General features: G+C 40.0%; 1 protein-coding gene across 2 annotated transcripts; it reads right to left on the reverse strand.

Moving 5' to 3' along the window:
* Positions 1–30,018: 30,018 nt before the first annotated feature.
* LOC133798695 (uncharacterized protein At5g08430-like) lies at positions 30,019–38,830 on the reverse strand. 2 transcript variants are annotated; one of them, XM_062237134.1, is made up of 9 exons: positions 38,589–38,830; positions 37,984–38,029; positions 37,018–37,808; positions 36,801–36,913; positions 36,251–36,310; positions 35,566–35,616; positions 31,657–31,727; positions 30,909–31,189; positions 30,019–30,564 (listed from the first exon to the last, which is right to left on the reverse strand). In XM_062237134.1, the coding sequence occupies exons 3-9, from the start codon at positions 37,742–37,744 to the stop codon at positions 30,137–30,139; spliced, it is 1,731 nt and encodes a 576-aa protein (XP_062093118.1). In that variant the 5' UTR covers positions 37,745–37,808; positions 37,984–38,029; positions 38,589–38,830; the 3' UTR covers positions 30,019–30,136. The 2 variants fall into 2 exon arrangements, with proteins under 2 accessions (XP_062093118.1, XP_062093117.1); XM_062237133.1 differs by having other exon boundaries at positions 37,018–37,820.
* Positions 38,831–72,089: the final 33,259 nt, after the last annotated feature.

Genomic DNA, 72,089 nt, shown 5'->3' on the forward strand with positions numbered 1-72,089 from the left:
GTGCATAATATGGGAATAAGGGAAATGCCTCACTTGCTTTGAGGGCAAGTGGGAGATTGTTAGGATTAATGCCCTAAAGCATGTAAAGACATTTTATTGGTTATAAATAAAAGTACAATTTTATTATATTTGAATGTTATAATTATTGTTTGAATTAATTATATAATAATATCAAGAAAATTTCCTATTCATTCATGAGAATATGATCTTGTATTAGTACGAGAAAATTAAGATCATATATATTGAATAAAATAGTCAATAACATATTAAAGTAAGGAATCTTTAATGAATGGTTACTAGTACGATTTGCTAAGCATACGAGATGCAAGTAATCTAGATTCAGATTACTGATGTGGATAGACATCTTGGTAAATGTGTTTTATATAATAGAGATTATATATGATAGGACCGATGAGAATTAATTATCTTTATAAACTTGTCGTTTGACGTAAATATTTACTTCTTGTCATAATAAATGATCATTTGTAGATCAGTCTAAATCCTGAGTATTCATGAACTCGTGTTTATGTTTATTAGATCTTTTGATTCACTCGTTAAGGTCACTTAGAGTAATGAGGCGAATGACTTTTTTTTTTTGGAGATTCAATATCACGGATGGCTGGGAACATGAATTACAATATTGGAATCTATGCTTTCCTAACATAACGAATATTGGTTCCCTTAAGGGTTGATTCTGGAACTGAATAGTTATTGAGCTAAAATCTATAATTAGATTATATATTAAGTATTCGCTAGTGAGTTAATGGTACTTAAGGACCAAGAGGTGATTACAAGGGTAAAACAGTAATTTTGACCAACTCTAATTAATGAACCAGTAATGGAGGACAGAACTACATATATTGATTATATCAATGGACTACTAGAGAAAACTCTGTAAATATAATTCTATAAATGCTTAGAGTGAAATTTCATATTAATAACGGAGTAATCATGGAATTAATAAATAAGATTATTAGATTAAAGAGTTTAATTAATAATCTGGTTTATTGGAGCTTCGTATTATAGGTTTATGGTCCCCAAATCATCTCTGTCCTACACTGTCAAGGGTAAGGATGTCAAAAGAAAGATTTGTTAAGAGAATTGACTAAATTGAAAAATAATTAATTTTCCAGGGCAAGGAAATAATTATGAGTGATTGATTAATTGTGAATTAATTAATTATTTAACTATATAGTTTTTATTTTAAAAAACTATAGGTTAAAATTAATATTAATGTTGTTTGGATTAATATAAAGAGAGAAATAATAAATATCTTGTTTATAATGTGATTTTTATTTATTTAATTTAAAACTGATATTTTGAGATAAAGTTAATTTTGAAATAACTGATATTTATGTTGGAATAAATATCTTGTCTTAAAAGTTGACTAAATAAATAAATGAGAAAATTAGGGCAACCCTAATAGGGCTGGGCGACACACACTATACAATACAGTGTGTGGCACCTAACATCAGAGATTTTATCCCTGGGATTTTAATTTTGACTTTCAAATAAATTTGTTTAATCATTTATTTAATTATTCTTTTTAAATATGATTTAAATAGATAATTAAATGAAAATATCTAATCAGTTTTAATTTGAATTATATTTTAATTAAATAAATATTATTTAATTAGATTAAATATCTTTATAAATCTGGTGTACGTGATATTCAGAGAAGGATGGATAATCAGACTCTCTCTAAAAAGTGATAGTTTTCTCTAAACTTGAAAACTATTCTAAACCTTCTCTCTGTCAAAACTCTCTAGATCTCATGTGTTGAGTACATCTAGGGAGTCACATAAATCAACCTTTTGAATCCTACGTGCCCACACACGTCCTTGTGTGTTTGAGGATTGGTTTGGAAGATCAGAGTGTGAGATCTCAGAACACTGGATAGGAAGATCGTTGATTTATACAAAAAGACTCAAGGACACTTGATAGGCTACAAGAGGTAATCCCTAATCTATTTGTATGTGATTTAATATTTATATATGTATATGATCCTGACTGGTATTAATATTTATTAAAATGGATCCATAGATTCTGCTACGTACCTTTGATTTGATCATTTAATACCAACTCTAGCAAACGTTGTTGATGCTTCTAGAGTTGTTGCGGTTGGACTATATGAGACCAGACTGGTATGTGAATTTCCTAATTTGTTCCCCACAGATTTGCTAGGGTTATCGCCACACTGAGAGATCGAGTTCATCATAGAGTTGGCGCCAGGGGCGGAGCCAGTATCTAGAACACCTTATAGAGTGGCTCCAATAGAGTTGAAGGAACTGAAGATTCAGTTGCAAGGTTATTGGATTTGGGATTCATCACACCGAGTTTTTCACCGTGCGGTGCTCTAATGTTGTTCGTCAAGAAGAAGGATGGATCCTTAAGGATGAGTATTGACTATAGACAATTGAACAAGTTGACCATCAAGAATAAGTACCCACTACCTAAGATCGACGACTTGTTTGACCAACTACAAGGGAAGACAGTGCTCTCCAAGATCAATCTTCGACCAGGCTACCACCAATAAAGGATTAAAGAGGAGAACATACCAAAGACCGATTTCCGCATAAGGTATGGACACTGTGAATTACTAGTTATGTCCTTTGGATTAACCGACGCCCCAATAGCCTTTATGGATTTGATGAATAGGTTCTTCAAGGATTATCTGGACAAGTTTGTGATCGTATTCATTGATGACATACTGATGTACTCTCAGTCAGAGATAGAGCACAAGCAGCATCTACGCCTGGTATTACAACGATTGAGAGAGCATAGGTTATATGCTAAGTTCAGCAAGTGTGAGTTTTGGCTACCCCAAGCAACATTTCTAGGTCATATTGTCAGTAAGGAGGGAATTCTAGTGGACCCAAGTAAGATTAAGGTAGTGAGGGATTGGCCCAGGCCGAGCAGTGTACCAGAGGTTAGGATCCTTTTGGGATTGGCAGGGTACTATCGATGGTTCATCGAGGGGTTCTCCAGAATAGCCACACCATTGACCGAACTGACACGCAAGAAGACTAAGTATGTGTGGACAAATAGGTGTGAGAACAGTTTCAAGGAGTTGAAATGGCGACCAATCACCACTCCAATATTAAGTTCGCCGTTAGACAATGAAAAGTTTGTAGTCTATTGTGATGCTTCTAGACAGAGCTTGGGATGTGTATTGATGCAAGCTGGAAAGGTAATAGCCTACGCATCGAGACAGTTGAAGGAGTATGAGAAGAGGTATCCCACTCATGATCTGGAACTAACGGCGGTGGTATTCGCACTTAAGGTTTGGAGACATTATTTGTATGGTGAGTAGTGCGAAATATACACCGACCATAAGAGTTTGAAGTACTTCTTTACTCAGAAGGATCTGAATATGCGCTGGAGGCATTGGCTGGAATTGGTAAAGGATTATGATTGTGATATTTTATACTATCCTAGGAAGGCCGATGTGGTGGCCGACGCGTTGAGTCGGAAGGGCCCAGAACAACTATTCAGTTTGAGGCAGATATCTAATAAGTTAGCTGAAGAGATGACTAGAGTCGGTATAGAGTTGGTGGTTGGTCATCTAGCCAACATCACTCTTCAGTCTACGCTCCTTGAAAGGATCAAGGAGGCACAAGGGGAGGATATCCAGTTGAGAGAGCACAAAGAGGGCGTCTTAGCCAGAGCAGCTAAAGACTTTTCTATTTCAGAAATGGGATTACTGAGGTAAAAAGGTCGGATTTGCGTTCCGATGGATTCTAGTATCCGGCGAGAGATTTTGGATGAGTCTCATACCACTCCCTATTCTTTACATGTGAGTACGACGAAGATGTACCAAGATTTGAGAACCTTGTATTAGTGGCCGAGAATGAAGATGGATGTAATGGAATATGTGGCCAAGTGTTTGACTTGTCAACAAGTAAAGGCTGAACATTAGAGGCCAGCAAGGTTGCTGCAGCCCCTAGCGATTCCGGAGTGGAAATGGGAGGATATCACCATGGAATTCGTGGTTGGATTACCAAAGATTGTGGGACAGCATGATTCGGTGTAGGTGATTGTGGATAGGTACACCGAGTCGACCCACTTTTTGCCTGTTAGGACAACTTATACATTGGAGCAGTATGCTGAACTGTATGTGAAGGAAATTGTGCGACTACATGGGGCTCCAAGGTCGATAGTATCCGACAGGAACCCCCCTTCACCTCCAAGTTTTGGGAGAGCCTGCAGAATTCTATGGGGACATAGTTGTGGTTTAGTACCGCATATCATCCTTAGATGGATGGACAGTCTAAGAGGACGATTCAGATACTGGAGGATATGTTGCGAGCCTACGTGCTGGATTTTGGGGGATCTTGGAGTTAGTATCTCCCTTTGATTGAGTTCTCGTACAATAACAGTTATCAGGCGACTATTGGAGTGGCTCTGTATGAGATGTTATATGGAAGGAAGTGTAGATCAACCATCCATTGGGATGAGACGAGTGAGAGTAGGTATCTAGGTCCTGAGGTTGTTCAAAGGACCAATGAGGCGATTGAGAAGATTAGAGCGTGAATGCTCGCCTCCCAAAGTCGACAGAAGAGTTACTCAGACTTAAGACGCATGAGCGTAGAGTTTCAAGTCGGTGATCACGTGTTTCTCAGAGTTTCTCCCTTGAGAGGAGTGAAATGGATCGGAGTAAGGGGCAAGTTTAGCCCTAGGTTTGTTGGCCCCTTTGAGATTTTGGAACGGGTTGGAGAGGTAGCTTACAGATTGGAAATGCCACCAACTCTATCAGGGGTTCACAATGTGTTTCGTGTATCCATGCTCTGGAAATATGTATCAGATTCTACGCATGTGTTGAGTTATGAGAACTTGGAGCTGGACCAGGATTTATCCTATGAAGAGAAGCCGGTTCAGATTCTAAACCAAAAGGATAAAGTCTTGCGGAGCAAGACCATCGCCTTAGTGAAAGTTCTGTGGAGGAACAGTAAAGTGGAAGAGGCAACTTGGGAACTTGAGACAGATATGCAGGATCGGTATCCCAAGTTATTCAGGTAAATTTCGAGGATGAAATTTCTGTAAAAAGGGATAGTTGTAGCGTCCCAAATTTGCTAATAAGGTTTAGGGCCTTGATTAGCATGACGGGAGGGCAATAATTGATTTAATTATGCTAATATATGAATTTGATGATTATATGATTATAAATGCATGTTTAGGTGAATTAAATATGCATGTGGGCCCCATTTGGTTAGTAGGGGCATATTTGTAATTTTAGCCCATTGAGGGCATAAATGTAATATATGTGTATATTGTGATTGATACCACGAGTGAGTGGTGATATATTTGTGATGCACGATCCAAGACGGTCCTAGGGAGCAGTTTAGCTAAATAGTCACAAGGGAGTCGAATACCCGGCTCGGGAAGAGCCTAGGGGTTTTTTGGGAATGTAATATGTGTTCGGGAATTACTAGGTAGCGGGTAGTAATTTAGCAATTATTTAGGCATGTCGGGATTAAGTGAGGATTTATAGGAACACTTGAGGAATTAGCAGGATGTGGCAATTGATGGGATTGCCCTTGGTGGCACTTATGGATTAAGATAGGCTTAAGGGGTACTTTGGACTTTTGGCTAAGGGGATAGACTTAGACTCTTTAGGATGTTGAGACTCTAGAGGGACTTAGAAGGAAACACAAGGGAAGGAAACAAGAAAAACTCAGCTCACTTTCTTTGTCATATTCGGTTCTCTCTCCCTCTCTTACACACTTGGAAGCTGAGAATTTGTGGAGGATTCAAGCTTAGGAATTTGAGGCTAGAGGTTTGCTGAGCTTGGGGAGACTTAAAGTTTGTGGCAATTGAAGTTAGCTCAGGGTGAGATCAAAATAAAGGTAAGGATTAAATCAAGTCTTTGTATAACTTTTTCTGTTTTTTTTAGGGTTTTGAGAGTTGGAACTTGGGTGATTGAATTTAGGCTATGATGAGGCTTTCTATTGGATTTTTTTGATGTTAATACTAGTTTTTTTGTTTGGATATGAATCCTAGGCTAAATTCTATGATTAAGGCTCGAAAATGGTGAGTTTACAGGAGGTTGGTTCATGAAATGCATGGGGAATTCTGGGTTTAGAAGCACGAGTCCCAGCCCTATTCTTCAGGCGCCGCGGTCTGCTTGAACGAAGAGGCCTGGGGGCCTCAGAAATTTTCCTAGGTGCCGCGACGCAGGGTCTGGAGTGTCGTGGCTCGTGTCCTTAAGTAGAGAGGTGTTTTGCCTCTAACTTGAGCGCATCAAGGGCATGGGCTGTGGCTCAAATGCAAATAATGGCTGTTTGAGGGTTTTAAGCTCGGGAACCCAAATGTTAAGGCTCAGGAAGGTATCTACTACCCAGTTTAGTAGATTCCAAGGTCCCGGAGGATAGATTATCATTCCGTAGTTATTTATTGGTTTAAGGCTTGATGGATGGTTATTATGAATGTGTTGTGACTAGATTTTCAACTAGGCTCAGATTAAGGGACTGTGCTTGGGATCGCATTGGCTTATCAGCTCGGGACACAAGTTAGAAAATGGTTATACACGTAGAGTAGGGCATGGCCCTATTGGTTGTATTGTAGGGCACAACCCTAATGTTTATGTTTAATATGCATTTAAATATCTGTGAATATTAGGTATGTTTATGAATGAATGTCGAAGGCCGAGAACGGCAAGAAGCCAGGTACGACAAGGGGTCGGGATCCGCTTTGAGCACACTGAATGCAGGCTGCTAAGGCGAGTCCTTCTTAGGGTGTTGTATCCACCCGCTCGGTGAAGACCGCGAACCCAGGGCCTGGTAAAGCGCCTGGGACAACGTAGGTCGCTATGTGTTTAGCCCGTTGGCTGCTTTGCTATATACTGTTGAATGTTATGTTATATGTTATATGTTGAGTTTTCTTGTTAGGATTTGACTCACGAGTGCTCTATGGTGCAGGTAAGGGCAAAGGAAAGGTCAACCAACCATGAGTACAGAGAGCGTGGAGCGACAGGTACATGTTCAGCCTACCTGGCTGCCATGACCAAGGTTATTTTGGGAAAATGTACTGTAATGGTTGTTTTGTCACCTAGGTTGACCGTGTGTATATTTTGATTTGTAATGTATTTTATAAACAGTATTTTGGGAACCCAACTGTATAACTCTGTAAGATTTCAATGAACGACCCAATATTTATACTTAATGTCTTTAAACGAGTTCTAATTCAGTTTAGTCACACTTTTAACCTAAAACCTCGATTAGCGAGCTAATGGCACATTTTTAACTCACATAGTAATGGCTCTAAGGATGTAGGGTGTTACAGTCCCCATGGACAACGGGAGAAACTGACATTCCACTAGCAGCACTCCTCGGTCAAAGTGTCGCAAGGGCCCCACGCCGATGAGGCAACCCCAGGAGCAAAGGCAGAGGGAAGATGCTAGTTGGAGGAATGAATCTGAAGTCACATCAAAGGAAGCACCCATTACCTAAGAGACAAGCTCAATAGAAGATGGTCTAACATGAGGATGATACCCGATATGGCTCCTCCTAAGGACACAAGGAAAGGGAAAGTTGACCCTTCTAACCTAAGAGACTCCTTGAATAAAAGGAGACAAGAGATAGACATCGAAATGAGAAGCCTTCAGAGCAAGATAGTCACTGCATCTTGGGGACATGTGGTTGATGATGAGTTCGACTACGAGTCACCTTTCACAAGAGAAATTCAGGTTGAAAGACTCCCTGCTAACTTCAAAGAGCCTCACATGACCCCTTACGAGGGCACTATATACCCTAAGTACCATCTAGATGCCTTCAACGATTTAATGAAAATGAGAGGGGTCAATAGTAGAGCAAGATGTCCCTATTATGTCATAACTCTAAAAGAAGCTACATACAGATGGTTCAAGAAGCTAAGGCCAGGAACCATCAGGTCATGTCAACAATTTTCTGATGAATTTCTCAAGCAGCACCATGTAGTTCGTGACTATACCATGTCAGGTTCCAGCCTCGCTAACATAAAGCAAGGTGAATGTGAAAGCCTAAAATTATATATCCATAAATTCAATATGGAAGAAGCCAATGTAGGAAGCCTGACTCTAGGGGAACTCAAGAAGGATATCACGACCAGAGTGCGCCCAAAAAGTAAGCTATTGGATAATATGTTCAAAAGAGAGGTTGTAGACCTAGATGACTTCGATGAAAGAGCACAAAAGTACATCTGAGTCAAAGATGGTCATGAGAACCTCAAGGTAGGAATAAGTGAGCCCTTGTCCAAACCCTCTGCCCATAAAGGCTCGAACAGTGCGAAGAAGAAAAGAGCATACGAAGGACTAAGGGATGACCAGTAGAGAAAACACAAACGCGGAGGTGAACCTAGGAAATCGCCATATACCTTCTATACAGACCTGATAGACGTCAGGGAACACATCTTTCTTACGAATAAAAAGTCAGGTCCCATTCAATAGGCCTCTGCCGATGAAGAGAGACTAATCCAAAAGAGACCCCAAAAATATTTCCAATACCACAAGGATATAGGCCACACCACGGCAGAGTGTACCCATTTGAAAGTGGAAATTGAGGAGCTCATACGCAGAGGGCACCTGGGTAGGTATGTTAGAAGGGAGAACCTGAGACCAAAGGATAGGCCACCCTCACCACGAGGAGCCCCAGAGGTACAAGGGGAACTAAGAATGGTTTTCATGGGCCCTGGATTCGGAGGAGAGTCGAGAAAGGGAAGAGATAGGTATGTCAAAGAAGCTAGGTGAAGCCCACCCCCGTGCACCATGAGCTTGGAACAACAACCCCCAAAGAGTTTTAAAGGGGAAAACGATTCGATAATGTTCATAGAGGAAGATGCTCAAGGGGTGTAGTTCCCCCACAACGATCCCCTGGTGCTAACCGTCCAACTGGCCAATATGAGAGTGCACCAGGTCCTAGTGGACAATGGTAGTTCTGTAGATATCTTATATTGCCCCACCTTGGAGAAGATGGGCTTGGGCATCATGAAATTGAAACCATGTGTGTAACGTCCCAAGAAAATGCTAATAAGGTTTAGTGCTTTGATTAGCGTGTCGGGAGGGCATACTTGGATATATGTGTAATTAATTATATAAATGTGTGACTATGTGGCAGGTATGATTTATATGATAATATGATTATAAATGCATGTTTATGAGTATTAAATATGCATGTGGGCTCGTTCTTGTTTATAAGGGCATGTCTATAATTTTGGCAAGTTGAGTGCATAAATGTGATTATATGCGTTAAATGATTGAGACCATATTATTATGTGGGTATATTTGCAGTATTCAGCTCGAGGCGATCCTAGTGAGCAGATTAGCGGAATAGTCACAGTGGGGGTTTAATACACGGCTCAGGGTGAGCCTAGGGGTATTCGGGGAACTTAGTGAGTATTTGGTGATTAGTTGGGTATGTCAGGATTGATTGGGAATTTGTAGGATGACTCGAAGAATTAGCGAAAAACGGGGCAAATGACTGTTTTACCCTTAAGGGAAATTAGGGGGCTGAGTTAATACCAGGGGTACTTTTGTAACGCCCTGGATAGCCAAGACCGTTACACTGTGTATTTATAAATGTGTAAGACTTGCTAATCAAGTCATTATTTTAAGAACGTGTCGCTAAACATGTAAGAGCTAGGGTTAAAAAGGTTTTGGTCTCAAAATACTCATTTCATATATTTAAAGTATTATAAACACTGGATCCCATAAGAAAACAGAGTTAAAAAAAGTTTACAAACTCCCAAAAGTACATGAGTAATCACTAGCCATATTAAGGAAAAATAGACACTCTTCATGTCTCGCGTCCCTGCCTAAACCTCAACTGTGGCGGCCGGGCAACTGGCTATGTACATTCTGCTCGCTGAGCTCTCCAATCAAGGCTGATCTAACTTGCCCTTGCCTTTACCTGCACCACGTAGCACCCGTGAGCCAAGGCCCAGCAAGAAAACATCTTATACAACTCAGTCAATGATAACAGACAGTTAATTCATTAAGCATGTATTCCCAACAGATAATCCACAACAGATATTCAGCACGTACATTCAGATTCAAGATACAATCAATCATATATTACACTCATATCACATAATACTCAGGGCCGATGAGTTAGGCCGCACCCTCTGTTTAACCCACTGACTCCGGCCCGCTTAAACCGAGCTTAGTGCATAATAAGTTGTCCTCGGCTACCAATGGCCGAGCCGCACCCTGTGCGCTAGTGAAACCCTTGGCACCCTTAGGCTGTTGGTTCACTAAATGGCTTGCATGGCATAATACCATCTTTTCAAGCATTTACAATAGGGAGCCCTTAGTCTCGTCACATATATTCAACCAGGTGCAGTTTTCTTACCTTTAGTCTGTACGGTTATTGATTACGAGCCACACCCCTCAAGCACAATTCATTCCCGAGCCTAAGCCTTGATCACCTAGTCACAACCAAAGTATAGGGTTCCATTAATACTCGAATATAGGTTTCCGGTTACAAAACTAAATCCCGGGAATCCAAATTCCACTAAGCACGGTGGTGAAACCAATCCCGAGCACACTAGATCACTTTCCCGTGCCTAAAACCCTCAAAAGTTCATGTGCACACCCAAGGGCTGCGGCCCTTGAAGCTTAGCCGCGGCCCTAGCCTCAAAACAGAACCAAGCCCACACTGAACAAAACATGCGCCGCGGCCCTTGCTTTGGGCGCCGCGGCGCCCTTCGATGGCCGAGCCTCCTTGGCCCTTTTTCATCCTAGGGCCGCAGTGCTCTAGAACAGAGCCACGACCCTTCCCTTCGAACCCAGAAAATCCACCATTTCAAGGCTCAAAACCTCAGCCAAAACCACTCTTAAGCTCCTTACTTCAACACCCAACAATCCCAACACTTTAGCATGACTTAAACAACATAATTCCATAGAAAACACAGCCTAACATACACTAATCTTCTCTTTTCAATTTCTGAAACTCAAGAGCTATAACCACTCAAAGCAGCCATTCTGTTGACTGCGTTTTTAGCCAACGACGTGAGAACGTCAATAATGACAAGCCTTCAAGAGAAATAAAAATGACAACAGACGGTATAAACAAGAAAAGTAAATAACACAAAAGATTTTTATAGTAGTTCAGCCCCGATTGTCGGTAATAGCCTAATCCACTTAGAGTTGTGATTTATAAATCTATACTCAAGATCAGATGGATTGTGCCAACTGAGTTTTTTCATTACAGATTGGGAAAATACAAGAATTCTCTCTAATTTCAGCACTTTCTCTCTCTAGAATAGACAGTCCCAATTTTCTCTCTCTAGAAAGAAGAAGCAGAAGAAGCCCCTCTCTCATCCCATAAATTCTCTATTTATAGGCCTGGGATCCTCAACTGATATCTCCTTATAATAGGGATATTTTATTATATTTATTACATTTATATTACAAATAAACATTCAAAATTCGAAATGTAACAAACTCCCCATTTGTGGGAAGAATGAGAGATTCCCGCGTATGTTGTTGAAGTTGTGTCTGACTTAGTCTCCTCTAGCTAGTTGGTCCACCTCCTACTCACTACCCATGCAAGTGCTGGTTGAACATTGTAACGCCCTGGTTACCCCAGAACAGTTACGGTGAACGGTGGACCGGAAATTTGACTCATTGCCTGAGTCCTTTGGTCAAAAACGTGCTCTAAGTATGATTAACAGGCTAAGGTACAAAACCAATAAAAAAGGAAATGGAGATTTTATTACAAACTGCTCTGCAGAGCTAAACAAAACATTTACAAGAGGTTCTCAGTACAAAATGGTCACTAGTGTTTGAAATTTACAATCCCGCCGACCTAAGCGGCAAAAATAGGGTAAACCCCCTAGTTCCTCTGAGAACGCCTTGGCCGTGGTGGTCAAGCGGCCGCATATGTACACAACACCACATCAGCTCTCCACTCAAGGCTAGGTGAGCTTTTCTTTCCCTTTACCTGCACCACATAGCACCCATGAGCCAAAGCCCAGCAAGAAAACATAACATTCCTCATAAACATTATCAAATGATTATCATTATAATCATACTGAACATAAAGCTTTCAAACAAGCAAATGAACATCACATGATTTTAGCGGGAGAGTGGCTGTTAGGTAAGCCTCTAGCCTCCAAGCTCTCTTTTCCAGCGGGAGAGTGGCTGTTAAGTAAGCCACTAGCCTCCAGGCTCTGTTTGTTCATCGACCCTCAGGGTCGGACAGGCATTAATGCTCCTTGAGTCATTCAATGCTAATAATCGATTAGATCTAATCTCCGTTGGCTTGCGTGAACCACGCTAAGTCCATCTTTGACTAATAAGTCAGCGCCAAGTGACCAGTGTCCAGTATCACCGCCGAACTTGACTAATAAGTCACAGCTTCTCAGCTGACACTAACACCTTTGCCAATTCTGACTAACAAGTCAGTGCAACGTGACCAGTGCCCAGTATCACTGCCGAACCTGACTAATCAGTCACAGCTTCACAGCTGATACTAGTACCTTTGCCAAACCTGACTAATTAGTCAGTGCTATGCTTAAGTGAACAACATATGCTAAGCATTCCATGTTCAATCCATGTCCATATTACACAATCAACATGCCTCACAAATATCCATGCATGTCTCACTCGGGGTGCAGTTTTCTTACCTTTGATTCGAGCTAGAATGAGCAAAAGAACAACCTCTGAGAACAGTTTAGCTTTTAGTCCTTTAACGGTTACCTAATCACAACACATTTAGGATACCATTAATAATCAAGATAATCAAGGGTCTCAAACCATTATCTAACCTCCAAGAGATCAATCCAAGCTAATCCAAGTAGCAAGGACACTCCCGAGGCCTAAAACTAGGTTTCCGGGGTCAAAACGAGCAAACGGGGCGAAAACAGGGCAAGGGCTGCGGCCCTAGCACCTTGGGCCGCGGCCCCCAGGGTTCCCAGAGGCTAGGGCCGCGGCGCCCTTCATCAAGGGCCGCGGCACCCTTCATCAAGGGCCGCGGCGCCCAGCAGGCACAAGGCCTCCACCTGCTTCTTCAAAGAAGGGTCGCGGCGCCTCAAGAACAGGGCCGCGGCACTCCACCCTGGGCCATTCCCAACCGCGTTTCTAACACTCCAAGGCCTCCAAAATCATCCCTAAACATTCCCCAATCTTCAAGACAAAGTTCCCAAGCTTCCCCATGCATCAAAACCCTCAAAACCCAAGGCTCGAACGAACCGAAAACTCAACAATTCACAAAATCAATTCAAAGCTTAGAAACTCGGAAAAACTCAAAACTTAAACCTCGATTACCTTCAATTGGGTTGTTTTCCGTCGAATCCTTCGGTTAAGAAGCTTCTAATCTTCCCTAGGATCACTATGCCTCGATCCTCGCTCGATTCCGACTCCTAGAACTCAAGATTTCGTCAAAAAGGCTCAAACGGTAAAACGAACTTTGAAAAGGGAGAACGGAAGGTTTTCTATCGTATGTTCTATCTGATAAGCTACTTCAACCTTAAGTAACCTCAAATAAAACCTAATGCTCGGGGACCCGAAAACACCCCCGGGGACATTATAGTCAAAACCTCCAAAATTTCACCCTGATCTCAAATATTCCCAATTTATCATCAAATGACCATTTCTATTACCCCAAAATTGACCCCATTATGGTAAAACCGCTAATCCACTAAAAATAACCGTCTCATGTTGCTTAGCTCGAATATATCTCCATAATAATAGAGTCTCATTCACAAACCAAGTTATGCACCCAAATACACAAATTACCCTCAACGGGCCAAATTACCATCATACCCCTGTAATTGTAAATATGGACTCATATGCATGCATTCCACATCATATCATAATATAATCAACATATACATGCATTTAATCGATTAATAACATAATTAAACAAGTATGGCCCTCCCGGCCTACTATTCATGCCGCTAAACTCATCGGAGAATTCGGGGCATTACAAACATGCATGGTGGTAGGATATGCATGGTGGTAGGACATGTTTTTGGTGGGTTGAACGTGCATGGTGGTAGGAGATGCACTTCTCTCCTCTAACATGCACTCTCCTCTAGCATGCCATGTTCCTCCTTGAACCAATCTCCTTGGCTTCTCCTCGGACCAAGGTGGTCCGAGGCAACCTCCTTGGCACCTCACCTTGAACAACATTGAGGCAACCTCACCTTGAACAACATTGAGGCAACCTCACCTTGGACAACATTGAGGGAACCTCACCTTGGACAACATTGAGGCAACCTCACCTTGGACAACATTGAGGCAACCTTCTTTAGCATCTCCCAAACATGTCCGATCGAACATTGTATAGACTTTCCTTATGAAAGTCTAAGTCTCCATTCTCTTGCATGAGACTCCTCCTCCTTTGCTATTTACCTTGGACACGTTCGAGCCAACACTTAGATAACCTTGGGAGGCTTACCTCCTACACACCCTTGGGGTCTCCTAGGACCACACCCTCCTTGGGGTCTCCTAGGACCATTCCCCTTAACTCTCCTAGAATGCACCTTCCTATTTTTTGGGTATAACACATTCAAATCCAATTTAAAAATTATAAACCATGAGTTGAAACTTACCTCTTCTGCTGAACCACTTCACCAAGCCAAAGCCAAGCTAAGTCCCCAAAGTTTCCTCATTAATTCTGCCTTAAAACATCAAAACCATGTTTGCCTCAAAACTTAACCAAAACTGAGAATTTCCAACCACAGAAGAGAAGATTAAATTGCCTACCTTAACCCTGACTCAATTCTTGATTAATCCCTGAGCTAAGCCTCCAAATCCCCACCTCAATCCTCAGAAATTCCAGCTGATTTCCCCTTAGAATTTCAGTGTTTTTTCTTCCCTTTGTTTTCCTTGAGAGTGAGAGAGAACTGAGGTAAAGAGTTTTAGTCGGCTTATCTTTCTTCCAAAAGTTTCCTTAAGTCTATCTTATTGCTAAGTCAATCCCAAGGCTCGGGGTGCCGGAACCGTCCCCGAGGCCAAAATGGTAAAATCCCCCAATATTCTCGCCTAGACATCCTAACCTCAAATATATCTCCATATATTTATTTTCATAACCCGATAGTCCAAATCACTACCCGATACCAAAAATACCCCTGACTTATCCAAAGTCATATCTTAAGTCCCGTTGTGACTTTTCCCGCTATCTGACCCTAGGATCGTCTCGAGTCATGCTTTGCGAACCTGTCCACATAATAATGTGGTTCTCACATATATCACATATTTATTTCATATTATCACATAATATCATCAACTATCATATAATTAACATTAATCACACATTCACACATTTAAGTCAACAATATCCACTCTAATCCCATTTATGCCCTCCCGACATGATAATCAAGGCCCTTAAGCCTTATTAGCAAATTTGGGTCGTTACAACTTTGGTCTTTTGTAGGGGAATAAACTTGAAAGGACCTTAGGAAGTGATCAAAGCATAACGGAAATTTCTCAGATCTCTCTCTCACACTCACTCGCACGTTCTCCCTCTCTCTCTTTTTGGTTGTGTAGAACTTGTTGAGATTTGAAGACTTGAGGCTAAGAAACTAAGGGAGAAGGCTTGTTGTGTTTGGGAGTCAGCTCAGGGGGTGGAGATACTACTGAGGTAAGGATTTTAAGTTGATTAATCTGCTAAAATCCATTGGAACTTTAGGCTTACATGGAAGTAGATTTTAAGTCTAATTTTGAGTGTTGGGTGAGAGTATGTAATTGTTTCTGAATTTCTGTGATGTTTAGGCTGTATGAATTAGGATTTTAGGCTTACTTCTAAGTTTGGCTGATGTTTGCGGTGTAAATTATTGGTTTGGGCTTGGGGAAAATGCAGAAAAACCCTGGGATTTCTAGGATCACGGGGGCGCGTCGTGTCACGGGCCGGCTATTTGGGTACTCCAAGTAGACGAAACGTGCAACACTTGCAGACACTTCAAGCTAGCAAGTCAGCCTACAACACACACCTGCAGGCAAACAAACTCAGTGGTTCTGCGGACCAAGAGCATACCAGCTTCATGACTCCAACAAACGTTTATTGTTACAAAGTCATGCCCTTCGGGCTGAAGAATGCGGGAGCTACATATCAGAGATTGGTCAACAGAATGTTCGCTAATCAGATCGGGAAAAACATGGAAGTGTATGTTGACAACATGTTGGTCAAGTCAAAAACTATCGATGACCATGCTCCTGATATGAGGGAATGTTTTAAGTTCCTGAGGAAGTATGGTATGAGGTTGAATCCCCAAAAATGTACCTTTGGGGTGGCGTCAGGAAAATTTCTGGGTTTCATAGTCAACACTAGGGGGATCAAGGCGAACCCTGACAAAATCAGATCGCTACTCGAAATGCCATGGCCCCGGTCATGAAAAGACATCCAGAGTCTGACAGGAAGGGTGGCAGCCCTTAATCAATTCATTTCCAAGTCTACCGACAAGTGTTTGCCATTCTATATCCTGCTCCGGGGGAATAAAAAGTTTGAATGGACCGAAGAATGTGAGCGGGCCTTCCTCGACCTAAAAAAACATTTAGCCGAGCCACCAGTGTTGTCTAAGCCAACGGCAGGAGAGCCTCTTTTTCTTTACTTAGCTATTATGGAAGATGCGACTAGCGTCGTGCTAGTCCGGGAAGAGGACCAGGCTCAAAATCCAGTCTATTACATTAGCAAAAGGCTTCTCGAAGCTGAATTACGATATCCGTTAATGGAAAAATGGCATTCTGCCTTATCACGACCTCCAGAAAGCTTAGGTCGTGTTTCCAGTCTCATTCAATCCACGTCATGACCGATCAACCTTTAAGGCAGGTACTACAGAAACCTGAGGCATCGGGACGTCTTTTGAAATGGGCCATCGAGCTCAGCCAATTCAAAATACTGTACGTACCACGGACTGCAATCAAAAGCCAATCCCTGCCTGATTTCATGACTAAATGCATTGGATTCCAAGAGGAACCTGGGGAAGAACCACTGCAGGCTTTGTGGAGAGTCTTTGTGGATGGTTCCTCTAACGAGAACGGGTCCACAGCTGGAATTATTTTGATATCCCCGGAGGGACATCATTTCCACTCCGTGTTACGGTTTGGATTCAAGGCGTCCAACAACGAGGCCGAGTACGAAGCTCTATTAGTTGGGCTTAGAGTGGCCAAGGAGCTGAAGGCCAGGGCCATCTAGTGCTATAGCGATTCCCAGCTCGTGGTAAACCAAGTATTAGGGGAATACCAAGTGCGGGGAATCAAGATGGTGGCCTACCTGGCCAAGGTGAAGAAGGAGCTGTCCAAATTTGAATACAGCCTAATCGGGCAGATCCCACATGAGCAAATCCCACACCAATGCTGACGCTCTAGCAAAACTCGCCACCTCCAAGGAAGTCAAGACCTTGAGCCTGATACTGATGGAATTCTTGGAAAGACCAAGCGTGGTAGAGGATACAAGGGAGATCGAGATGATCGATGTCAGGCCAACCTGGATGACTCCCATAGTCGAGTACCTTACAACAGGGAAGTTACCCGACGAGCGAAATAACGCAAGGAAGATACTCTATCAAGCTCCGAGGTATACAGTCATAAACAGAACGTTGTACCGGCGTGGCCTCTCTCTGCCTCTTTTGCAATGTGTTCTGCCAGAGGAGGCTAAAACTATTTTGCAGGAGGTGCATGAAGGCTTTTGTGGAGATCACGCTGGGGAGCAAAACCTGGCCTTGAAGATATTGAGGCAAGGATATTATTGGCCCACTCTATCAAAGGACTCAATTTCCTACGTCCGAAAATGTGACAAGTGCTAACGGTTTGCCACGATCACCCGAGCTCTACGAGTCGAGTTGAAGATGATCTCGTCCCCTTGTCCATTCACGGTCTGGGGAATTGACTTAATTGGAGCCCTACCCACAGGAAAAGGAGGAGTTCGCTATGCAGTAGTGGCCATTGACTATTTCACGAAGTGGGCAGAAGCAGAGCCCCTGGCAACGATAAGTCAAAGAAAGTCCTCGATTTTGTGGTTAGGAATATCGCCTGTCGGTTCGGACTGCCAAGGAAGATCGTGTCAGACAATGGAACCTAGTTCGATAGCGACCTCTTCACCGAATCTTGTGGAAGACACAACATAATTAAGATTTTTTCCTCAGTGGCCTACCCCCAGGATAATGGGCAGGTCGAAGCTGTGAACAAGACGCTCAAGGCAAGCCTTAAGAAGAGGCTGGGCGAGGGCAAGGGAGTTTGGGCCGAGCAACTCCCGCAGGTGCTATGGGCATACCAGACCTCACACCGAACTTCGACGGGGCACACCCCTTTTTCCCTGACTTTCGGAAGTGAGGTTGTCCTTCCTATCGAAAGAAAGATAGCCACGCATAGGATCCAGACCTTCAGCCAGGAGCAGAATGACAAATAGCTCAGCGCGTCCCTCGACCTGATTGATGAAAAGCGAGAAGATTCACAGCTACGGCTCGCGCATTATCAACAGAAAATCACTCGTTACTTTAATTCAAAGGTTAAGAAACGTTTCTTTGGATTAGGAGACCTGGTACTCCGAAGGGTGTTTCTAGCGGCCAAGGACCCCAAAGATGGTTTCTTAGGCCCGAGCTGGGAAGGGCCCTATCAGATCATTGAAATCGTACAGGAAGGTACTTTCAAATTGGCCCGGCTTAATGGAGAAATGGTACCACGGACCTAGAATGCTATACATTTGAGAAAGTATTATCAGTAATCAAACCTCTTGTCTATGCAAGGCTTGCATTTAAAAGCCAATTAATTATAAAAAAAAAATGAGGATGTGTATGGTTTCATTTGAGTCTGTGTACAGTTTCGTTTGTATGTTAGTTCAAAGTAACCCAGCAAGTCCACTTCCTCATTACTTAGGGGCAGATCATCCGACGACCAGGTTCCAAAACTTAGAAGTTGGTTAAATTGATTATCCAGTGTTTTTTTTCTAAAAAAACACACGGTGTCGATAAAACTAATGCAAACTAAGTTTTTAAAATTAAATATCCTGGACATGACCAGGTTCCAAAACTTAGAAGTTGGTTAAATTGATTAACCAGTGTTGTTTCTAAAAAAAGACGATGTCAATAAAACTAACACGAACTAAGTTTTTAAAATTAAATATTCTGGACACGAACAGGTTCCAAAACTTAGAAGTTGGTTAAATTGATTAACCAGTGTTGTTTCTAAAAAACACACGGTGTCGATAAAACTAACGCGAACTAAGTTTTTTAAATTAAATATCCTGGACACGACTAGGTTCCAAAACTTAGAAGTTGGTTAAATTGATTATCCAATGTTTTTTCTAAAAAAACACACGGTGTTAATAAAACTAACGCGAACTAAGTTTTTAAAATTAAATATCCTGGATATGACCAGATTCCAAAACTTAGAAGTTGGTTAAATTGAGTATCTAGTGTTTTTTCTAAAAAAGCACACAATGTCGATAAAATTAACGCGAACTAAGTTTTTAAAATTAAATATCCTGGACACAACCAGGTTCCAAAACTTAGAAGTTGGTTAAATTGATTAACCAGGGTTTTTTCAAAAAAACACGGGGTGTCGATAAAGCTAACGCGAACTAAGTGTTTGCCTAGCACATCATGAAGGACGAGAGATTGGAAAACAAGTAAAACTTGGATGACTGAAGTTAATGTACAAATTTTCTCGAGGAGAATAACCTCGTGCTTAGCATTTACAAATAAAAGCAAATAAAAATAAAAGTACAAAAATTTTAAGCCCCCCCAGGCCGCTCTGAGGACGTCACCTCCTCAGTCTCCTGCTCGCCCGCAGCGGAGGTCTCCCCGGTCTCAGTCGGCGCCTGCAGCTCCTGTTGTAGCTGAACCTTAAACTTCTCAAGGTAGTGCCCCCATGCATCGGAGGCCATAAAGGAGAAATTTTCGTCCTGATTGAAGGCCCAGCAGTGGTAAAGCATGCTCTCCATGGAGGAGGTCGATGCCTTTTTCTCCTCCAGAAGGGCCGCCTTGACCTCCAGCTGTTTTGCCTTGGCCCCTTCGAGCTCGACCTGAAGGGCTACTGAGACTGCCTTCGTCGCCTGCTCGCCTTCCTGAACAGTGGTTAAGGCAGCCTTCGCCACCTGTTCACTCACCTGGGCCGCCACCAAGGCAGCTTTGGCATTCTGCTTGCTCTATTGAGAAGCGACGAGAGCAACTTAGGCCGCAGTCAAATCGGCCTAGAGTTTGTCATTCCTAGCCCATGCCCAAGATATGCTATGATGTTGAGCCAGGGCTGCCTACAAAGAAGCAAAGAAACAGTTAGGCGCATACCAAGGGGAATAATAAAAAAAAATCAGGTCAGGAAAAATGCTTACCGTGAGGTTCATTCCCAAGGCTGACTCCATGACGTTCTCTGAGCTCCTCTCCTCAATCGCCCTCAGGTCTTTGGATTTGGCCTTGTAAATATGCTCCACTACGTAGTTCGCCACCCCATAGACCGTCCCCGGAAAGTGTCTAGAATTTGCTCCAGGTCCTGGGGGTTGACAGGAATGCGGACGGAGGCAGAAGGGATCGTTGGAGCCGAGGGACCAGTTGGTGCTACTTGGTCCCAAGCAGGAGCTAGGGGAAGGCAAGGAGGGGGTGCGGCCGGACCCCTCTTCTCCGCAGGGGCTATAGGCGCAACTCCCGAGCTCGTGCCTGTCCCTTTGGCCGAGGATTTGGAAGCAGTCGCGGCCGGAGGATTTTTCTTCGACGTGGGTCGAAGTTTCTTAACCAGGGGGCCACCGCTGGATCTCCCCTCCTAGAACATCAACCGGATGTCGGGTTCCCCTCGTTGTGCCATCTCCTCAACTGAAAGAGAAAGGAAAAATTGTTATATATACGTGCATATTCATCAGTTTGCAAGGAAAGTACATACAAAGTATCAAAAAAATCCTACCCTCCGAGCTAGAGGAGGAGTCTATTTCCACGACCTCCAGCCTCGGAGCTGCTACAGGGGAAGGAGAGTCTAAGTCAAACACTTCTTGGATTAAGGGAGCTTCTGGGTCAGACTCTACCTCGGGGCTGAACTCCTCTATGTATTGCCTAATTCCTGGGGCTACAACACCTTGGAGAAGGGATGGCCACAACCTAAGGTTGGTTCCATACTCTTCAAATAAGGTCGACCTAAAGGAAAAGGTAGTGTACACCACTACGGTCCCCCTAGGATGGCCCATATCATACCGAAGAACCAAGTGGTCCACACACTGGAGCAAGGTGATATTGCGGTTTGGATCGCCAGGGTTACAGTGTACGAGCTGGTTGGGGTTGAACCTAACTAGCCTAAGGTCAGCCACAGCCCTATCTAAATCCATAAAAGGATATGGGTTACCTTGGCCAGAGGGGCCGACTGCTGCCCCCGCGCAGCTTGCTCAGCAATGGGATCCCTGGCGGCCTCAGGAGCTCGCCTCTTTCGCATGAGGGGTACCTCGTCCTCCTCCAACTCCTTGTCGTCGACCTCAGCATTCCTTTCAGGAATGGGAAGGAGCTTGCGGATTATGGGAGCAGCGGCCCGCGTCCTTCTCAAGGCCAAGGTCTGACCTTCGGCAATCAGCTTGCACGCCAGCATCGTGTCATCAGACACGAACTGGCAGTAGTCCTTCTCGTTGGGCGGAAGCCCCGCCAAAGTCTCGTACTGACCCCCAAGGGTCACTAATCTAGCCGTCCTCGCAAAAATGGCTGCGCGAACACATTCCAATCAATATACGCACAAGGAAGACTAAGTATGAAAGGAATTCTATGCGAACTAAGAAAAGAAAACTTACGGGGGCGGTTGAAGTATCGGTGTTCGCAGTTGCGGAACCCGTTCGACATGAAGAATCGATCTTTGAAGTCGTTGGGGTGGTTGGGCAGCTCGATGACTGCAGGCGAGTTCAGAAATCAAGTCAAATATATAGAACCCGTCCCCTCTGGTCTGGGCTGGCTTTGAGGCAGAAGAAATAGAGGATGTTTGCCGGAGTGGGGACCTCCCACTCATGCTTCAGGAACAGGTATTTCAACCCCGCCAGCAGCCGGTACGAGTTGGGGGGGAGCTAGAATGGCACCAACCTCACATAATTGAGGAAGTCCACAAAATATTGGTCGAGGAGGAGAAAGGCCCTGGCCTTCAAATGTTTGTCACTCTAGGCTGCAAAGTCGTCCTGGAGTGGTGAATAGCTCCGCTCCCCCTCATAGGGAGGTCGAGCGATTAAGGTCCTTTTCCCAGCCTCAATGTTGTGGGACAGGAGGATTTTGTTGACCCTTCCTTGGGTCGTTATCTTGGAAATGATCCTCGAAGAAGGCGTCAGGAGCAACTGTGACCTCCGCCTCCACCACGGTACCAAACTTAGGAAGGGGGGAGTCGGGGACGACCTCCTTCCCCTTGCGAAGCTGTTGGGACGACGAGCCAACCGCAGTCTTCTTAGAAGCTCCTTTCTTTGGTTCCTTCAGATCGCCTATCGAATAAAAATGACGAAGTTTTTAGTGGGTGACGTAGAACTTTTAAACAGGAGAAAAAACAAAGGCGAGGTGCCCTAACACACGAGCTGACGCAATATCAGCCCGCGTGATGCCACGCGTTGCCTGTCCCACGGGCCTAAGTTTTCCAACAGACCCCTAATATTCAGGGATCCGCGTGTCAGGCGAGTCAGGCCACTACTTGCCTTGGGAAGAGGGTTTTAAAGAAAAACCGCCCAAGAAACGCGACCCTTAAGCTACCCAGTTTTCTACCCTAAAAACCTCTTGCCTTCCATACCCCGAGTGGGTATTTCCTAAGTTTACCCAGAGATTTACCCAGAATTTTACCCAGAAATCTCTCAATCCTAGACATGTTTTAGGATCTACTCAATACACCTAAAATCAAAACCTATGCACCAAAGTTATTCAGGAACAGCCTACTGTTTATGACTATGAAGTGTAAATTGCATGGCAAAGAAAAAGGAAATTGAAACACACGAAAAACAGGAAACTTACAATATATTTTCCAAACGAAGGTTGCAAGAAGCGTAGAGGTAGAAGTCCTGGAGAAATCCTCAAGACTGGGCTTCCGAAGGGTTTTTGTGACAAGAATATAGGGATTTCTGGGATTTTAAGCAGAAGAAGAAAAAGAGTTTTTGAGACTCTGAAGAGAGGAAATGAAGAAAAGTTTCAAATAAAAGGTGGTGAGTACTGAAAATGGCCAGCCCTATTTATACGTAAAAGACATTAGGAAACGAGGACCGTCCGATCAAACAAATACGAGATACGAGGGTCATGATTTGGAAGATGAGACGGTGCCAAAAAGGTGGCCAGGCCATTTAATGCAATCCTTGAAGCCCGAGCAGGCGCCAATCACGACATTCCACGTGTCCAGTACTCAAATGGTGGGCAGGGGATGGATAATTGAAAAGGGAGTTTAAAAGCCCCCACTGTGAAAGTTAAAAGTCACGTCATAGATCACAATCACAAGCAGAGGCTTGGGGGACAAATGTACACCCTGAATATCAACACGTACTTTGTTGAGGCAGCTTGGGCAAAGCGAACTAACAAAAATCCATAACCAATGCGCCACGTGTTCACCATTCATCCGAGGAAAGTTGGTACGATCCCCTAAACAAATAGCTCGAGCTGATGAATGATTTAGCAGCTTATCACCTGGAACCATTGTATAAACATGGCACCAAAAGACACGAGCTAGCTTTAAATTAAGCTCATGGTACATTAGAGGCCTGACATACCCCAGGATATTTGTAAAGTTGACCACGCAATATAAACGTGCCTATAACAGACATCACGTATCTGTTTAATTCCTGAATTCCCAGATACGCAATTTAAACACGCGTGATCAGACATCACACGCCTGATTAAGGCCATGTGGCCCATTACCTTTTTTATCTGATTGATTAGACCACACCTCAGTGTAAAATTTAGATGTTAATCATCAATGTCGCATAAATGATGTGAAGGATCAAGAGATCACGGGATGACCCCAATACCTACCCAGAGATCATTATCCTATAAATACTAGGATCCTGGGTAGTGCAAGGGGTTGGATTCTTTCTATAATGCAAATACTCTGTAAAAATAGCAAGAGAGAGAAACAGTAACAATATTGACTCGTGGACTAGGGGGATTTTAACCTCCGAACCACGTAAAAATGAGTGATCATTTTTCTCTTCGTAGTTGGCTTCCAACATCCTTGAGTATTATCATTTTCTTATTACGGTTTATCATTAAGCACTAATCCATCCTAGTTATTCATATAATTCACTGTTGGCAAAAAACTGCGTCAACACCTTCATTGTATTTTATCCTTAAGGGATATTTGAGTAAACTAATTTAATTACTGAAATTAGATCTCTATCATTTAGCACCTTGAACCAAACTAAAAGGAAACCATTGTTTCACTACTTCATCAGAAGCTATAGATGTTCATATCTATGATTAACACTCCCACTCAATTATACTACAGAGTTCCCAAGATGTAAGTATGGGCTAGTCCGTAGGGTAAGCTGGTAATGAACAAGTCAAAGAACTCAAATAATACAATCGGTTAGAATACTAACCACTTAGAATTGAGATTGAATTTACCTATGGTCAACTATATGATATGACTAAAATAGATAATAACGGTATGTTTGCTTATCCTATCCACTGTTAATATCGGTCATGTCCTATGTAACAAAATTACTCATGAACTATAGCAACCATTGCAAACACACCCTTTCTTTTACATTTCATTCATTTTTTAGACAGTTTGCTAATGTGGCCACAGGCTACAGGTGTAGTTACAGTACGAGGGTTTATTTAACTAACTAAAGTTAGCCGAAATCGAGTTTATTGATGCTAAACATACGAATGTTAGCTCTAAGAATGCAAATACATATTGTCGAATTTGTCATTAGACCATAATCTATGCATGTATTTTATGCCTAGGCTCTCAAATCTCATTATATTAGTATCATATCAGTGCTACATTCGTAAACTATTTAAAAATGAATAAAATGCAACCAAAGGGGTACGTTTGCAATGATTTTTATAGTTCGAGGGAAATTTTGGCTAGACAAAAAAAATTCGGAGGAAATTTTGGCGAAGTAAAAAAAATTGGGAGACAAAATTTGGGGGAATTTTGTCCATTTAAATATCTTTTAATAATAAAAAATATTGATTTTTTTAATAAACTAATTTATAAAAGTAGGGGTATTATGGTCATATAATTTTTTTTATTAAAGGGAAATTTGAGATTTTATGCTTAATGAGGTGTCCTAAATAAAAAAAAATGATAGACCTTCTAATCATTTCAAAAAAATGCCAAATCTTTTGACAATACCCAAAATACCCCTCCCATAATTTTTCTCATCCACTTCCTCTTCTCTCTTCCCTCTTTCTCCTTCAACTCATTCTTCTCAACTCTCTCTCTAGAAAAAAAAATCAATGGGTAAGGTAAAATATAAGAGAACGCAATGTAATGACAAGTACTCCTCACTTAGGACACTAAAATACTGCATTTCAAACAGATCTGGGCATGATTTTTGGGTTTTTTTTGTGATTTTTTTTTAGATTTGAAACTTTGAAATCTGCAGAAAATTGACGTGGTTCGATGGTGCTCGATGCCAGCTCAATGGGGCCTTCAAAATCAAGATTTTCATGAAAAAATCGATGTTGCTCGATGGTGGTTCAATGGTGTTCGATGCGATTCTTGCAAGATACGTAATTTTTCACTCGGGTATCCGTTTGGGGTGATATTTTTTTATTTTGGGTATTTTTTCAAGATCTACACATTCAAGATGTATATATACACATTTGGGAAATGTAAATATTGAAAGAAAAAAAATACAAAATGCAAAACATACCTCATGTTTAAGATATGTTTTGGTATGTTTTCAAGTTCTAAACTTTGAAAATGTGTGTGTTAACATCTAAAACGTGTAGATCTAAAAAAAATACCCAAAATCAAAAAAAAAAAAATCACCCCAAATAGACACCCGAGTGAAAAATTATGTCTCTTACAAGAATTGCATCGAACCATCATCAAGTAACCATCGAACTGTCATCGAGCAACAATCGAACCACCATCAAGCAACGACGATTTTTTCATGAAAATCTTGATTTTGAAGGCCCCATCGAGCTAGTATCGAGCACCATCAAGCAACAATCGAACAAAGTAAATTTTCTACAAATTTCTGAGTTTCAGATTTGAAAAATAACTCAAAAATCATGCCCAACTCGATGGTTGCTCGATGGTGTTCTATGCCAACTTGATGGGGCCTTCAAAATCAAGATTTTCATGAAAAAATTGACGTTGCTCGATAGTGGTTCAATGGCGGTTCGATGGTTGCTCGATGGTGGTTCGATGCAATTCTTGTAAGAGACGTAATTTTTTACTCAGGTGTCCGTTTAGGGTGATTTTTTATTTATTTTTGGTATTTTTTTGAGATCTACATGTGTTTAGATGTTCACATACACATTTTCAAAGTATAGAACTTGAAAACATACCAAAACATATCTTGAACATGAGGCGTGTTTTGCATTTTGTATTTTTTTCAATATTTACATTTCCCAAATGTGTATATACACATCTGGAACGTGTAGATCTTGAAAATATACCCAAAATAAAAAAAAATCACCCCAAACGGACACCCGAGTGAAAAATTACATTTCTTGCAAGAATCGCATCGAACACCATCGAACCACCATCAAGCAACATCGATTTTTTTCATGAAAATCTTGATTTTGAAGGCCCCAACGAGCTGGCATCGAACACCATCAAACCACGTCGATTTTCTGCAGATTTAAAATTTTTAGATCTGAAAAAAAAATCGCAAAAAAAAACTCAAAAATCATGCTCAGATCTGTTCGAAATGCAATATTTTAGTGTTCCAAGTGAAAAATATTTATCATTACATTGAGTTCTCTTATAGTTTACCTTACCCATTGATTTTTTTTTTCTAGAGAGAGAATGTAACACCCTAGATAACCAAGGCCGCTACAGTGTGTGTTTGAAATAGTGTGAGACTTGCTCATTTAAATAAAAACGTGAATCTAAAGACATAAACAGGTTAGGTTTGAAAGATTTTGGTTATAAACGAATAATTTTAATTAAAATAAATGTTTGGTACATGGGATCCCAAATTAGGGTTTAAATGACATAATTACAAAATTTCCAAATGTTATAAACAATCAAAGCCACTCTAATGGCAAAATACACACTTTAGGTCCTCATCCCTGCACAAACCTTCGACCATGGCGGCCGAGCAGCTGACAATGTACACCTCGTCCCCAGAGCTCTCCAACCCATGGTCGAACCATCTTACCCTTGCCTTTACCTGCACCACGTAGCACCCGTGAGCCGAGGCCCAGCAAGAAAACATAATATCATAGAACAATCAATATCAATAACCAAGTAGTTCACAAAGCATAACCAAATGATTTACAAGACATTAACCAGTTACCCAGCAAGCCATAGCATTCAAACCAGGTCATCAGTCAATAACCAATGATCCAGTTTCCAGATATTCAGCATATCATATACATCAATTTAACAATAGTATACATGTCAAGCAACAACTAGGGTTGGTGCCCGTAGGCCGCACCCTCCATTTAATCCACTGTCTTTGGCTCGCTTAGGCCAAGCCCAGTGTTCACCCCACTGACTCCGGCCCGCTTAAACCGAGCTCAGTGATTATTAAGCTGTCCTCAGCTACTAGTGGTTGGTTTGCGCCCTGTGCGCAAGTGTTGATTCCGGCACTCTTAGGTCGTTTATCACATGTCACCATGGCATAATACCACCAGTGACATTCATACAGTTATAGGGAGCTCTTAGTCCCAACATATTCACATGGTTTATCACAATCATATAACAGTGCATACAAATATAGGGAACACTTAGTCCCATCCTATCCACATAAATGGGTGTCGTTTTCTTACCTTTAATTCCAAGTGCTTTGATTAAGAAAGACGACCCCCGAGCACGATCTTGTCCCAAGCCCAAGCGTACACCTAGTCACAACCATTATAAAGGATTCAATCAATAATTGTAAAAAGGTTTCCGATTAAAGTTCTGGCTTCTGGGACATCAAATTCCACCAAACATGGTAGTAGAATCGATCTCGAGCATCCTAGACTAGGTTCCCGCACTTAAAACTTTCAAAAGGCCAAAAGTGCTCTTAAGGGTCGCGGCCCTTAAGACCCATGCCGCGGCCCGGTCCCTGAAACAGAGGCTAGGCCTCCCTGAACATAGACACGCGTCGTGGCCTTGCCCTTGTGGCGTCGCGGCGCTCCCTCACCTCAGAGCCTTCTTGGCTCTTCCTTGCTCCGTAGGGCCGTGACTCTCTAGAATAGAGTCACGGCCCAGCCCCTCGAACCCAAAAAAACCACCATATTTAACATTCAAACCTCACTCAAAACCACCCAAAACCATCCCAGTTTCACAACTCAATTATCACAAAACTTCTAACACGTTTCCAGCATCCAACAAAAACTTAGCCTAAAAATTCATCAAAATCCCACTTCAATCTCTGAAACCCAAAAGCTTAAAAACATCAAAATCAGTCAAGAAAACACCAAGATTCAGACATTAGATCGTAAATTCGAGCTTACCTTCACTGAATAACCAATTCTCTAAGAAATTTCTAAGCTAACTCCCAAGTTCCTAGCTTCAATTCACTCTTCAATTTCAAAACCCAAAAACCTCTTCGAATTCAATCAAAAACATAGAATTTAAATAACCAAGAGTGTGATTCAAGTCTTACCTCAATCCTGGTTGAACTCCTTAGCTAAATACTAAGTTAATCTTCCAAAACTTCGGCTCAATTCACTGAATTTCCAGTTGAATTTCCTTAAGTTCCAATGGTTCCTTGAGAGAGAACTGAATGAGCTGAGAGGAGAGGAAAAAGAGTCGGTTTAGGTGTTTCTGGCTATTTCCTTCTTTATGTTTGTCTTACTTAGGTTACTTAAGTTAATCCCAAAGCTCGGGGTACCAAAAATATCCCCGAGGGCAAAATGGTAAAATTCCCCGGTATTCCCACCTAGGCTTCCTAACCTCAAATATATCTCCAATTATTTATTTTCATAACTCAATAACCCAAATAAATGTCCATTACCCAAAATACCCCTTGACTCGCCCCGAGTCGGGTACTGGGTCCCGTTGTGACTTTCCCGCAACTTGCTCCCTAGGATCGCCTCGTGTCGAATGTTGCAAACACAAATGTATCCACATAATAATGTGGTCTCAACAGTTTATCACATTTATGCCCTAACGGGCCAAAATTACCATTATGCCCTTACAGACTAAACAGGGCCCGCATGCTTATCTAATACTCCTAAACATGTACTCCACATATCCATATAATCATAGGATCATGCATATCACATTATCATGCATTTTCACCATTAATTCACATATCTTCCAATTATGCCCTCCCGGCACACTAATCAAGGCCCTTAAGCCTTATTAGTAATTTTGGATCGTTACAGAGGGAGTTGAGAAGAATGGGTTGAGGGGGAGAAAAGAGAAAGTGGATGAGAAAAATTATAAGAAGAGTATTTTGGGTATCGTCAAAAGATATAGTATTTTTTTGAAATGATTAAAAGGCCTAGCAATGATTAAAATGACATCATTAAGCATAAAGACTCAAATTTCACTTATTAAACTAGATTTAGAGGGCCTATCTTAACTTTTTCACAAAACACGAGATACAAAAATCAATTTCTTAGAATACGAGATCCAAAAATAGTATAAACTCTATTATTATATTAATTTTATTACACAATTAACACACTCCACAATCAAACACAAAAAGTATAAAGTAATATCTCAAGAATAATAATAAAATTTACGAAATTTCTAAACTATCAAATTAACCAAATCAACTTATCCAATAATATAAAATCCTTTGAATTACTCATACCAACCAACCTTGTGGCTTTTAAATCTGACAAATCATTTTATAATTTGTTTTATTAGCTAGAGACATGAGTTTTGTATTTTCCTCCTCTTGGAAGTGCAGCTAAAATTGCAATTCTTATAATAATTGTGATCATTATATATTAATGCCTATGAATTTTGTTGCTAAAGAAAGTGCATGTTTATTTGTCTCTAAAACTACAATTTACAACATATGGTAATTAGCTCATCTTTACAAGAATTCTCTGCAGTTTAATTCAGATACAACTATTTATTATTTTATTTTTATTTTTGTTTGGTGAATGACAAAACTCAGAAGGTACAGATTAAGCACTTAACCATTCAAAAAGCAAAGCTGGTTCGCTACAATTAATTTGGAAAAGCCTGTTTAAGAACCAACTTCAATTGTACAGCTTCCTTTGGGCTCTCACCTTCTTTCCAAATCTTAAAATCTGGAGGAAAGAAGTCAGCATCACTCCAGTTTTTTAATAATGAAATTGTGAAAGGGCCTTGTATCTCTCCCTGGGGATCTAAGTAATGCCACATCGAACTTTCATCAACGGAAAGCTTCTTTGGAGCCGGAGCCGGTACTTCATCTTCATCGCTCAAATCAATCACCACTTTCTCTTTTACTCCATGAGAAAGCTTCTTTTCTGGCAGTGGTACACACTCAATTTGTGCTTCAATTTCACCACGGCTTTCTATGCTCGATTTTGTTGGCTCCTGCAATTTTTGCTCCTCCTTTTGTGACTCTTGCAAGGAATTGCCATGCTCCTTTTTTGCAGGCTTACCAGACCCTACAAAAACGCATGATAAGCCAAACAAGAAATCTGGTAATTAAATATATTTTTCATTGTACATCTACAACAAATAAGTCCCCAATTAAAAAAAATGGAATCAAGAAAATCAATCAGATGCCTTAAAAGGAAAGGTAATGGTTGTAGAAATGGTGCATAGTGGAAATTAGAGGTTGTTAGTCCTGCCATTTCCATGTTACTTTTTTCCATCGGCACCAGCAAAACTCAAGAGTATACATCCTCCGACAACATTCATATGTAAACATGTGAAGAAACATGAGTGAACAAAGACTTTTAGAAACATGATGAAGATAAATAAGCAATAATGTAAAATTGATATGTACCTTCAGAAATTATGTCATCTATGGCCCAAGTTAATTCAAATTCATCTTCGCATTCGTCTTCTATTTCATCTTCTCGAGAATCAAAAATATGAGCTTCCTTAGGTCCTGGGAGGATTGATCCAGGTGAACTATCATTTGCTTGTTTTACTTCTTCTGGACTATGCTGTGGATCAATTTCAGGTTCTATATCTTCTGCAATTACTTTGGGAAGTTCCTGAAATAGTTTTGACTGTTCATCTGGTGTCTGCAGTAGTTCCCTTCTTTCTAGGTACTCAGACAGCGTGAAAGAGAAAAGTTAAGGGTCAAAGATTCTAGTCTCATAGCAGCATGTTTCGACATCATTGGGAGTGGGAATAAGATGCATTCATTAACAAATGCAAAAGAAACATCATAGCAGATCGCTAAGAGCACAAAAAGCATCAAAGGAAAAGCTTAAGTAAGATTTTTTTGCCTCCCACGAATTAAAAAATTGCTCACAAAACTCCTAGAAAGATAAACAGATGATATGGACCCATCCAAAACAGATGTCACGGACAATATTTTAGGGAAACATACACATTTACAAGATTAAACATCAAAAACCAAATGTGTTTCTATTTCACATTATTTTAATAAAAAACATTTGTATCGAAATTTGGAAACACACATCAGCTCTGTTATTGCAGTACTAAAATTAAAGATAGCCCGAAGAGACACTATGTAACCTATATTGTAAGGAAACACACAATGGCAATTATTGTGAGGATATTCTCTGCGCCGTCCTTTTTCATTAGCTCGATCAATTAGATTTCTTAGCAAAGCAAGTTCTCTGGCAAGCCACTGCAAGTCACAATTAACATTCAAAGACCAGTATCCCAAACAGAGATACATAAGTTATAATGCTTTAAGCAAATATGCAGCTTAATATAAATTGAGTAATATGTGCACCCAAACATTACACACTGACGTGGCACTGTTTTTTAAACACTGGGTCCTAGGTATATATTTTGAGTGCACATATCATTACTCATATAAAAGCTTATTTGCAGTATAAAACCCCGACCTCTTCTACCTTTGGCACTTGAGTCCCTAACCCCTCTATATTTGCAATTAAATCCCCAACCTCAATAAATCTTAGCAACCGTACGTTAGTTTTTTATTTCTTCTGTTTGTTTGTTCCGTTAACACACATGTGCGTGAATGATTTTATTATCAAAATGATTTAGATGTGTTCTATGCTCACTAATGTGCAGTTTGGCTCTTTAAAAATAGGTAATGGCTCTTTAGAAATAGGTAAATATACTTGGCTCTCATGGGAATATCTCTTCTATATAATAAGTGTGTCGATAATAAAAATTCTTAGTTTTAACAGTTTTTTATTTTTTCGTTAACTTTAATGGAATATTCTTATATAATAGAATATTCTTATATTCAACAGTAAATTAGACATGATTTAAACATAAATCAAATTTAATAATAATAAATAATTAAACAAATTAAAATAAGATATTTTTAAGATATTTTACAATGGCAATTATTTAAAATTAATAAAGTCATCTATTTTATAACTTAAATAAAATTTAATTAAATTTAATCTCAAACTTCACGTATTAGAATAATATAATATTAGACATAAAACATAATATAATCTACTATCAACTAGAAATAAACTTCTTCTAAAAAAAATAGCAACAAATTTAAATTTAAAATCCATGTATAATATTAATATTATATTAAACATATAATATATAATCTTGTTGTCACTGTCAAATAATAAAATCAAAATCATATTTATATATATATGAAATAAGTTTTTTTTTTCTTTTATATATGTTTCTATACATGTAAATTGGAGTATTCACAGGTGGTTCAAATTTCAAATAATCACAGCTTCATCACTACGTTAGACGGAAAGTACACAGCAATAATATGAATATGATTTGTGCATATACTAAGATAATGTTTGAAATTTTAAGAGTGGTAATGAATTTCCTTGCTCTATTTGGGTGTTTAGATTATGAGAAAAAACATAGCAAGGTAACTCACAAATATTTAGATAATTGTATACGTATAGATAGATATGGAAGACTTCTCAATAGTTACTACTCATAGATGGGTACTAATAATTAAGATAATGTGACAACATAGTGACTTAGTATAGTAAGTCACCAACATGTAAATGTTTTTTTCTACATTAGTTTATTTTTTACCATAATTAATGTTGTTTTCAACTCGTAAGAGACACTAGCTATATTTAGAAATTGGCATGTATTTGAAAAATGAAAAATTTACAATATTATATCTTCATAATAAAAACATGTTTTTCATTAGGTAACATTTCAAAAAATTTGGAAAATTCAAAATTTATTTTTAATAATATTAATTAACTATAAATATAGATCATTGATCTTAATTTAATAATTAATATTAAAACAACTATCCATAGGTAGTAACTATTAAGAGTGCACTATTTTATTTATTTATTTATTTATATATATATATATATATATTCCCATGAGATGGTGAGCATAGAACACACTCATTTACCACCATTGACTTATGTAGGAAGGGTAGGAAAGGTATTGGTAAGTCTGCTGTAGGGAATAACAAGTTGGGGAGGTTAATGAGGTTGTTATGTTGGTTTGTATAGTCTGTGGGTGAGGTACACGGTAGTAGCATGATTATTAGAATATAACCAAGGCAGTGCGCCTTTTGGGGAGTTTGTCGAGTAATTGGTGGGTGTAACCCTTTGGGGAGACAACTAGGCTCTCGAAATCCTAGATATCAATACAGAAGCAACCATTTTCTTTCTAATTTTCTGGCTATTCTCACTAATTCCACAGGGTTAACCTATCAAAGTGGTATCAGAGTTTTCGGTCTACATGAGGCCAATGAAGATGGATACTCAAGTCGAGCTTTGGGATGAGAAGTTTGAAGCAGTCCAAGCTAAGTTTCAGAAGGGACTCACGGAAGTTCACTCTGATTTTCAACAGTTGCCAAAGGAGATTTAAATGCTAAAATCAGAGGTCCAACGCTTGCCAGCCATGGAGAAGAAGATGGATTACTTGGTCTCACACCTCGCTTACTTGCAGCAGGGAAGACCACGACAGAGGCAACAATGATCAGCGCCGATTGCCAAAGACGAGCTGTTGATGGAGAGTTATCACCTACGCCAGCCACTAGCTCCCCAACGATTCATTCGATGCCATCACCCACAACCTTACGATCAGATGCCACCACCAGCGTCTAGCCAGCCGAACTCACACTACACAGCTCATTGGTATGGTCACGATTATCGTCCTCCGAGAATGGAGCTACCACTATTTTCAGGCGAGAATCTCGACGGCTGGATATATCAGGCAGAGAGGTATTTTTTGTTGACCCGAATGTCGGAGCTGATGATGCTTGAAGCAGCCGTCGTGGGGTTGGATGGGGACGCCCTTACCTGGTTGCAGTGGGAAAATCAGCGAAGGTCGATCACTTCTTGGGCGACACTGAAGAGTTTGTTGATCTTACGGTTCCGAGCAGCTCCGGTGGGATCTATTGCCGAAGAGTTTATGTCTGTGGTTCAGACCACCACCGTGAAGGACTATCGCCTGCGATGGGAAGCTTTGGCATCTCGGGTCCCCGATGTACCTGAACATATATTAGAGGGGAGTTTTGTGAAGGGACTTAAGGAAGAGAATAGGGGGGCACTTCACATCATGCAGCCCATGGATTTGGCAAATGAGAAGCTGGCACCTTGTTTATTTGGGCCTTTTCCTATCACAGCTTGAGTAGGCATGGTTGCGTATAGACTTCAGCTACCTCCGGATGCGTCCGTACACCCTGTTTTTCATGTCTCGATGCTTAGTGCTGCACTTGGTCCTCAGCAGCAAGCTACTAAGTTACCACCAGGATTGACAGCCGACTTGGAATGGATGTTAGAGCCAGAGGAGGTGCTGGTGGTGAGGCCTGGTACGCATAAGACTACCCCGCAAGCGCTGATTAAGTGGGCAAATCTACCTGAGTTTGAGGCTACTTGGGAAGATTTTCGGGTAATACAAGATCAATTTCCACATTTTCACCTTAAGGACAAGGTGAGACTTCGGGCGGGCGGTATTAATAGACCACCATTGACTTATGTATACACTAGGCTGGGTAGGAAAGGTATTGGTAAGTGCGGTAGGGGATAATTAGTTGGGGAGGTTAATGAGGTTGTTATGTGGGTTTGTATGGTCTGTGGGTGAGGTACACGATAGTAGCATGGTTATTAGAATATAACCAAGGCAGTGAGCCTTTTGGGGAGTCTGTCGAGTAATTGGTGGGGAGACAACTAGGCTCTCGAAATCCTAGATATCAATACAGAAGCAACCATTTTCTTTCTAATTTTCTGGCTATTCTCACTAATTCTGATGGGTTAAGCTATCACACACCTAAATCATTTTGATAATAAAAGCATTCATTCACATGTTTAACGGAACAAACAAACAGAAGAAATAAAAAACTAACGTACGGTTGCTAAGATTTATTGAGGTTGGGGATTTAATTGCAAAAATAAAGGGGTTAGGGACTCAAGTGCCAAAGGTAGAAGAGGTTGGGGTTTTCTACTACAAATGAGCCTCATATAAATTATACATGTAATTGGTAAAGCAGATTTCTTTTCTAATATAATTATATTCAGTAACAAAATACATACATGCTTTGTCATGTCCTCGTGCAATATCTGGGCCTTCTGTTGTAGTTCCTCCTATAAAATTTAAGAACATTTACAATATGAAGGCATGAATATCAGGCCAAACTCTTTCCCCTTACAAATTTGTTTTGGTTAGATGATTAAAGCTTTTTAGGATTTCACTTTCGCTACTAATGTTTTAAGGCATCATTTTTAATACATCAAGTTCATGTTTGGAAAGTAGGAGATGATTGGATAGTTTTTATAATGTGAATTTGTTACAGAATTGAAGAGTATATTGAAAAAGTTAATCCAACAACCTAAATTATCTAAGGGATAACTTAATCTCATTGAAAAATTTGAGATACGTTTATCCTATCCAATGCATCTTCATGTATTTCAATAGTAATAATCTAAGGGATAACTTAATCTCATTGAAAATTTGGGATAATTTTATCCCATCTAGTGCATCTTCATCTATTTCAATAGTCAGAAAAAAAAATTAGAACTACCGAATCGTACTTTCCAAACATGACCCAAGAGGGCTTAAACACCCCCACAACCACTTGAGCTAGCCTTAAGTGGCTAAATGCACTTCATGTGTACATGCTTCTATTAGAGGAAGTGGCAGCCAATGTGAGTTCAAAAATAATCTAAAGAAAACCAAAGTAAAATAAAATTTGGTACATATATGAAATAGGAAAAATACCACTGTAGGCCTCTTGAGCATTCCATCTTTTATTCTTTGATGCAAATCCTCACATTCTTCCTAAAAGCCATTGCAACAAAGTTAGCATGCAAAAGAAATTTAAAAATGTGAAACTCAGGACTAGAAAACATTTTATTATATGCAATTCCTAATATATCATAAACCGACATTGTTTCCAAAGTTCCAAAGCCTACTAGTCAATACTTATCAGCACTTCCACACAGCAGAAAATCCCAAAGATGTCTCGACTTAAAACAGGAATGTCAAAGAGTGAGCAAATTTAAAGACTTAGCACCATGGAAACATCGATTAAAAATATAGTAAAAAAAGGCCAATTCAACAGCCAGAAACTCCAGCAAAACATACAATAGTGACAATTTTTTTTGAAGACTGAATCTAATGGTAACACATTTTGTTGACAAGATGAACCACAAATCATATCAAGTGTAAGTGTCAACATTCTTTTTTTTTAAAAAAAAAGGAAGAAGAAAAATGCATAACTCAAATCACCCCAATTCAAAGTGTTATCCAAATAACTATATTAAATTACCTTGGAGAAATCATCATCAGAAAGCAGAGATAGAGGGACATCTTTTATAAAACCAGAAACTTGAAAAAAAGTTTTACTGGTATTGTTGTCATCGGTTTCAGAGAACCTCACACCTAGTCAAGATACCAAATCAAAATATTCAATTCATAACATAAAAATACAGATGTAAAATTTAGAACGAAAATAACTAAGCATATGAGGAAGAGAGCGGGAGAACCTAAAACTTGGAGTAGACAGTGAGAATGTTTCTGAAGGTAGTCATTAGGGTCAGATTTGGTCCTTACAAAGCTTCCCACAACTTTTGTTTTGAAAGTTGAAGGCTCACCCTTCTTCTCCTTCTCCTTCTCCTCCAGAATATCCTCAATCAAACTTCTTTTCAAATAAACAAGCTTTATATTTTCAGGAATGACAGCGGCAAAGAAACTTTTAAGGTTAGACTTAGGAGCAGACATTTCCACAATCAATCTCTTGGGGCGATAAGATCTTTCTCGTTTTTCATCTCTAACTCCCTCTTCTCCATTGGCATAAGAAAGGTAATCAATTGCATCGTCGTCATCAGAATCAAGTTGATCTGCAGCCAAATGGGGTTCTAACAACTTATGAATCATAATTCTGCTAATGGATTTTTTACCAAAAAGTGATCGAAGCTTGTCATCACAAACAACCTTTTTCTTATTCTTCTTCTTCTTTTTCTTCCCGTTATCAAGCATGATACTTGTGGTTGAGGAGGGTAGATTCTTCTCCACATAATCATTGACAATGTTAGTAACATCGGACTGAGAGATTGGATGAGTAGTGTCTCTTCCAATGGATTGCAAGAATGCAATTAAGGCTGTTGAACCCCACCCTGAAAACTCTATTCTCTTTCTTTTTCTTAATGCTGGACTCGGTTGTCCAAACCCAACACCTGTATATTCCTCCATCCACACAATGGGCTCTATCATTTTCTCTCTACCACTTCCCTCAATGGTTTAGCACAATCGCATTCTCCAAAAGCTCTATGGCTCTCTGCACATTCACCTTCATTGGTCTTAAATAATTACTTACTTTCCACATTCCACAATTTCAAAAATTCATTTACTATAATCTGCTACTAATTATTACTCTTTTCCATTTAGGAAATAACGAAATAATGCATGTATCAGTACCCAAACAGAGCCAAATATAAAACATACATACATACCTGGGAGTGAGAGAGAGACGTCACGCTTTAGAAACCCAAATTGAACCTACGAGAGAAATCGAATAGAAAAATCATTAGCATCTCAATAGACTGAGTAAAGAGTTCAAATAAATCTTAACATGCAATAAATTAGAAAGAAAAAAAGTCTGAGAAATAAATTAAAAACGGTATTACTGTGTCCTGTTGATACTCATGGATTAACTATTCAAAATAACCAAAAAAAAAAGGAACCAACAAAAATCCCAAAAGTATATGCTGAAAGGGAGAAATAAAATTATATAAAAATAAAATAAAAAATCAACCTGAAAGGGAGATAGGAAAACCCAAGAAAGGGAAACCAATACCAGTAAAGATCATTTGAAATATATAGATTAGTGCTCATCATCCCAATCAAAATTTCAAAACTCAGAAAAAAATAATAAGCTGAGGTGATTTTCAAATTTTCTTCTTCCTACACCTTTCTTTTACCAAGGTTAGCAGTAGAAATCCAAAAGCTTGTTAATCTGAACAAAACCAACCTTTTAATCTCAAATTTCATAAACACAAAATAATATACCCAAAGTGATTTTGTAATGTACATATCCACGGAAGAGAAGGAAAATCACCTGCAATGTGGCAAACCCCGACGAAGTCGGCTGCTCCTTTGCCAACCCAGGCAGGCACACTCGTGCCCAATCCGTCGCGTACTCCGTCGAAGTCGCCTGTACCGTCAAAACTTTTTTGTTTTCATGGCTTCCCCCAAGTAGAACTGATTACCATAGAAGGCCGATACAGTAAGTGTTTTTTCTTTTCTTTTTTCGTTATAGAACTTTTTCAGCAGTGTTTTTGTCTAATGTGAGTATTGATGCATAAAAGAAGTCATATAAAAAATTTATTTTATGCTAATTAAACATTACCATTTTATGATAGTATTGTCCTAAATTCCCAAAATGCCCCTAACATAAATTTCTCTCTCTTTTCTCATATTGTATTCTCCTCTCGATCTCCCACGTTATCCCTTCTCTCAATCTCTCACTCAAAAAAATAAGGCAGTCGCCATGTATTTTCTCAATCTATAATAATTTTGGAGCTAAACTAATATGAGATTTGAAGTTATTCTTTGGGTAAGTTTAGAATCCTATCAAGCCAAGAAACTCCATTTTGGATTTGGGATCTAGTGGCACAAATTTTATGGGTAAATATATTTTCGTTATATGTAGCAAGAAAACTTGTTTATTTACATTGCTTTAACTATTTCGAACAAATCTGTGTATGCATTTGTGTTTTATTGTACTATTTGACTGTCGAATTGGATCTTCGTCTCTCTGCATTTTTCTGGGTTTTTTGTCTGCCTTGATGAGTTGCGATGAAACTCGACAGGCCTCGATTGTTTCACATAATTAGAGGCTCGATGGTTCTCGATGGACCTCGACTAGTGTTAGAATTAGGGGACCTCGATGAGGCTCGATGTGTTATATTACTTGCAAGAATCCTGATTGTGGTAGCTCGATGTGTTATATGACCTACAAGGATCCTGATTAGGATTAGGGGAAAGAAAAAAATGTTGTAACGTCCTACTACTCATGGACTGTTACACTGTATATTTTAAATAGTGCTAAACTCGCTAAATGAGTCATTTGGCCATAATCGTGTAACTAAACATGATTATTGGTTTAGGGTTAAAATTTTTGGTCAAAGGTACCATCATTTCATTAAAATGTTTACTTCATACATACGATCCCAAAATATAGTTAAACAAGTTAATACAATTGAAAAGTTACAACCAACCGACCTACGCGGCAAAATAGGGTTTGACCCTAGTTCCTCTTCAAAACCTCAACCGTGGTGGTCGAGCAGCCGTATATGTACACATCGTCACCTAAGCTCTCCAACTCAAGGATGATCCAGCTTTCTTTTCCCTTTACCTGCACCACAAAGCACCCGTGAGCCAAGGCTCAGAAAGAAAACTTAAGCATGCTCATAAGAAGTTAATAACATGTTACTGTTGACCGCGTTTTTGGCCAACGACGTGAGAACGTCAAAAACGACAAACCTTCAAGAGAAATAAAACAACACAGACGGTTTTTGAATAGAAAGTAAATAACACAGCAATTTTTATAGTGGTTCAGCCCCAATATATTGGTAATAGCCTAATCCACTTAGAGTTGTGATTTATAGATCTGTACTCAAGATCAGATGAACTGTGCCAACTGAGTTTCTTCAGTATAGATTGCAAAAATACAAGAATTCTTTATGATACCAGCACTTCCTCTCTCTAGAAAACTCAGACCCAAAATTTCCCCAAAAGTCTCAAAAGAGGAAGAAGCCCCTTTCTAATCCCATAAGCCATATATTTATAGGCTTAGGATCATACATCTGATATCCCCTAGAATCGGGATATTTTATTATATTTATTACATTTAAATTACAAAAAACATTCGAAATGTAACAAAACCCCCAATTTGTGGGAAGAATGAGAGATTCCCGCGTGTGCCAAGACCGGTTCTTGTTGAAGCTGTTTTTGGGAATCTTGACTTAGTCCTCCTCTATCTGGTCGACCCATATCTCCTACTGACCACTCATGCAAGTGCTGGTCGGATGCATGCTGGACATATGCAAGTGCTGGTAGGACATACACTTGCTGGTAGGACAAGCATTTGCTGGTCGGACATGTGCATGGTGATAGGACATGCACTCCTCTCTTCTAACATGGCACTCTCCTCTAGCATGCCATGTCTCTCCTCTAACATGGCACTCTCCTCTAGCATGCCATGTCTCTCGTCTAACATGGCACTCTCCTCTAGCATGCCATTTCTTTATTTGGACAACCATGCACTTGTTGGACATACACATAAGGACCACACTCTTGGGCTCTCCTCAGACCAAAATCCGACCACGCCCCTTGGGCTCTCCTCAGATGCACTTGGCTTGGACGTGACACCTCTCAAGCAGTCAAAACTCTTCATCAGTCTACCGGGTCACTTTATCACAACTCTGAGGAGTCAATGTATTTATTGACTATTTAATGTGTCTTTTACGGACCATGTACTTCCACTTGTCACCTCTATTGCCACGTCATCGATATCCAATTTTTGGGGATAATAGTTACCAAATCATAATAAGCATGCCTAGCAGTAATAACCCTACTCATGCATGCATACCATCCATATAAATAACTATAGTGTCCTAAGAGCCAATAGCCAAAATAAACGATCAATGAATCATATTGAGGTCCAATGCCCTAAAATACATGATTATGAAATCAAACTGGGGTCCAATGCCCAAAATACATGATTAATAAATCATACTAGGGTTCAACATCCTAGGATATAGGACTAATGAGTCACCTTGAGGCCCATTGCCCTATCCTCTGTATAACCAGCCTTGGAGCTGGCTCTGTGTACCTAGCGCTCTAGTTTTCTCATGACCAATAGGTCAGTCAAGCGTATGATGCGCTCCTGGTTAGGCATAACAATATCAACCAGCGCTCAGTGAGCTATTGTCGTTATTGACTAATAAGGCAATGCTTTAAGACCAGCACTCAGCGTGATAAGGCCATCATTGACTAATAAGTCAATGCTTTATGACTAGTGCTCAGCGTGCTAAGACCGTCCTTGACTAATAAGTCAATGCTTTACGACCAGCACTCAGCGTGCTAAGGTCATGCTTGACTAATAAGTCAATGTTGAGGCCAAGCCCTAGGATATGGAAATAATGCGTCACCCTGAGGCCCATTGCCCTATCCTCTGTATAACAAGCCTTGGAGCTGTCTCAACATACCTAGCGTTGAATTTTCCACGACCAATAGGTCGGACAAGCATATGATGCGCTCCTGGTTAAGCATAACCATATCGACCAGCACTCAACGCGCTATTGCCGCCCTTGACTTCTCAAGTCAAGCCTTTCTCAATCCAATAGTGCAACCAAGCATATATCATATATCAAATATCCAAATACAAAGCATTCAACATGCTTGATCAATAGTTACAAGCATAATCATAATCATGCACATTCTCAGGCGTTCATGCCCTATTCATATTCCTGTTCAATAATTCGGGCCAAGCCATAATCACATATATCACATACCGGGTGCAGTTTTCTTACATTTGGTCCAAGGACAGGTTAGAAATGAATGACCCTCAGGCACGATCTCGGTTCTGAGCCCCTAGCGATAACGTAGTCACAACCATAATATAGAATCCTGTCAATAACGAGTAAATAAAGGCTTCCAGACCGAGTCCTAACCTCCATGGCATCGAATCATACTAAACCGGGTAGTAGGATCGACTCCAAGCCCTTAGGTTTGAGTTCCCATCACTAAAAACCTATTATGGCCACTTTTTTCTATTTTGAGTCACGGCCCCAAGCCTTTGAGCCGCGGCCCACTCAAGTCAGGGCCTAAAGCCCTCTCTGACTGCACCCCGCACCGTGCAGTGCCTAACAGGCACCGTGGCCCAAATAGCCTAGCAGCCAGCTTCTTCTCCTTTGTTAAGCTTGAGTCGCAACGCCCAAGAACAGGGTTGCAGCTCGACCTGGAACTCAGCCTTTTTCCTCCATTTTCCCCACATAAAAATCCTCCATAAACCTATCCAAACATATCCAAATCCCAAAAACAAAGTTTCCAATCAACTCAGCAGCCAAAAACCACCAAAACCCAAGTTCCAAACAATTCAAAAACTCATCAAAATGTAATATCCAAAACTAAAGAAACTTACGTAAACGGAAACTCCAAAATTCAAAGCTTAAATTACCTCTAATTATGTCGTTTTTTCGCTAAATTCTCCGAGTATCAAGCTTATAATATTTCCTAGAATCGTTATGACTCTAACCTTGCTTGAATCTGAGTCCTAAAACTTGAGTTTCCTTCAAAAATTCTAACGAACGTCAAAAAGAGAACGGGAGAGAGATAGAAAAAAAGTATTTTGAACGTACTTCTCTTCTGTCAAGTTACTTCGAGCTTAAGAAACCTTAAGCAAATCCCAACGCTCGGGGTACCCCAAAAACGTCCCCAGTGGTAAAATAGTCAAAATCCCCAGAATTCCCTCATCATCTCACTAACTCCAAATATATCCTCAAGTATTCATTCTCACTACCCAATATCCCGATAATGTACTAAATACCCAAAATACCCCTTGACTCACCCTGAATCAAGTATTGGTCCCATTGTGACTTTCCCGCTAGCTTGCTACCTAGGATCGCCTCATGCCGAGTAACCCAAATATATCCACATAATGATGTGGTCCCACACATATATCACATATATGCCAAATATACCCATAACATGCCAAATTACGAAAATTTCCATTTTAATCAAAAATGGGCCCACATGCATATTTAATACACATAACACATGCATATCAAGTCTTATTATAATATAACCCACATAATCACATAATTTCCATAATTTGCCATCCTGGCCCCCTAATCAAGGCCCTAAGCCTTATTAGGTAATTTGGGACGTTACAAATGCGATCTAAAATGTTTGAGATTACTATCTACAACGATATACACACTTTCTCACAAGAAATCCGAGAGAAGGACCACCGTCAAGCAACATTGTGGGTTGTTGGCCACCTAATCAAGAGGAAATTTGTTGTCGATGGTACTCGATACATGGAAAACAACATAAGGGAGGACATGAAGCACCATTTTGGGGTCGAATTGAGCTATGAGAAGGCATGGAGATGCAGAGAAAAGACACTTATGTATGTTAGAGGCACATGTGAGGATTCATACTCCAAGTTACCTGGATACATGTGTCAGTTGGAGCAGAAGAATTCAGATACAATTACTGATTTTATAGCAGAAGATGGTCGTTTCTTGTATTGCTTCTTTTCCCTTGGTGTTTCAAGGAAAGGATTCTAGTATTGTCGTCCTGTCATTTGTGTGGGCACAATAGGAAGTCATGTAATGCTAGGCTTTAAACATTGTCTTATCACTGTGTTGTTGACTACTTAATTACTTGTCTATCATCACATTATCCTGTTATGCAAACTTTTGGTGTATGAATTGTTGTCTCTGGGATATTGCTGTTATTTCATTCAGGTTCTTCTACTGTTATTTTGTTGGTTTTGATCTAAATGAAAAAAAACATAGTAATTTTTTCCCTATATGCCTCGACGTGCCTCGATGGGCCTCGACACACCTTGATAGGGCCTCGATGTCTATCAAGGTCTATCGAGGTACCATCGAGGCTGCTATGTTGAGAGCTTCATTTGGACTTATCGAGGTCTATCGTGGTAGCATCGAAGCCCATCGAGGCCGATATGTTCACGGCTTGATTAGGCCCTATCAAGGTCTATTGAGGTACCATCGAGGCCACTATGTTCATGACTTGATTTGGCCCCATCGAGGTCTATCAAGGTACCATCGAGGCCCATCGAGGCCACTATGTTCATGACTTGATTTGGCCCCATCGAGGTCTATCGAGGTACCATCGAGGCCCATCGAGGAAGCTATGTTCATTGCTTGATTTGGTCCTATCGAGGCCCATTGAGGTAGCATCGAGGCCCATCAAGGTAGATTTATTTTAACATTTTGAGGGTCCTTAGATAGTGTTGTCGAGGCCCATCGAGGCAGTTTGTACAAGTTTATGTGATTTTAGTTGTATTTTTTATTACTAATTAAAATTTTGGGTCGAGCCTAATCGAGTTCTATCGAGGCAGAACAAGGAAGAACATTAGTGATATTTTTTCTGAGTATGTACAAAAAAAATAATGTTCACCCATTGAACCATATATAGAAAAATATAATCACGGTGCCAATGCCTGAAAGAATAGGTCCACACACCATTTGGTTATGAAATGCTGCATGTTTGCATCGGTAATGGTATCGAGTGATAGTCTGGGAATCAAATGCTCGATATGTTTGATGGCATACATACCACAATCCCCACTGCATATAAATGAATTTGTGTCAATTATAAATAAATTTTGTATAATTAAATTCAATAAACATATTTCAAATACCACTAATTAAATAAGGGAATACCTTGTCGTAGTCTGAGGCACCTCCTCAAGGCCAAGACAACAGTACTAGAATGGCTTTGGTTTCTGGCCAAGTTGTAACTGGAGCTCGTCATGGTCGTCAAACAAGCCAGACAAGTACAACAACGAAGGCATCAATAAACACCAAGGCTTAATGACTTCCGCCAACAGAGATTGACTAAGCACGGTATGGTTGGAATCATATATGTTAATGCGCCACAATGGAATGGACACTTCAACGGCAACCCAATGCTGTGCTTGTGGGATGTGCAAGGCAAAATATACTTCATCAACAGCTGCCCAGAATACGATGTATTGATCTTGGTCGCCCTTCAACAATTTAAGCATGTCCTCATCCCATGTATACTTCTCCCCGGTCTCCTTGAAATGATTCCAACGACCTAGGCACACCTGGGGGAAGGTGGTGTTCATGATAGCAGCATCCTGCTGAAATGCGGCATGATAAAAGTGGCGTCGACGGCGTAGCATGTGTAGAGCAGCATCAATATGCTGAAAAAACATGTAAATTCTTCAGTACCATCAATATGTTTAAGGATTGAATATAAAATATAATTGTAATTTACATACCAAAATCCCAAAGCCAAGTCTAAAGGGTGTGCAATCGCAGTATGGACAAATCGATCCCTATTATTGTCAATCTTCTCGATCAGCTACTTATGGAAACTCTTCTCTTGTTGCTGGTCACACTTCCTCAAAGGGTCTGTAACTAGTGCATGTTTATTTGATCTTGGCCTCTTCGTAGGGTTAGTGAAGTCATCATAATGCTTAGTCTTGTGTTTCTTCCTGATAAAATCAAGGTCAGCTGTCTCCTCAGGCTGTAACACTCGTACACTAGGACTATCAACATCACTAGCAACAACAGATGTTGGGGCTTGTGAAGTGGAAGGTGGATTATCAAGCTCGTAGTCATGAGGCATAACATCTAACTCTGTATCTTAGTGTGGGTGGGTGGGTCGACTCTGTTCCCTAGATCGATCAAAGACCACTGAAATCAACTGCGCCAACTGATCCATGATCGTAGTTTGATTCTTAAGTAAAGTCATATGTGTTGGAATAACTTATACAGGATCTTTATTTATTTTCATGTATATCTAATATTAAACAAATTAATACGAGATAGCCTAAAGCATGTTTCTAAAATTGAATTCAAGAGAAACAAAGAATAGAATACTTACAGTATACACAGCGGAATTAAAGAGTCCTTCCTTCAGTTTCTCTAACTCTTGTATCCTCTCTGTCGCAGAGTATTATCAAGAAACTGAACCGATCTTCTATTTTCTTCACGATCTTCCAATGTATCCTTAGAACCACCTAGACTAGTGTGGGCAATTCTCAACACATGAGATAGATATAGAGAGAAGAAGAGAAAATAACAAAGTGGCTTAGAAAAGGACTTGTGTTTAGAGAGAATATAAAACTATCAGAAAAATCTGACTTGTGACTTATCTGCCGTCTCATAAATCTTCTCTCTAAGCACTCCTTTTATAGACTCAATTAGGCCATTTAATTTAATTAAAAAATCAATAAAATAACAGTCATTTTGAAGCCCTAGGTTGAAATTATCATGGGCTATAGGCCCGTGAAATTTCCCATTTGATTATAAGCCCATTGGACTTAAAATCAAGGCCTGTATTATTTTCTATTGATTTAATTAATTAAATAATTATTTAAATCCTTTATCAAATTAATTATTTATAATTTGAACCTTGATTTAAATTTATTTATTAATTTAGATACCAATTTATCTTAATTAATAAATCTGCCATAATTTCTCTTTTCTTCTCAAAATTACACAACTCTGTGAAACTATCCAAAATTGACCTGGTCAACTTTGATAATTCTAATTGATAATTAAATCAATTAATTGAGACTATCTAGATGATTTTATCCAAGGTACAATGGGGATCATGGGCCTATGAAATCAAGCTCCAATAAGTTATCATAAATCTAACAAATAAATTTACTAACTTATTAATTCCTTGTGACTCCACTATAGACTTGGAATTGCACTCTTGAATTCATAGAACGCCCTATAACAAATATAGATACGCTATTAATTATCCATTGTTACAACCATAATTGTCACTCAATCCTCTATAGACGGTCTACAATGAGATAGGACTAAAATACCGTTTTACCCCTCATTGTATTTTATCCTTAAAACACTTAGTTCCTTGTAAATGATATTTCAGTAAACTAATTTAATTACTGAAATGAGATCTCTATCATTTAACACCTTGAACCAAACTAAAAGGAAACCATCTTTTCACTTCTTCATCAGAAGCTATAGATGTTCATATCTATGATTAACACTCCCACTCAATTATACTACCGAGTTCCCAAGATGTAAGTATGGGCTAGTCCGTAGGATAAGCTGGTAACGAACAAGTCAAAGAACTCAAATAATACAATCAGTTAGAATACTAACCACTCAGAATTGAGATTGAATTGACCTATGGTCAACTATATGATATGACTAGAATAGATAGTAACGGCATGTTTACTTATCTTATCAACTGTCAATATCGGTCCTGTCCGATGTAACAAATACATCCGATCTTATCTACTTTGCTAATATTCTGGAAAGAACATAACACTGTAATGTGTAAGTAGATCATATCATAGATTGGCAAGTCAGTGTAAATCCGGTGCACTGACTAATCTTAGGACTAACTTATTTTTGAACATATAATCATATTTATATTCCACTGTGATTACGTCACTATAAATAAGATTAGCTATATGCTGGGGATTTAATAGAAGTTTATATTAAACAAATAATCATGAAAATAAAACATGTGAGCTAAGTGATTGACCAAGTCAAAAAATGATTTATATTCTTTTATTGATAATAAAATGAGATTACAAAGAATTTGGGTTTTAATTAGGGCATAAAACCCCAACAATATGGCCCTCCTCAATTCTCTGGAGCCTCTGTACCCACTACGCATAATCAAACTGGCCATCCTCAATCCTCTAGAGCCTCTACATCAATTGCTCATAATTAGGTTGGGCAACCTGATTAGTGGAAGGTGCAGCGGCCTGTGTAGTGTCCTCCTCAACCCTCGGGACATCCTCGTAAAAAACAGAAGTTGCCTTTGCAACTTGCACCAGCTTCTCTGCCTCCTTCTCAGGCTCTACTTCCTCCACTATAGTCTCAGCCTCCACTACAACTGATCCTAACTCAGGGAATAACTGAACATCAACGTCTGGGAGGCTATTGTAGTAGTCTACCTCACCGAGACGTGGCTTCAACATGGAAAATACCACCAACTGCATTGACAAATAACATATGTCAGAAATACTTTAATAAAGTAAATTTTCAATAAATTAATTTGTCACATTTAAGAAGATAAAGTTGAACTTACTCAAGTCTTGCCGAACAACAGAACCAACTGAGTAGTGGAAGGAAAGATATCGGTCTTGGTAGACCAACTAAACATCCTGGGAATCTAGTTCCCACTCTTTTCACTGAATGTCCTCCTAATGTCTGGCATGGCCTCAAAACCACAATACTGAAGTGCGGGGGCATAGCCATAGAAATTTACTTGGACTCCTTCTGTTGTATCCCTGAACCCTCTTTCTTCTTGTCCTCGTAGTGTTTCAATTGCTTTTTCATGTCTTTATGAACTCCTCTAATCAACTTCTTACAGGAAAACTTCCCCCACGGATACTTGAAAAAGTAATCAAGAACCTCAACCAACTTCAGTGAATCACCCCATATGTTGGTTGTCTTCTCAGGGGCATACAAAATCCCCTCTATCAAGTAGCATAAACCCAGCTTAAATGAATCTCCTGGGTTTGTCGAGGCCTTCAGAACATCTTCCAACTGACCGAAACTAACCTTTGCCTCACCATTAAAATATTCTTGGATGATCAGATCATTTGAAATATGCTCTTTCAACTCATCTAGGGACAGTGTGTTTCCAAAATTCAGGCCAGTAACTAGGCCAAACTCCACAATACCAAATCTACATAGAGAGTTGCCCACGTAGAACTGACCCTCTTCAAGCTTCTTGTTTTACACCTTATGCAACATTAATTGGTGTAGTAGATTCCCAAAAAAACTAAAGGCCTTCGCATTAAAGAACTGTCCCTGTAACGCCCTGGTAGCCAAGACCATTACACTGTGTGTTTACAAATGTGCAGGACTTGCTAATCAAGACATTTAGTTAGAAACATGTTACTGAATCTACAGTTGAACTAGGGTTAAAAGATTTTGGTCATAAAAGTTTCATTTCTTATAATCAAACATTTTTACATGGGATCCCAAAAGTAGTAGCATTAAAAGACACTTTACAAAATTTCAGGAAAAAAGTACAGTTACTAGCCCCTCTAAGGGCAAAACAGCATTTAGGCTTTTCCCCGTCCTGCACTGCTCTTTGGCCGTGGCGGCCGATCAGCTGACTATGTACATTCAGCCTTAAAGCTCTCCATCTCAGGACTGGTCCACTTTGCCCTTGCCTTTACCTGCACCACGTAGCACCCGTGAGCCAAGGCCCAGTAAGAAAATACATTAACAGTACATAATCCTCAAACAAACAATCCAAATAACTCATACAGTATAATCATATACTCAACATTCCAAATATTCACATTAATCAAGTATTCAACATACCAAGTTCATCATTTCATATTAATAACCAATTCACAAATGATAACTAGGGTCAACGCCCTTAGGCCGCACCCTCTATTTATCCCACTGACTCCGGCCCGCTTAAACCGAGCTCAGTGAATATCAAGCTGTCCTCAGCTACCAGTGGCCGAGCCGCGCCCTGTGCATAAATATTATTTATGACACTCTTAGGTCGTTTATCACATGTCCCACGGTATAATACCATCTATGACATCATACAGATATATGGAGCTCTTAGTCCCAACACAATCACATAACCAGGTGTAGTTTTCTTACCTTTAGATTACGATAGCTTTGTTTAATTCAATCCTCAAGCACGATCCCATCCGAGCCCTAGCGTACACCTAGTCACGGTCTTAAGTTAGAACCATACCAAACTTCAATTCCAAAACCTAGCCTCAGGACCAATCCCGAGCCCTCGGGAAGCCCTAATTCCACCAAACGGGGTGGTGGAATCAAACCCCGAGCCCCCGGGCAAAAACCCTAAGAAATAACCCAAAAACCCCCTTCTGGAAACAGGGTAGCACTACAGCGCCATAAAGAGTGCGCTATAGCTCTACAAACAGAGCCAACAGGCTCCCAGACACCCAAGCCTAGCGCTACAGCGCTAGTCACAGCCAGACAACACTCAGGTTTTCCCCCTTCGAACTTCCTCGAGCCAAAACCCTCTAACACCCTTCCAAAACCTCAACCAAACACCAAAGCAAGCCCATCATCATCTATATCTCACCCCATATGACCCAACCATATGAAACTTAAGCACATGCACCCTAAAACAAAGAAATCACCATAACTGAGCTTAGAGCATAAAAACTCAACAGAAAACAACAAATTCCTTAGGACTTTAGAGCTAGAATTTCATACCTTCAATGGAGATTCTCAACCTAGATTATCCCTAGTGTCCTTTCAGCCTCAAGCCCTTCACCTCCTCAAGCGTATCCCCCTTGTATCCATCCAAAACTCAAGTTTAGAAAATAATCTCAGCCAAAACCAGAAACACAAGAGCAGAACCTAGAAACTTACCTCAGTTGGATGCCTAATTCCTGCTGAGCTCTCAAACTAGATCAAGGTCCCAAGTGCAAAGCCTTAGCCTGAAGCTCCTCTGAACTTTAGCTCCAAAAAGCCCCAAGAATTGAAGAAGGAATCCCAAACCGTGAGAGAGAAAAGACTTCTATTTCTTTTTCCTTCTTTCCTTTCTTTTCTTCAGACTTCTATTTATTTCTTTCAGTTTCTACTATCCTCTAAACTTTCCACTAAGGCTAAAAACCAAATTGATACTTATCTCAGCTTTTAACTCAAATGACCAATTTGCCCTCCCATAAATCCTAAGCCTTTACATCATTCTAAGGGCATTTTGGTCATTACACCCAATTCCCGCTAATTCCTCGAATGTCTCTAATATTTACCGCTTACTTCCTGACACCTAACTAATCACTAATTATATTCCTCAATGTCAAAATAGACCCAAATATATTTCCTAAATTCCCAGAAATACCCCCAGGCTTGCCCCGAGCCAGGTATAAATCCCCACTGTGACTTTTTCGCTAAACCGCTCACTAGGATCGCCTCGAGTCACAAGCTACAAATATATCCACATAATAATGTGGTCTCAACAATTTATCACAGTTATTTACATTTATGCCCTCAACGAGCCAAAATTATGAATATGCCCTTCTAAGTCAATCAGGGCTTACATGCATTCTAATACGCATAGTCATGCATCACAGATATCCAAGTAGTCATATAAACATGCTTTTAATCATTTAAATCACATATAATCCAGTTATGCCCTCCCGGCACACTAATCAAGGCCTTCAAGCCTTATTAGTAAATTTGGGTCGTTACAAATATCCCTCCTAATGAGAATTTTGTCCTCGAAATTTACCTGAATAATTCAGGATGCTGATCCCGCATCGCTGACTCAAGCTCCCAGGTCGCCTCCTCGACCCTACTATTCCTCCACAACACCTTAACAAGAGGAATCGTCTTATTCTGTAGTAATTTATCCTTCCGATCCAAAATCTGAACCGGTTGCTCCTCATAAGCTAAATTTGTCTGCAATTCCAAGTCTTCATACTTCAACACATGTGTCGCTTCTGAGACGTACTTCTGGAGCATAGAAACATGGAATATGTCATGGACTCCCGACAACGATGGTGGCAAGGCTAACCTGTAAGCCACCTGACCGATCCTTTCCAGGATCTCAAAAGGTCCAATGAACCTAGGGTTAGCTTTCCCGTCTTCCCAAACCTCCTCACCCCTCGCAATGGTGAAACTCGAAGAAATACATGGTCTCCAACCTGGAACTCCACGTCCCTACGCTTGGGATCAGCATAGCTCTTCTGTCTGCTCTGTGAGGCGAGCATCCTAGCTCGGATCTTCTCAATAGCTTCATTTATCTTCTGAACCATATCCGGCCCCAAATACTTCCTTTCACCCATCTCATCCCAATGAATGGGTGATCTACACTTCCTCCCATATAACATCTCGTAGGGAGCCACTCCAATCATTGATTGGTAACTATTATTGTATGAAAACTCCATCAACAAAAGATACTTACTCCAAGATCCCTCAAAATTGATCACCCATGCCCGAAGCATATCCTCCAATACCTGAATCGTCCTCTCAGACTATCCATCAGTCTGAGGATGAAAGGTTGTGCTGAACTTCAACTGAGTTCCCATAGCCTTTTGTAAATTACCTTAAAACTTAGAGGTAAAGATAGGATCCCGGTCTGACACTATAGACTTAGGAACTCCATGGAGGCGTATGATCTCCCTCACATACAACCCTGCATACTGATCCACAGTATATGTCAACCTTACTGATAGAAAATGGGCTGACTTGGTGTATCTGTCCACTATCACCCATACCGAGTCATGAAGCCCTACTGTTCTGGGTAAACCTCCCACAAAATCCATCGTAATATCCTCCAATTTCCATTCAAGAATACCCAAAGGCTGAAGCAACCCTGTCGGTCACTGATGCTTAGCCTTCACTTGCTAACAGGTTAAACATCTGGCTACGTACTCCGCCACATCCTTCTTCATCCCAGGCCACCAATATAACATCTGTAGATCCTGGTACATATTCGTGGTACCCGTATGAAGTGAGTACGGCATCGTATGTGACTCATCCAATATCTCTCGTCGAATCCCCTCATCATCTGGAACACAAATCCACCCCTGATACTGAAGCAGACCATCCTCAGAAATAGAATAGTCCTTAGCTACTCCCGCTAAGACATTCTCTCTAACCTCCTGTAACTGAGCATCTACCAATTGACCTTCTTTGATTCGCTCTAGCATGGTCGACTGCAGAGTAATATTGACTAATTGACCTACCACCAATTCTATCCTCGCTCTATCATCTCATCAGCTAACTTTCTCGAGATATGGGTGGACCTATATAACTAACCTGGGCCTCTCCGGCTCAATGCATCCGCCACTACATTGGCTTTCCCCGAATGGTAAAGAATATCACAATCATAGTCTTTCACCAACTCTAGCCAACGTCTCTGCCTCATGTTCAGGTCCTTCTGTGTGAAGAAGTACTTCAAGCTCTTGAGATCGGTGTATATCTCACACTTATCCCCATATAGATAATGTCGCCAAACCTTCAGTGCGAATACCACCGCTGCTAACTCCAAATCATGGGTAGGATACCGCTACTCATATTCCTTCAGCTGTCGTGATGCATAAGCTATGGCCTTCTCATTCTGCATCAGCACGCAGCCTAAACCCAACCTCGACGCATCGCAGTAGACAACAAACTTCCCTTCCCCCGAAGGAAGACTCAACACAGGTGCAGTAATAAGTTGTTGCTTCAACTCTTGGAAACTGTTCTCACACTTGTCCGACCAGATAAACTTCAAATTCTTCCGTGTCAATTCTGTCATCAGTGCCGCTATCTTCGAGAAGCCTTCCACAAATCGTCTGTAGTAACCCGCTAGACCAAGAAAACTCCGCACCTCCGAGGTGTTCCTTGGCCTTGGCCAATCCCTAACTGCCTCCACCTTAGATGGATCCACCTTAATCCCATCTGCACCAACAATATGTCCAAGGAATGTCACTTCTAGTAGCCAAAATTCACATTTCTTAAACTTGGCGTACAACTAGTGCTCCCTCAACCTCTGTAGAACCTGTCAAAGATGAAACTCGTGCTCTACCTCTGAACTGGAGTACACTAAGATGTCGTCGATGAAGACAATAACAGATTGATCTAGAAAGTCCTTGAACACTCTGTTCATTAGATCCATAAAGGCTGCTGGGGCATTGGTCAAACCAAATGACATGACCAGAAACTCATAGTGCCCATACCTCGTTCAGAAAGCCATCTTTGGTATGTCCTCATCCTTGATCCTCAGCTGGTGATAACCAGATCGAAGATCAATCTTCGAGAACACCGTCTTACCCTGCAGCTGATCGAACAAGTCGTCAATCCTTGGCAGGGGATACTTATTCTTGATGGTCAACTGGTTCAATTCCCGGTAGTCTATACACATCCTCAATGTTTCGTCCTTCTTCTTCATAAATAAAACTGAAGCACCCCATGGCGAGTAACTAGGCATGATGAACCCCAAATCCAGAAGCTCCTGTAACTGTATCTTCAATTCCTTCAGTTTTGCCGGTGCCATTCTATATGGTGCCATCGACACTGGCTCTGTCCCTGGCGCCAACTCAATAACAAACTAGATCTCCCTACATGGCGACAACCCGGGCAAGTCCTCAGGAAACACATCCAAAAACTCACAAACCAATATGGTCTCCTCCAGTCTTGTTGGCGAAACTCTAGTGGTATCCACCACACTAGCCAAAAAACCTATACATCCTCCTTATAACAAATCTCTGGCTCTCAGCGCTGATATCATGGGTATGCGGGGTCCATGCATCGCTCCCACAAAAACAAAGGGATCCTCGCCCTCCGGCTCAAAGGTCACCATCTTTTTCCTGCAGTCAATAGTAGCTCCATATCTAACTAGCCAATCCATACCTAAAATCATATCAAAGTCCTCCATACTCAACTCAATCAAGTCTACTGACAACACCCTACCATCAACCATCAATGGCAGTGCTCTAACCCACCTCCTAGAAACTACCAGTTCTCCTGTAGGAAAAATAGTGCCAAACCCCGAAGTATAATACTCACTAGGTCTACACAGTCTATCATTACCTTACTAGAAACAAACGAATGTGTAGCACCAGAGTCAATCAATACAGTAAAAGGAGAGCCAGCGCTAGAAAGCTGACCTGTCACTACCGAGGGACTAGCATCGGCCTCTGCCTGCGTCAGGGTGAACACTCGAGCTGGAGTCAAGCTGTCCACCTTCCCTGCATCTCCCTTCTTCACTGCTGGGCAGTCCTTTTTGAGGTGTCCCACCACCTCGCACACATAACAGGCCTTAGCCCGACATTCGCCTAGATGGCGTCTTCTGCACCTTGTGCACTCAGGATAGGTCCTCCATGTATCACCGCCTCCCTGACGGCCACCCTGAGTACCCCGCCCTCTCCTATCAGGACCAGGAGCTGTCGAAGCATCAGGGGTCTTTCTTTTCAGATCACTGGGGCCTTTGCCCCTACCAGACCCAGAATATGGAGGCACCGCCCTGCGGCCCTCCCGCCTTGCTGCACTCTCCCTCCATATCTTGTTCTCTGCTTCCTCATCGGTAAGAGCCTTCTCTATAGCCTGGGCATAAGTTGTCCCCCAGGAACTGTTGTAATCCTCACATCTCGGGCTATCATAGCATTAAGCCCTCTAATAAATCTGTCATGCCTAGCTGCATCAGTAGGCACAAGATCTGGTGTGAACTACGCAAGTCTGTCAAACTTCAGGGCATATTCTGTAACTGTCATGCTACCCTGAACCAACCCCACAAACTCATTCACTTTCGCTGCCGTGATAGCAACATTATAGTACTTCTGACTGAATAGGTCCTTGAATTCTTCCCAACTCAATGTAGTAACATCTTTAGTCTATGATGCCACTTCCCACCAAATACGGGCATCCTCTCTCAGCATATATGTGGCACAAGCCACTCTGTCATGTCCCTCTACCCTCATGAAATCCAGGATAGTAGTAATCATGGTCATCCACTGTTCGGCCTTTAGTGGATCAGGTCCTCCCTCAAAGATCGGGGGCTGCTGCTTCCTGAACTGCTCATACAACGGCTCCCATCTATTCCCAACCTCTACTGGCTGTACAACTAGTACCACTGCAGGTGGCACAATAGGGGCAGCACTCCCCGACGGAGCCTGCTGTCACAAAATTCGAATATGCTCATCCGGCTCTGTAACCATGCTTTCATGTCTGCCATAAGTTGCTGCCAGTTCTCAGGGACTGGCGGAGGGGTCTGGCCCTGGTCATCATCTCTAGTCTCAGACCTGGTGCCGGCTAGTCGCGTAGATTTCCTTGGACGCATAGTTATCCAAGTTAATTTGCAATCAACGACTCGACAATCAGACTATGATGACAGGGTAATAATCCTTTCATGATCCACCACTGGGACTCAAACATTCATAAACAATCAAGATATAACACTTTATCCAAGTATTCATCCATATATTCATTCACATGCATAGCAATGCTAATAAGCACGCCTCAATATCATCACACAATAGTCAAGGGCCAAGCCCTATCAGTATCCCATGCTCCATATTAATCAAGCAAATATCAACAGTCGTGTTCCATTCTAATCATGTAAGCATATAATCATGTATACACAATTACCAAACCCTGAGTCGAGCTTGTCTTTAACGGTGAATGTACATGTCCAGCCAGTCTTCAGGAACCCTTAAACCTAGGATGCTCTGATACCAAGTTGTAACGCCCTGGATAGTTAAAACTGTTACACTGTGTGTTTACAAATGTGCAAGACTTGCTAATCAAGTCATTTAGTTAGAAACGTGTTACTGAATCTACAGTTGAACTAGGGTTAAAAGATTTTGGTCATAAAAGTTTCATTTCTTATAATCAAATTTTTTTACATGGGATCCCAAAAGTAGTAGCGTTAAAAGACACTTTACAAAATTTCAGGATAAAAAGTACAGTTACTATCCCCTCTAAGGGCAAAACAAACATTTAGGCTTTTCCCAGTCCTGTACTGCTCCTCGGCCGTGGCGGGCAATCAGCTGACTATGTACATTCAGCCTTAAAGCTCTCCATCTTAGGACTGGTCACTTTGCCCTTGCCTTTACCTGCACCACGTAGTACCCGTGAGCCAAGGCCCAACAAGAAAATACATTAACAGTACATAATCCTTAAACAAACAATCCAGATAACTCATACAGTATAATCATATACTCAACATTCCAAATATTCACATTAATCAAGTATTCAGCATACCAAGTTCATCATTTCATACTAATAACCAATTCACAAATGATAACTAGGGTCAACGCCCTTAGGCCGCACCCTCTATTTATCCCACTGACTCTGGCACGCTTAAACTGAGCTCAGTGAATATCAAGCTATCTTCAGATACCAGTGGCTGAGCCGCGCCCTGTGCGCAAATATTATTTACGGCACTCTTAGGTCGTTTATCACATGTCCCATGGCATAATACCATCTATGACATCATACAAATATAGGGAGCTCTTAGTCCCAACACAATCACATAACTGGGTGCAGTTTTCTTACCTTTAGATTCTGATAGCTTTGTTTAATTCAATCCTCAAGCACGATCCCATTCGAGCCCTAGCGTACACCTAGTCACGGTCTTAAGTTAGAACCATACCAAACTTCAATTCCAAAACCTAGCCTCGGGACCAATCCTGAGCCTTCGGGAAGCCCTAATTCCACCAAACGGGGTGGTGGAATCAAACCCCGAGCCCCCGAGCAAAAGCCCTAAGAAATAACCCAAAAACCCCCTTCTGGAAACAGGGTAGCGCTACAGTGCCATAAAGAGGGTGCTATAGCACTACAAACAAAGCCAATAGGCTCCCAGACACCCAAGCCTAGCGCTGTAGCGCCATAAGGCTAGCGCTATAGCGCTAGTCACAGCCAGACAACACTCAGGTTTTTCCCCGTCGAACTTCCTCGAGCCAAAACCCTCTAACACCCTTCCAAACCTTAACCAAACACCAAAGCAAGCCCATCATCATCTATATCTCACCCCATATGACCCAACCATATGAAACTTAAGCACATGCACCCCAAAACAAAGAAATCACCATAGCTGAGCTTAGAGCATAAAAACTCAATAGAAAACAACAAAAACCTTAGGACTTTAAAGCTAGAATTTCATACCTTCAATGGAGATTCTCAACCTAGATTATCCCTAGTGTCCTTTCAGCCTCAAGCCCTTCACCTCCTCAAGCTTATCCCCCTTGTATCCATCCAGAACTCAAGTTTAGAAAATCATCTCAGCCAAAACAAGAAACACAAGAGCAGAACCTAGAAACTTACCTCAGTTGGATGCCTAATTCCTAGTGAGCTCTCAAACTAGATCAAGGTCCCAAGTGCAAAGCCTTAGCCTGAAGCTCCTCTGAACTTTAGCTCCAAAAAGCCCCAAGAATTGAAGAAGGAATCCCAAACCGTGAGAGAGAAAAGACTTCTATTTCTTTTTCCTTCTTTCCTTTATTTTCTTCAGACTTCTTTTTATTTCTACTATTCTCTAAACTTTACGCTAAGGCTAAAAACCAAATTGATACTTATCTCAGATTTTAACTTAAATGACCAATTTGCCCTCCCATAAATCCTAAGCCATTACATCATTCTAAGGGCATTTTGGTCATTACACCCAATTCCCGCTAATTCCTCGAATGTCTCTAATATTTACCGCTTACTTCCCGACACCTAACTAATCACTAATTATATTCCTCAATGTCAAAATAGACCCCAATATATTTCCTAAATTCCTAGAAATACCCCCAGGCTTGCCCCAAGCCAGGTATAAATCCCCGTCGTGACTTTTTTGCTAAACCGCTCACTAGGATCGCCTCGAGTTACAAGCTACAAATATATCCACATAATAATGTGGTCTCAACAATTTATCACAGTTATTTACATTTATGCCCTTAACAGGCCAAAATTATGAATATGTCCTTCTAAGTTAATCAGGGCCTACATGCATTCTAATACGCATAGTCATGCATCACAGATATCCAAGTAGTCATATAAACATGCTTTTAATCATTTAAATCACATATAATCTAGTTATGCCCTCTCGAAACACTAATCAAGGCCCTTAAGCCTTATTAGTAAATTTGGGTCGTTACAGTCCCAATGGGCATGGCTTTGCCCATTCAATCAGCCCATGCCTCTGAAACTGCTCTATAAGGGTATCTAACTAAGCACTACCCCTATTAGTAACACGGGCAGGAAAGTGCTTCTCCAATGGCACAAGAAGGTAAGGCATCTGGAAAAAAAAATTGTTAATAACATTTTTAAGCAATTTGGTAACCATCGAGGCTTGTCGAGTCATATCGAGGCAATACACGTTCCAAGAAAAACTATTTTTATCGAGGCACATCGGGGCTTGTCGACGCATATCGAGGTACAATTAAATTAAGCAATCATCGAGGCCTGTCTAGATAACCTCTACATTCATGTAAAATCGAGTTGCATCGAGACATGTCAAGATCTATCGAGGCACATTCAGATTCTACACCTAAATAAGCCAATCGATTTCTATCGAGGCCTATTGAGACACTCAAAATCCTACAAATTCCCAATTCGTTAACTTTATATCGAGGCCTATCGATGCCCATCGAGACCTGTCAAGGCCTATTGAGACACATTCAAATTCAACATCTATCTAAGCCTATCGAGACCTATCGAGGTCTATCTATGGTTATCGAGGTACTAAATCCCAACAATTTTGAATTCTTTCAATTTCCATCGAGGTATGTCATGGCCTATCAATTTTTATCATGGCCCTATTCATCGAGGCATGTCAAGACATGTCGATTTTTATCGAGGTGGGTCAGAAAACTTGAAAAAAAATACTCATATCTCTTTATTTCCTAGCCCCGATCTATCTTATGAACAAAAATTAACAAATAAACCAGCCACAAACACATATTGCAGATTAAAAAAATTAAATCCCTCACCTTCGCCATTTTCTCATTGTTTCCTCGTCATTTGGTCCGTTTTCTCGAGCTTGCCTTCTCTGGTCGTCAACTCTGAAAGCCAAAGATGCTTCGTCGTGGTCGTGGAAGACAATGCCCACATCGATTTGCTTGGGTTCATGGATTTGAGGGTTTTTTTTCTTTCAGGACTGAGAGAATAGAAAGAGACTGAGAGAATAGAGAGAGAGTGTGGGAAACAAATGGTAAGGGTGTTTTGGGAACTAAGGGTAACAATAGGACCAAAATGTCATGTATATAGTGGGTAGGATATTTTTGACATAGGACCCCATTTAATGCATAAATACCCAAATTTCCCCACCAAAACCCTCTCTTCCTCTTTGTTCTCTCTCTCTCACGAAACTCTCACCAAAACCCACAGTTTGTGCCAAATTTCTTGTTGAAATCATTGTTAGTCATCTCTATTGTCTCTATAAAGATCACAATATCAAATGAAACATCTATTTTTAGGGATTTTGGAGGAGAAAAACCATGGTTAAGAAGATTACTCATTTTTTTGTGTTGGGTATTGTTTGTTTACTTTTTTGTTGGCTATTTCGAACAGATCTGAGCCCATATTGGTGTGTTTTTTTGGTTTTGTTAGAGAGAATTCGCGATATGCATTTTTTTTGGGTTTTCTGCATTTACTGCAACATTTTTGATCGATAGGAGCTCGATAACAACTCAATAGGTGCTCGATACTATGTAGAAGACGGTTAAGTTGTGAGCTCGATGCTGCTCGATAGTGGCTCAATGATAGCTCGATAGGTATAGCATTTATTTCTCGATGGTGCTCGATATGAACTCAATATGGGTTCAATTGGACCCTAGACTCTTTGGTTTAGTAGTTTCTCGCTATATGCTCGATAGGGGCTTGATAATAGGCAAATGGTGTAGGTTCTGTTAAGATCTTGTTGCTGCTTGATTGTGGCTCGATATATGGTGCTCGATTAGGGCTTAATAGGAGCTCGATGAAATGTTTGGTTAGGGTTATGTTCGGTTTAAAAACTTGTTGCTCGATGTAGGTTCAATTACTGCTTGATAGATTTCTTTTTAAAACTTGAAAAAAAAAATCACAATTTTTTGTTTTTTTTTTTCATCATAGGGTCCATTTTTTACATTTTTGTATCTTACAATGGTGTTTGGAAAATAATAGGGAGGAAGTAGATTTTAAGGATGCTCAATGCTTAGTGATACCGATGGAGAATGATGTAACGTACTTGCAACTTCTTGACATATTGCACAAGGAACTTTGTGTTGATAAACAGATGTATGGGTTGAAATTTGAGGTTCCTTACACATGCGGCGACCAACCGTTTACACCCATTCATGTTGAAAGTGATCTTGGTGTTCGTGCATTCTTAAGAGTAATAGCGAAGGAAAGGATTGCCTTGTGTGTCACTCTTGTTAAGAAGATTTTCAATTAAGATCCATATTCCACTTCCGGTCCTAGTGTTAATAAAGTTCATAGTAAGGTGGGCACTTTTATTCTAGAAAGAGATCCTGTGGGTACTGTTGGACCTGAGGGAGATCCTGTGGGAGGTCCTATTGGTGACCTAAGGGACAACCAATATGAATATGACCCCTATGTGAATGACGATCCAGTAGCTGAATTTAATGAGGGTTCGGGGTACGATTTAGAGGCATATTATAGTGCAGAAGTGTTGATTGACAGGTCTGATGATTTACAAGTCGAACAAGTACAAGAACACGCAATACATCCAATTGTATGGGAGAACCTACCAAGTCAAGGACTCTGAACACCTGGGACCAACTCTAATCGTCCTGGTGGAACAGAAGATAACATTACAGGGAACATTCCAATATTTTCAACAGAATATCACAAAAGATGGAGTGCTCCCATGTTTACGAAAGAAGATATTATGGCTCTGCTTATTCACATACCTCCTATTTTGGTGCACCGTTGGGAGAAATACACCATGGGAAGACTTTTGAGAACAAGATGGAATTGAAAACCAAAACGACACTCTTCGCAATGAAGAATAATTTTGAGTTTGTGGTCTGGTACTGATGTGTGGTATATCACCTGCAAGGATCTTGACTATGGTTGGAGATTAAGGGGGAAAAAGTAACACGGTTTTCCATGTTTGGGATCACTATTTACAACAGTGTACATATGTGCTCACTAGAAGTACGACAGAAAGACCACCGTCAAGCAACACCTTGGGTCATTGGGCACCTTTTCAAGAACAAATATGTTACTAATGGCACTAACTACATAACAAACAACATAAATGAGGATATGAAGAAATATTTTGGGATTGATATGAGTTATATGAAGGCATAGAGATGTAGAGAGAAGGCACTCGGTTCTGTCAGGGGGACCCCTGAAGAATCCTACTCCAAGTTACCTTCTTACTTGCACATGTTGCAACAAAAGAATCCGGGTACAATAACTGATTTTGTCACAGAGGATGATTGCTTTCTTTACTGCTTATTCTCACTTGGAATTTGTAGAAGGGGATTTACATCATGTCGTCTTGTGATATGTGTGGATGGCACTTTCTTAAAGACAAGGTATGGTGGCCATATGTTGTGTGGTGTTGCATTGAATGCGAATAGCCACATTTATCCAATTGCGTTCACGTTGGTGGACAGTGAAAATCACTATTCTTGGAAGTATTTCATGATGAAATTGAAGGAAGCCATTGGAGTTATTGATAATCTAGCTTTTGTATCAGAAAAACATGTTAGCATTATTCATGCTCTTGAGGTCGGTTTCCCTGATGTCTACCACAGTGCATGCTACCATCATATAAGTATGAATGTAATCGCTAAGTTCAAGACAGATCAATGTCACATGGAGATGTGGAATGCGGCATATGCATTTAGGAAGTAAAAATTTCACGGGTTCTTTAACAATATAAAGCAAATGGATCCTGCCATAGGTCAATATCTCGAGGGTATTGGCTTCAATAAGTGGACTCGTGCTTACTTTCCTGGGAATCGGTACTATATAATGACAAGCAACTACGCCAAAAGCTTCAACAATAAAACCAGAGATGCAAGAACCTACCCATTCACTACTTTTGTGGAATTCATTCATTTCACACTTTAGTCATTGTTTGATGGGCGTCGTGATGAGGTAGAGAAATACACATCTGAATTATCACCACTACTGGAGAAAGATTTGGCAGGTATTGCAGCTGATGCAAGGTACTTGAAAGTCCATGCTCTTGGACAATTCTAATTCCATGTGGTAGACCCAGATGGTGATGGTGAGGTGAATTTGATGACCAAATCATGCTCATGTGGCATGTTTCAGATTATAGGGATGCCTTGTGTTCATGCAGTGGTTGCAACCAATGAATGCAGTGTTAACATTTACTCAATGTGTTCCCCATTCTACACTACTGAGTTGTAACGCCCTACTGCCTTAGAGCCGTTACTAAGTGAGTTTAAAATGTGCAACTAACTCGCTAGTCGAGGTTTTAGGACAAAAGTGTAATTAAATCATAATCAGAGTCATAAATTTGAAAATAAATCTTTCATTGAAAAATTATAAAGCGTTTAATATTTGGGATCCCAAAAACATTGTTTAGAAATATTTACAACTCAAAATATAACCAAAGTCGACTAAACGACAAAATTCGAGTTTAGTACAATCATCTCCCCAAAACACCCCTGGCCGTGGCAGCCAGGTAGACCAAATATGTACGCGCCGCTCATCACACTCACCATACTCAAGGTTGGTCAACTTTCCCCTTGTCTTTACCTGCACCATAGAGCACCTGTGAGCCGAAGCCCAGCAAGAAAACCCTCACAAGCAGATAACATATGCATAACAACACTTAACGTATAAACATACCATCATCAGGCTATGCATATACGACCAAGCCGTCCTAGGCGCTTTACCAGGCCCTGGGTTCGCAGTCTATACCGTAAGGATATCCCAGGTATCCTTTGGGGTCTCGCCCTGGCAACTTGCACTCCGCGTGCTAAACGCTGCTCCCAGCCCCTTGTCGTTCTCGGCCTTCGCCATTCCATTTACATACACATATGATAAAGCTAAGTAGAAATCTAAACAATTATAAATTCAATGAAAGGGCCATGCCCCAAAACACAGTCATATAGGGCCGAGCCCTGCAATACAAGCTCTATGGAAACAGTAGTTTTCTTACCTATGTCTCGAGCTTTCTAAGCACTGATATCCCGAGCACAGTTCCCTAGTCCGAGCCTCGCCAAAGCCCTAATCACAACGCATTAACAATATCCACCCATCAAGCTCTAATCCATTAAATAACTTCAAGCCATAATTCTAATCTTCGAGACATTAAATTTAATCGATCCGGGTGATAAAATCCATCCCGAGCCTTAACTAGTGAATTCCCGAGCCTAAAACCTCTTAAAAACCCAAAAGTACCTCAAGCGTCGTGGCCCTAGGAACTCATGCCGCGACCCCTAGCTCAACCAGAGGCCTTGCCTCAAAATAGTGCACATGCGTCGCGGCCTTTCCTGAAGGGCGCCGCGGCACACCTTCATTTCCAGGCGCCCCAAGTTCTATGGGGCCGCGGCTCAGCAAGAACAGCGCCACGGCCCGACCCCTCGAGCCCAGAAAAACTCACCATGTTCACCTCAAAAACCAGTCCAATTATCCCCATAATCAAGCCAACATTCCAAACTAGTTATCACAAAGATTATACTATTGATTCAACAGCAAAACCCAACTGAAACTCAAGCCAAAACCCTTATAAAAATTAAAGTTGAATCTTCATCCCTCCAACATGCAAAACTCTAATATTCAACCTAAAACCAGCTGCAAATTAACACAACTCAACATATTAAGAAGTTTACCTTGTACAAAATTGAATCCATAACTCAGTTTCCTAAGCTCCAAGCTTCCAAAACTCTAGCTTGGTTCCTAGCTTCAATTCCTTAATTTTGGCTGGTTTTTCTCCAAGATGTTACTAGTGTTGGTTTTAATTGATCAAATCAGAGATTATGCGCAGCGGAACAACAATCAAATTGTCAGATTAATCCCATAAGATTTCTAGATCTACTTATATATATATTGAATCAAGGACAAGAATAGAAAAATTACCTCAGGTCCTTCCTTGCTGCTATCTTTTCGTATGGTTGAATCCTTGAGATCTCACACCAAGATCTTCCAAAATGTTCTCAGGCACACAAAGAACGAGTGTGGGCTCGCTATACAAATAATAGGCAATAACAATTTATCAAATGTTCTCAACACATGAGATCTGATAAAGTTTGGACCTAGGTTTTGTGCAGAACAATGACCTTTGTTTTTGTCACTGTTCTCTTTTCTCTGAGAGAATCCTAGATATTTTTCTATCCCTGAAAAATTACGTTCTGTGAAAACTGATATCCAATATTTAATAATATCCAATATATTAAAATATTTGTTATTTGAAACAAATTCAAAATAACTTATTAGTTATCAGATTTTTGTTTAAATAATAATATTTTAATCATATTAAAATATCTCATTATTTATTTAATATTTAAATAACTAAAATTGTGGAATCAAGAGACTCAGTACATCTCTTATGCGTGTAGCACAGTGCCTGTGCACTGTGCCACACGTGTACCACATGCCTGTGCAGGCATGTGATTTTTCCCAATTTTTATTATTATTTAAATACCAAAAATTCCAAAAATAAATTAATTCAAAATTAATTATATTTTTGTTAAATCAAATAATTAATTAATTCTTAATTAATTAATTACACATAATTAAATAATAATTATGTTTGATACATAGAAAAATATTTTACTTATCACATAAGTCCTTTTTTTTGCCCATTTTTTGTATTTGCCTTTGACAATGATTGTTTGAGGCATTTCGGGGACCATGGACCTATAACATTAAGCTCCAATAAATTGAAACTAAATAATTAAACTCTTTAATTATAATAGTTAATTTATTAATTTTGATATTACTCCACTATAAATTCAGAATTGCACTCTTTATGTTATAGATATACTTTTACAGAATTTTTTTTCTTAAGTCGTCCATTGATATAACCATCTTACAATAGTTCAACCCTCTAATTAATTAGTTCATAAATTAGAATGGGAGAATTACCATTTAACCTTTCTAATTTACTTCTTATTCCTTAAGTACCATTAATTCACTAGTGAATAATTAATCTATAATCTAATTATAGATTTGAGCTCAAAATCATTCAGTTCCAGAATTAACCCTTAAGGGAACTAATATACGATCCATTAGGAAAGATTAGATTTCGTATTGTTGATACATGTTCCCAGCCATCCATGATATTAAATCTCCAAAACAAAAGTCATTAGCCTCATTCTTTGAAGAGACCTTAACGAATGAATCAAAAGATTTAATAAACATGAACAGGAGTTCATGAACACTCAGGATTTAGGTTGATCTATAAATGATCATCAGTTATGATATGAATTACAAGTCTTTATTGTTAAATGGTTTTTGGATAAAGACTTTAATTCATATCGTTCCATGTCATATATAATCATATTATATAAAGCACATTTACCGAGATGTCTTTCCACATCAATAATCTGAATCTAGATTATTTGTATCATTATGATACTTAGTAAACCGTACTTACAACTCCAATTAATGAATACCATAACTTTAATTTGTTGTTGTTGACTATTTTTATTCATTCATGTGATCTTAATTCTCTCGTACTAATACAAGATCACACCCTCAATAATGAATATGGAATTTTTCTGATATTTACAAAATTATTCAAACAATAATTTAACAATCTAAATATGACCATAATAATAAACCATTGTATTTATTTATTCACAGGAAAAACAAATGTCTTTACATGCTTTTAGGACACACTCCTAACAACTAGGCCTTCAAGAGTATAGGAAAACCAGAGCAAAGGAGAGGGAGTGGGTCAGTTTAGAGGAAGTCTAGGGGTTTCCTTTGTTTTGTTTTATTTAACTTAAATCTATGTGGTTACCTCAAGGTTCGGGGTACCAAAAACGTCCCCGAGGGAAAAATGGTAAATTTTCCCAATATTCCCTCCTAGACATTCTAACCTCAAATATATCTCCAAATATGTATTTCCATAACCCGATAACACCGTAAAATATCACATACCTGGTATACCCCTCGACTCGCCCCGAGTCGAATTCTCAACCCCGTTGTGACTTTCTGACTAACGGCTCCCTAGAACTGTCTCGGATCGTGCTACACAGATATATCACCAACATATCACATTTATCACATTTATGCCCTCAACGGGCTAAAATCACAAACATGCCCCTAATATCCAAACGGGGCCCACATGCATATTTAATTCGACTAAACATGCATCTCTGTCACATATTCGCATAAATTCACATATTATAACAATAATTCACTTATTGCCCTCCGGGCACACTAATAAAGGCCCTAAGCCTTATTAGCAAATTTAAGTCGTTACATGAGTTGTGGAGGGAGTCATATAAAGAAACAATTTACCCAACTGGCAACGAGGACAAGTGGACAGTTCTCGAGGACATAAAAAATATGCAAGTTGGGGTACCCATTGAGAAACAACCAGTTGGTCGGTCGAAGAAGAAAAAAGGTAGGAAGAACAAAGACAACGTAATCCATCGACAAGCAAAGTGTTGCGCAATGAGCGTAAGTGTAGTATGTGTGGTGGTCTTGGCCATAACAGGGCTTCATGCAAAGCTAGACAATAAACTATTTGTATCAATTTGGACGCATTTTTATTATTAAAAACTCTATATGTTTCGATAATAGCTCGATATGGGCTCGATAAATGCTCGATGATAGACTTGTTAAAATGAATTTTAAACCTAACTGTTTTCTTAGCTCGATGACTGCTCGATATGAGCTCGATGGCTACTCGATAATAGCCTATTAAATTAAATTTAAAGTCGAATATGTATGTTGCTCGATATAGCTCGATAACAGCTCGATAATACCTTTACAACAGTTATATTTCTATAGTTATCACAAAAAAAACCCAAAAGACAAATAGAACATCTAAAGAACTTGTATATATACAGTCATCATAAAAATGAAGAGCCTATCATAATCACTCTTGTAAAATATGTCCAATAGAAAAACAAAATATACAAGTATTTGAAGGTGTGGAAGCCAGTCAAGTTCGCACATTCTGATACCACAAGTTTGTAGTCCACTTGTTCCTGAACAACTCTATATTTTCATCATAAATGGTTTCCAATGGAAGGCTGGAAATTAGATGCTCAATATGCTTGATAGCACACACACCACAATCTCCACTGTAAAAAACATATAAACATTTAATGTACAGTACTATAAATTTCCTTAGAAACTGATATAGTATAAAGATGATGTTATTTACCTTCTCTTGGACTGAGTGAGCTCGTGTCGCTGTAGGCGGCGCCATATGAACTGATGTGGCTTCTGCCCTGATGCAAGAATCTTCAACATCAAGCTATCCTTGAACAATTTACTCTGCAACAATAGAGAAGGAAACAACATGCACCATGGCTTCATAATTTCCTCCATCGCTGTGTCAACATTCACCGAGATGTCTAATTCATATATGGTGAATGTCCAACTAGAAATAGAAGCCTCAATGGCAAACCAATGAGACTGTTGATAGTTATGGCACCAATATACATCTTGAGCTCCTGACCAAGATGCTAGAAACTGTTGCTCGAGGCAGGTCACCATGGACATGACATCATCATCCCAAATGTACCTTTCTTTGTTAGTATTGTTCTTGTACTGACATATCTGGCAGGTATCACTTGTGAGAACATCACGTTCATCACAACAACACTTTGGCGATATGTAACATCCCAAATTATCTAATAAGGCCTAGGGCCTTGATTAGGGGGATAGGATGGAAAATTATGTGTTTATGTGATATATATATATATGTGTGTAATTATATAATTATGTGAGTTATATTATAATATGACTAGATATGCATGTTTAGGTGTATTAAATATGCATGTGGGCCCGTTTCTTATTAGAAGGGCAATTTTTCGTAATTTGGCCTGTTACTGGTATATTTGGAATATATGTGCATATATGTGATATGTAACACCCTCACTTATTTTAGTTAAAACCATATCTGAGGTGTTACGTTTCAATACTATATCATAATTACTTTCAGTGGAAGTCTATATTTTTTTTTTTTGAAAACTTATTTCACATTATTTACATTAAACGTAAAGTGTGTCTCAAACATATTATACATAAGTATTAAATAACCCAATTTGTTTTCAAAATATAGCTTCACACTTTATTACAAACATACACACTACTAAACTAAAATAACCCATAAAATGTCGATATATTCATATGTACAAATCAAGGTCAGGACCATGCTTCAGTTCTCCTTTGTCATTCACTCATTTTTTTCTCTACCTGCAACACAAGACAACTGTGAGCCTAAAGCTCAGTAAGCAAAGTAATGCATGCAATGCTAATGATTACCCAATGTCAATGGACATACACAACTTTTTTTTTTTTAAATTTGGACCCCTTAATATTGTGCACACTGTTTGATTAGGCCAGTGCCTCTAGGGCTTGTTACACATATAATATAAAATCTCATGGGTTCTCCTCTGGCTAGCCATCACCACAGTAGGGTGCATTAAAAACCTTATTCCATCGTTGCCCCGTTGGGCTCAAGAGTTAAGGTGGCCACACATTGTGGTGTTAATACATATAACAATAACTCATATGGAGGAAAAATAAAAACGGGAACATGGAAAACAATATAATTGGTTCACTAAGACCAAGCCCAAATTATTGGGCTGCCACTATGAGCCTAACTATAGGCCTCCATTTACACTTACTTACCTTCTCATTTGCCTTTTCAAAATAGTGGTACTGAAATTAAACTTCTTATTACAACTTACTTTTATGTTGCATAAAACTTGCCAATGCATCACATAATTAATCATCATAATATCATGCATGATCTTATATCATATAATAATTCACCACATCACTATTATGCCATGCATACAAATTTATGATGAAGTGTCAATGTATGTTAATATCACTTACTCACAACATATTCATATAATGCATACTTTCACATAACATGCAATTCTTGTGTTGCAGTTGAGTACTTTGCTTACCTTCTGTCTAAAATATATTTCACAGTGTAACAAGTGGTGTCTTAGGTGTTGATGTGCTTATCCTGACAATGGCATGAATTTCACATCATAATGATGGCAATAAGGCATTGAACTATCATTTAAAAATATCCATAAAAATCATATCCAAATCATGGCTAAATTGCCTTAAACCACTTAGATCGAGCGTTGTATTTATCTTAGACACTTGGAGAAATTTTGACAGAGCTTCCCCTTAATTTTAGCTATCCCCAAATATCAAAATCAATCAATAATCAACATCAAATAACCTGCCATAACCACATATCCCAAATACCAACATAATTCATCACAAAGTTATCATATAACGATTTTGATAAAATTCTAATTTCCAAGATCATCACCCAAATTAAATGAGTCTCCACGTCTATTCAAACATTTATAAACATATATACCCTCTTATAAACTCAATTAAATAACAAAAAAATCAATTTGTACTTCAAGAACCACAAAAACCTCATAAAACACAAAATTTCACTTACCGAGCAACTTTTCGGTGAAAACAATCTCTTCTAGCTTTTCTAAACCTCAAACCACTTGGAAACCACCAAGAAATATCTTAAAAAAATAAAACACCATATATAAGCTCTCAGCAAAATTAAAAAATGTGGTTTAACTTCCAAGTACAAGAACTTACCATAAAAAGGCCAAAACTAAGCTTAATCCACTTCTTTGGCTTTGATTTAACTTGGATCTCCTTAGAATATGTAACTCCCCAACTCCAGGGACCGTTACGGTGCACATTGAAAACAGTGCTAAACTCGCTAATCGAGTCATTTGGTTGTAAACGTTTAACTAAGTATGATTAGCGGTTTAGGGATTAAAATTTTTGGTTAAGATATAACGTTTCACTAGAACGTTTACTGTATACATTGGGATCCCAAAAATATAATTTAAAGGTCTATTACAACAAAATATTTACAACCAGCCGATCTAAGCGGCAAAACAGGGTTTAGCCCTGGTTCCTTTCCTTCAAACCTCGGCCGTGGCGGTCGAGCAGCTGCATATGTACACATCGTCACCTAAGCTCTCCAACTTTAGGATGGTCCAGCTTTCTTTTGCCTTTTCCTGCACAACATAGCACCCGTGAGCTGAAGCCTAGCAAGAAAACTCATATGCTCATGAACAGTCATATCATGATATCAAATCATATCTGGCATGCCTAGCAAACATAACTTTATTCAAGCATGAAAATAAGTTCAAACAATGCTGGGGTATCCAGGATAAGAAATCCCTACCTTTTTGACTGGATGACTATCAAGTCAATCCTAATCAGATGAGTGTTTCAACACTTGAGGTTCTAGAAAACCATATTGAGTGATTGACAAGCAAGTCACTAATTTAAACAGAAGAGTGGCTGCTAAGTAAGCCACTAGCCTTAAACAAAAGAGTGGCTGCTAGGTAAGCCACTAGCCTTAAACAGAAGAGTGGCTTCTAGGTAAGCCACTAGCCTTAAACAGAAGAGTGGCTGCTAGGTAAGCCACTAGCCTTTCAGATGAGTGACTGATAGGTAAGTCACACAAGTGCTTTTAATTTTCATCGAACTTGAGGTCGGTCCGGCATTAATGCTCTTTGAGTCATTCAATGCAGATATCAATTAGATCTAATCTTTGTTGGCTTGCGTTGAACACGCTAAGGCCGTCCTGACTTATGAGTCAGCACCGTGTGACCAGTGCCCAGTACCACTGCTGAACTTGACTAATGAGTCACAGCTTCACAGTTGATACTGACACCATTGCCAATTCTGACTACTGAGTCAGTGCCATGCGCAAGTAAGCAATGCTTCCAGGCATATATCATATGTCAAATATCCAAACGTAGGGCATTCAGCATGCTTACATAACAGCTGCTAGCATAATTATGATCGTGCACAAACACAGAGACTCAAGCTCTGATCAGTCTCATATTCAACATTCATGGCATGCCCTAAACACATGTTTCTCTTGCATCATATGCATCACATTTAATCACCCGACATGCCTCAATAATAATCATGCACAAGTGAGCAAGATTGCTAAGCATTCGATATGATATCAATGCTCACATTTAAACATCCAACATGCATCAAGAATAACCATGCATGTCACATGTAGGGTGCAGTTCTCTTACCTCTGGTTTGAGCGAGAAACAACAATTGAACGACCCTTGAGAATGATCGACCCCCTTTTAATACTTTAGCGGTCACCTAGTCATAAGAAAATACAATCTCTGATTAATGAAACTCATCAAAAATAGGGTCTTGATCTAAACCCCACTCTCGGGACCCCGAAATGTACCTACACAGTGAGTAGATTCGAT

This window comes from Humulus lupulus, chromosome 8 (genome assembly GCF_963169125.1).
Source record: "Humulus lupulus chromosome 8, drHumLupu1.1, whole genome shotgun sequence".
Lineage (NCBI taxonomy): Eukaryota > Viridiplantae > Streptophyta > Magnoliopsida > Rosales > Cannabaceae > Humulus > Humulus lupulus.

Excerpts from the sequence above, each read along its gene's own strand:
- LOC133798695 (XM_062237134.1), bottom strand. The coding sequence starts at position 37,744 with ATGATAGAGCCCATTGTGTGGATGGAGGAATATACAGGTGTTGGGTTT. Across the intron at positions 35,617-36,250 it reads TGCTCAAGAGGCCTACAGTG|GAGGAACTACAACAGAAGGC; the intron begins GTATTTTTCCTA and ends TAAATTTTATAG. Across the intron at positions 31,728-35,565 it reads ACGAGGACATGACAAAGCAT|TGGCTTGCCAGAGAACTTGC; the intron begins GTATGTATTTTG and ends TGTGACTTGCAG.